Here is a 72,089-nt window from a genome sequence, read left to right on the forward strand (position 1 = left end):
CAGAGGGAAACCTTCAGTGTTGGCCGTTCTTACAGGGGGACCCTTTGTTTTGTGGATATATATATATATATATATATTACCTACTGGCGGTCGCCAGTAGGTAGTTATAGTTAGGACCACGTTTCCATAGGAAATCTGCAACATTCTATTTTGAATAACTTTGGCGCCGGTCGACGAATCCTCGTGAATTTTTCAAAATAGGTGGGGCGCTACGCTCCGCTCCTACCCTGAAAGTCTCGGGGGGATTCGTCAAGCGGGGGCTGAGATAAAAGGGGGGTCCCAAAACGCATTTTTCCCATGCATTTTTCCATAGGACCTTTAGACAGGGCTACAGCCCGAACGGCTGAACAGAATTACTTGACATTTGGCAGAGAGGTAGTCCTCAGGTCAAGGAAGTGCCTTTTGTAGGTTTGGTGTAAATCTGTTCAGTAGATTCTGAGAAAATAGCCTTTAAATCAATATATATATCTGAGCCAGCTTACGGTGCGCTTACGGTACGCTTACCGTACGCGTACGGTGGCGTGCGCGAGCGCGATTCTGATTGGCTCTTAGATCTTAGTAAAAATTCGAATCGGCCGAAACCAGGAAGCGGCGGCTGCCATTTTCTCTCTCGCACTGAGAGTGATGATGAAAATACAAAGCACAAAAACATGTAAAGGGGCTGTTTAGACAGCTCCCACACACATAGCCATGTTGAGGGAGTCCCCAAAGATCCCCCAAGGCCAAAAACGGATTATTTTTTTTTTCGCTAATTTCGCCGATTACGCTTACCATACGCGTACGGTAAAAAATGATATAAAAAAAAAATTATCCACACTCTCCCCACCCCGTGTGCAATTGGTGGCTGAAGGGCACCATTTGTGCATGGCTTATAAAAATTACGAAAAATTAAAATATTACCTTTCAAAACGAAGTGCATCATATGTCCTCCATGTGCGCACGGTGCGCGAAGCGCATCGTGCGTACATGGCCCATCTAGCGTAACGTGGGCACGCGGTGCGCGTAGCGCACCGCGTGCCCACCGTGCGTGCACGGCACTAACTGCGGAAAGTGGGCGCGCGGTGCGCGAAGCGCACCGCGTGCTTACTGTGCGTGCACGGTGCGCGAAGCGCACCGTGTGCGCACGGAACGAACTGCGTTAAGTGGGCGCGCACGCCACGAATGGCGTAAAGTAACTTAGCATTTAAAAAAACGTACAAATTCACTGAAAAAACCATAGGTTTCACACACGTTATAGTTAGGAATTAGCATTTAAAAAACCTTGCAAATTCACTGAAAAAACCATAGGTTTCACACATGTGATAGTTAGCGGAAATTTTACTGATAAAAAACCAATGAAATTCCCCCGTTATAGTTAGTGCAGGCAACTATAACTCACGCGACCGCAATCTTCTGCTGATGACATATGTGTCTTTATGAAAAAAAAATATTTGTAATATATGTATAGCTAAAAATGTATGGAAGAAGACATGGGCAAATAAGTGTCTAAATACAGTATTAGCATCAGCAGAGGATTGCGGTCGCGTGAGTTATAGTTGCCTGCACTAACTATAACGGGGGAATTTCATTGGTTTTTTATCAGTAAAATTTCCGCTAACTATAACATGTGTGAAACCTATGGTTTTTTCAGTGAATATATATATATATATATATATATATATATATATATATTTGAGCCTTCCGTGTATGAGTTGCCTCCTCCTGAACGAGAGAAGCAACTCTCGTTCAGGAGGAGGCAACTCATACACGGAAGGCTCAAAGAAATTAATGCTGCCTCCCCCCCTCATGTTGTAAGAGACTTGAAAGACTCTCATTGAATTAAGAATACCAGCACGAGAACGCGACGCGCAGTCCGGAGGGAAGGAGAAGGTAGCGCGGAAGCTTTGCGGTAAGTCTGGATTCTAATAAAAAACACAGAGGGAGAGAGTGAAGTTTATCGTATGCGTGTATTACCAACACTAGTACGCAAGCGGTTGTGGTTTTAGCGGGAGATCCCTGTGAGTAAAGTGGAAACATTTCTCAACATGTCAGCCACAGAGATCAAAAAACGCGAAGAAGCAGCTTCGCAGATATTTAATGATGCGTGTACAAATGCAACCAATGCTGTGGGGGCAACGTCTACTAACAAAGCAGCGAGCGATTTAAATGCCCGACTGAAATGCCTAGAAAAGCTCCAACGCTCGGAACTTTCAAAATGGTGGGAGTCAAAGTCGTTGCAACGCTACTTAGAAGTACAGCGAGTGCCCAGAGGACTACGCATAATGGTTACCCCAACCTATGAAGAACCCAATCCGGACATGTTACGAGAATGGGCCGCAAATAACAATGACGCCTCAAGAAGAATGTTGGCGATTTTAATTAAATATGCCGACATAGACAGGAAGAGGATTCTGTCTGAAATAGAGGTCCTGTTAGATGATTTAAGCAAAGAAGAAAATCAAGATCAGATTACAGATTTCAAAGGAGCAATGAAGGAAAGAATGAAGAAATTTGAAACCACCATAAGAGAAAGAAAGGCTCAGAAGTTCATGAGAGACAAACAGGACTATGACAGAGGCCAGATCTACACCTTTGCAAAGAAGTTTGACACGATAAGACGCAATAAGCAAGCTCAAGTTAACAAACCTAATCCAGATATACACTCTGAACAAAGTAGTTTACACAGTTCAGAAGTTGATACCGATCTGGATGATGAAGTCACAATGCAAGCCACAGTACCATCGGTAATTGAAGAATTTGATTTTTTATGCGAAGAACGCAGGTTCAACTTGCGACCAAGGCCACCAATACAGATGCAAAGACCACCAAGAGGAAGAGGCAGAGGACAGCGAGGAGGAAGGGGGCAGCCTGCCGGAAGAGGGCAGCAAAGGCAAGAGAAGAAGAGGAACAACCAAAAATAGCGAAAACTAATGAAGCAATAATAAACTTGACAAAAGTAACCCTCACCAACAAAGAAAAATAAATTTTACAGTTGGGCTTAACATTTTGCCCCGAATCAAACCTGGATTATGTTCAAACCAGAATAGACCTCTTCAAATTTATCAGAATTCTGAAATTGAAAAAACATTTCCTTGTAAATCCTGTGCAGAAAATCGTACCCACTATAGAAAGACCCACAGTTAGAGTAAGTGGATTACAAGTTGAAGATTTCGACTTACTGATGGAACGTAGATCAATGGATCCAATATGTACATCTGGAACAAACGAGACAGATGCAGAAACAATGGCACAAGAAGAAGGCCTATCCATTGCGCAAGGAGCACCAACTGGTTTTAGACCCACTTCACGTTTCACTCCTATGTCAGCAAAAGATGGAATCGACATTTTTTGTGATTTGGTTACAAATGAACTGAAGAAATTGAGTTGTCAAATGAATGCAAACAATTCAATCAATAAATATGCAAAGCAAAATTAGTATCAAGCCTTAATGAAAAAATTGTCCGACAATGAGAACAGCATTTTGCGCAACGCGGATAAAGGAGGAAACATAGTCCTGTGGGACAAACAGAAATATCTTACAGAGGCATATAAACAGCTAAACAACAAAAAATGTTATGTGCGAGTGGATGATAAAATCATGCTTACCAGTGATGATAATTACAACATTCAATTGAAGAATTGGTTTGATCAAGGTTTGCTCAATCATGATGAGTATAATTTTTTAAAAATTGACCATCCAGTAACAGCAGTATTTTATCTAATTCCCAAGGTCCATAAAGATATTTTAGAACCACCAGGACGCCCGATTATTTCAGCAATGGGAAGTGCTCTAGAAAATACATCCAAGTATGTAGACTCCTTCATTAATCCCCTTGTTCAAACTTTACCCTCTTATATCCAAGATACAGGGGATTTTTTGAGAGGCATTTATGACCTACCATGGGAAGATGACTATCTTTTAATAACAATTAATGTGTCAACACTCTACACAAGTATACGTCATGTAGATGGGATAAAAGCTGTTAGATACTTTTTGGGAACAAGACCAATTACAATGTGGGCTCATACCCAAATGCTTTTGACAATGATTGAAAAATGTTTGACAAACAATTACTTCATATTCAATAACGAATTGTTTCATCAAGTTTGTGGTACTGCGATGGGCACCTGCTTCGCCCCCAGCTATGTCAACTTGCATATAGGCTGGTGAGAGGAGCAGGTGGTCAGGTCGCAGTACCAACAACAATGGGAGAATAACATTTTACATTGGAGTCGTTTTATCAATGATTTGTTCTTAGTGTGGAAAGGTACGGAAGAGGAGGTTAGGTCATTCATTAAGGATTTACAATGTAATGACCTTAATTTGAAGTTTACCAGTGAAATAAGTAGAACTAAGGTAAACTTTTTGGATTTAACAGTGTACATTGAGAATGGAAAGGTAGAAACAAGATTGTACAGAAAACCCACTTCTAGTAACACTCTCTTGCATGCAAAAAGCTTTCACCCGGTAAATCTTAAGAGGAGTATTCCCTATGGTGAATGCCTACGCACAAAACAAAATTGCAGCAATGAGCAGGAAATAGAAAGAGAATTGAGAGTAGTAAAAGAGAAGTTTAAGGAAAGAGGGTATCCAGATGAATGGATAGATAGTGCAATTTTCAAAGTGGAAAGAAAAAAGAGAGAGGATATTTTATTTGAGAAAAAGAAGTGAATCAAGGAAAGAAGAAGAAAATGGATTTGAATCAACCAGGGAGATTCATTACAACCTATAGTGCACAGCATACTAAATTTAGAGGTATTTTAAACAAACACTGGCATGTGATTAAGAACGATCCGATTCTTGGAAAAGTTGTTTCCCGTAGACCACAAATCACATTTCGTAATGCAAGATCTTTTAAACAAACTCTGGTCAAAAATACTTTGAAAAAATCTCAACCAAAAACAACATGGTTAACGAAACGACAAGGTTTTGTGAAATGCACCAAATGCAAAGCTTGCACACATGGTGTTAACACAGAAACATGTTTAAGTAAAAGGATGAAGAAAATAAGGGGAACATTTCTTGCAAAACAGATTTTGCTGTCTACGTGCTTCAATGCCCATGTGGCTTGAGGTACGTGGGCAGCACAATCTTAGAGGTACATAAAAGAGTCCTTCAACATTTGAGAGCAATAAAAAATGGCGACAGGTCATACCCTGTCGCTCGACATTTTGAGAGATTTCATAAAAAAAGAGTTGAGGGACTAACGTACTATGTGATAGATGCTATTGAAAAGAATCCAAGGGGAGGCAACAGAGAAAAGAAATTGAGAAGACTCGAGTCACGGTACATAATAGAATTGAATTCGAAACAGCCAGATGGTTTAAATATTGAAGAGGATTTGTACACGCATCTATAGTAATCAGTTCTTATAATTGTGTTTTTTACAAAAGAAAAGTTTTTATTATATAGTTTCAAGACTTGTTTTTTCAATAAATTGATGCATTGCAATTGACAATTGCCCTATAGGGCTAGAATGATGAGGTTAACAAGAAGGCCCACTTGGGCATTACTACTTTAAAAAATAATCAATGTTGAACGCGAAATCATGTAGGTCTTTATTTTTAGTAAAATGAAATAACATATGACTATGAACATGAGCGTTTAACCTGTTGTCAATAGCATATGACTTTGTCGATATGTAAAACTACGAGTCTGTTTTCACATACACTCAATTTGTAGTTTAGAAGTCACGTGTGCAGTAAAGATAAATGGCCGCTAAAAATGTATCTCTAAGTCAGTGAACAAGGGTGCAACGCACTCGAAACGCATTTGGCGAGCGGCTGATTGAGAAATAAATTTTGCTCAAACCACACAAGGCTTCATTTTTCTTCCGAAAATATTGGGGAAGACTTGGAAGGCAATATATATATATATATCAATGGATAGACTCAGAGCAAGAGGCTACAATGAAAGAAACCTACAAAAAGCCAAGAGAAGGATTGACACGAAATCCAGAACAGAAATTCTTAAACCAAGATGTAAAAATCAGGAAAAAGACCAAATACCGAGACTCGTTACAACCTACAGTAAGGAGAGTGGCCAAATAATAAACAAAATCAAGAAGTATTGGCATCTGATCTCTGGTGATCCTGATATAGGAAAAACTTTAGGAAATGGACCAATGGTATCGTACAGAAAGACTAAATCTCTGAAAGATGCATTAGTACCGAGCCATTTTAAAGCAAGTGACCAAACAAATTGGCTAGAAGATCAACAAAGAGGCTTCAAGAAGTGCAATACATGCAAGGCATGCAAGATCGGAAAAAACATTAACTCATTTACAGAACCTGATGGAAAAATCTTCAAAATAGACCAAAGAATTACATGCACATCAACACATGTGGTATATGTAATTGAATGTAATTGTGGAATGCGGTACATCGGCAGCACAATCTGTATGTTGAAGAAGCGCATCCTTGAGCATGTGAGAGCAGTAAAAAACAAAGATATAACCTACGCAACTGCCAAACATATGGCATCATGTCAAGGTAGTAATTGGAGAGCGATGAGCTTCTTTGGAATCCACATGATATCACAAGATGAACGAGGAGGAAACCGTACAAAGAAACTACGCCAAATTGAATCTAAATGCATCATTCGACTGAGAACTGAGAACGAAGACCCCCAAAGGGATGAACAATGACGAGGAACTTTATGTACATTTGGACTGAGAATTAATTGGAATCAAATAATATGGCAAAGATAGACATGTTTAAACCGCTGTAGATACTAATATTGGGTACTATACCAAATCACACTAAATGACATAATCTTTTGCAAAAACCGTTATAAATTGGTACTATACCAAGATACAACCATATTTATCAAAATAGTGACTTACGGTACTTAACATGTCTCTATGTGATTGACTGCTTAGCGCGAGCCGTATGGTACTTTACCAATACATAGTTATACTCACTTGAGGAATCTCATGGTACTACATGAGATTCGAAGGTAATTGCTGCTTAGCGCGAACCATATGAACGGCAATGTATAATAATAATAGTTATGAATTGAATAACTTTATTGTCTAATTGTCCCTCAGAAAAGTTATGTTAACTGTGTAACTTTCAATGTTAAACTACATATCCCATAATGCCTCATAATGGATATATGGTATAAATGTAGAAAGAGAAGAGGGCTCACTAACCGTGAACAAAGCCAGGAGGCTGAAACGCGTTGGTTGAGTGTTGCTGAATAAATCAACTTAACTTACTGAATCCCTGTGTGCCGCATCATTGGCAGTAAAATTGATGAATTGGGTCTGGATCCGACCCCTATGCAGAGCACCCGCAATTGAGCGCGCAGGATCAATTGGATCCCATTGTGGCAATATATATATATATATATATATATATATATATATATATATATATATATATATATATATATATATATATATATATATATATATATATATATATATTCACTTAAAAATCCATAGGTTTCACACATGTTATAGTTAGGTGGATATTTCACTCGTAAAAAAACAATGAAATTCCCCCGTTATAGTTAGTTCAGATAACTATAACTCGCGCGCCCGCAATCCACTGCTCATGACGTCACATATTACATCACTCATGACATGGTCAGTGGCATCACTCATGACATCACTGACATCATCATTGTGATAGAGTGGCGGTCGCGCGAGTTATAGTTATCTGAACTAACTATAACGGGGGAATTTCATTGGTTTTTTACGAGTGAAATATCCACCTAACTATAACATGTGTGAAACCTGTGGTTTTTTAAGTGAATTTGCAAGGTTTTTTAAATGCTAATTCCTAACTATAACGTGTGTGAAACCTATGGTTTTTTCAGTGAATTTGTACGGTTTTTTAAATGCTAATTTATTGATGTATTATTATTTTTTTTATATATTTATTTTACAATAAACTACGTTTTTTTTTTTCACCGTGCACGCACGGTGTGCGCACCCCCGCGATTTAAAAAAAAAATAATAACATTTCTGCCTTTGGGGTCCTTCAGGGACCCCCTGACAAAGGCTAGGCGGTCAGGAACTCTCTACCCTGCCCCCTTTTCACGTTCGCCACCTTCCTTTTTCACTCTCGCACTGAAAACAAACAAAATGGCGTCCGACACTTCCTGATTTCGACCGATTCGAACGTTGACTAACATGTAACCACCAATCAGAATTACGTTTGCGCACGTTAGGGTGCTCGCACGGTGCGCGCACGGTGCGCGCACCCTGCGCGTGTATAGATATTGATATGCTTTTAAATGCTATTTTTTCAGGAAATACTGAACAGATTTACACCAGACCTGCAAAAGGCACTTCCTTGACCTTATGGCTACCTCTCTGCCAAATTTCAAGTAATTCTGTTCAGCCGTTCGGGCTGTAGCTGTGTCTAAACGTCCTATGGAAAAATGCATGGGGAAAACGCGTTTTGGGACCCCCCTTTTTTCTCGGCCCCCGCTTGACGAATCACCCCGAGACTTTCAGGGTAGGAGCTGAAAGGAGCGCCCCATTAGTTTTGAAAATTTCGCGAGGATTCGTCAACCGGCGCCAAAGTTATTCAAAATAGAATTTTGAGATTTCCTATGGAAACACGGTCCTAACTACAACTATCTACTGGCGACCGCCAGTATATATATATATATATATATATATATATATATATATATATATATATATATATAGTGCTGGTGCCTGTGGTAGGCTATGCCTTATGATAACATCATATTAAAAAGACCTCATGAATCTTAGGAGAGTTGATTTTCTGTGTAAAGTAATTGTTACATGCAATATGTGAGGCAGTGAAAAGTGGGATTCCCATGTCAAATTTGCTGTACTGTGAAATAAACTCAAATTTGAATTTTTAAGTACAGTAATAAAAGTGTAAATATACGTTTATTAGTATATCTGCTCACAATAAAACGTGTTACTGGGCCACATTTATTTCCTCTGCCATTGCATAAGCAAATAAATATATGTGTGATGTAACATAAAAATACTCTTAGGGCCATATTCTCAAGAACGTGTGATAATCATCGCAAAAGTAACTTAAAGCAACCTACAACATTGCAGTCTATCGCGGTAAATTTACGCTGTGTTAACGAAGCATTTTCAACACGGTGGTACCATGCGATAGTCACCAGATAACGCGTCAACTAACCGCGTTAAAATCAACGCCACGCCACATAAATGTGAAACGCGAACACAATAAATCCTGCAATGAGGCCAATCGCAGTACAAAAAGCACTGAAAACCAGCGACTGGCCTGCAAATCCCACATGTCTGGTGGGAAAATGCACCATAAAAGCAGAGTAAATAAACTGTGAGATGACAACGTGCGAGCACAACCCCACAGCTGTGACGCAGAACAAATGACCATTGTCCAAATCAGATAGGCATTTCCCCACAAACAGCCACAATGCACATTGACATGCATACAGTATGTAACCTGCGCCAATGCGGAAACAAACATGATACACACTGTGAAACTGCATCTCCCCCTCACATTGCAGACGTGCCATGTCCATGACCAAACAAGAATGAATGCACGGACTAATGTAGGAGCAGTGACTCCCCCTTACATACATACATACATACATGTTGCCCATGTCGTGGGACTTGAGTCACAGGGTGCATCGTTGCATCATGGCGGCACATATCAGAGCACAAAGGAATCCCTGTTGTCACCTGTAGGCCACAAATGACAGCCAAAATGACAGCCAAAATGGAATGATTTGGGACATGTGAAGTGCCGAAGAGTGGGATACCGTAACAACTGTGTCACACAGAACTGGCAGTTCGAATACGTGACACCATAAACAGCCTCACTGCACAGAGGCGACACACCCACCATCCATCAACAAATCCCTCAATTGACAGCACAACATGTCGCACCCACACTTGTCTGAGTGAAGTGCCTGTACAGATGAGTGACATGTACACAGGGAATGTGTATCGGAATGCTTTTATTAGAACATGCAGTGCCTGTGGCAGTCAACGTACTGTGCCATTACTGTGATGGACCCACACAATGTGACGTCAACCAGAGAAGAAATTGTCAATGATGTAGTCCCTAAGGGCTATTCCTGCTGTGGCTGCAGTGGGGTGTGGGCCACCTGCCTCATCTTCATCATCATTGTCCGGTGATTCTGGCACTCGTATCCACGGGGCTTTGCTGCGTACACATCTATTGTGCAACACACAACATGCAACAATCATCTTGCACACCTGAAACGTGACTTCAACACGCCGAATGTGCGCTCCACGATGCCCCTGGTGCGTTTGTGGGCCAAATTGTACTGCCTCTGGGCCTGTGTGTTCGGGGCTTGGAGGGGTGTCATCATCCAAGCGCAAAGTGCATATCCTTGGTCACCTGTGACAGTGCAGAGAGACATGAGTCACGACTACATACTGCATGATGTGTTGGCAGGCTCACTGGTTCATTGGTGTGTGATGTGTGTGACTTAGTGAATCCTGTATGACATGTACTGCGTGTTGCAAATGAGCTGCATCACTGTGTACTACGTAGCCTCACTGCTGCACCTCCCCACTGAGCACGTTCACTAGTGTGCGCAGTGCGATTACATCACATGCACCCCTACGGCACACCATTGACATGCCTGTCTGCGCATATTTACAAGCCTGCGTACGACACAGTGATGATGCTGCGCAGAATGTGGCCAGCCACGTGTGTGTAGGCCCATTGCAAGGACAGGGCTGACACAGATGTAGAGCACCTGCCTGGCTGAACTCGACATGCAGTTGAAGGTACATCTTTGGCTCATGTTCCGCTAATAGCGACACACACAACAGTTGGCATCTGTGATCCCTGACCCTGAGTGGGCATGCCCTCCCTCATGTACCCCTTCGGCCAACCACGCACACCAGGGACATGCCACATAGCAACATTGTCGATTGCGTGACGGGTGGCGCGGACACTACAACAGAGACACATGCATCAGCCACATCCTTGGCTAGGCCCACACTGAACCACACCCAAATCCATGTGTGGAGGAGCCACACCCCTACGCAGTACTGTCATATGTCTACCTACCCCGCTTATGCCCACATGAAGATACGACACGGTTACATGTCCCAGGTCTACACCACTGCTTGCGGTGACATGGTTACGCACACTGTACACAGCTCAATGTAATGTGGAATGGCCCCAGTCCCACATGCATATATATTGACCACACGGACACACTGAGTGAGTTTTTGGGATTGGCTAAGGGCACGTGCACCCGGCCCCTTTTATTGCCAGGGTCACATCTCCAATGACGCCTGTGCTGGATGGGTGTTGGGTAGTGTAAGCCACCGCTCAGGGGTTGGTTGGTGGTGGTAAAAACCACAACAGTGAGCAGACAATCAGCAGTACAAGGTACGGACATCATGGGTCCCTGACTTGAGCAGCACAGAGTTTGTGGCCCCAAATGCACAGCGGCCGGCACAGGCACACAGCCACGGGACGGTAACTTGTGATGCACTGAGGTAGGGCCACACAAGCTGAGAGTGTACTCGATGATGTCCAAGGGGAATGTCACGGAGGGTTGCGGGGGACAGTGGAAGGTGTGATGCAGAGAGCAGAAGCAAGCAGGAACAGACAAATTGCGGAGCTGAATGCTACAGACTCCACTTTTCCACCTTGTCATTATCAGCTACAAGTAGAGGAAGACAACCTTCAGCCCATGGGCCCAGACGCCACAGACGTACAGACAGATATCGACCATGAATTTAAGGGCACACACTCAGGGGCCACATATCTGGAAGGGGATGCAGTATGCGATGAGGCCTGTACCATGACATGGACTCTGCCATGTAGAGGACAAGACTCAGTTCCAAATGTGTGACCTACTAGTCCGCTGTGTATGCCACTGGAGTATGTCAATGAGAAAGGAGTACTGCAGGCCTATGTCGCGGAGGCTGTGAGGGTCTGAGGAGGCTGCCAAGATCGCGAGCCTTGAGCTTGGAGCTTGCACTGGCACGTGGTGGGCCCTCTTTGACACACGCCGGTGTAGGCAGGTGGGCATTGAGGCCTGGGTGCGCTGGGGCGGGCAAGACTGGTTCAGCAACCAGCTGCCTGGGGTGCATCAGGCCCACAGGATTGCAGGCAACACCGCCCACGGTGTCGGCCTCATGACGGGACGAGAGGCGACACCCTGGCAGAGACATTGGGCATTCCAGAAGAGAACCACGCCTAGAGCTACGTGCTTTTTATTCACACCCCTAGGCTGGCCTGGCATATGCCGGGCCAGCCCACTCCGCTCACGCTTACAGGGGGGACGTAACAAGCTACATTTCTGCAATCTTCCCCACTGGTTGGGGCGACAAGGTTGCGTCCACTGTTCACTACACTCCATACACCAGCAGTGTATGTCAACATGGATATGTGTGTGGTCTGCATACTGCAACCTGGCCAGCACATCCACGCCACACTTGGCATTGTGTACATGCTTATTAATGGGTCACTTGCCTCCTTCGCACATGCCTGGTTCCCACCTCTCCCCACAATCTGCTGAGGTGCCATGCTGTTAATGGCTTGTGTACATGGCTAGCCCAGGTTACCACAGTAAGTTGTGCTGTCGTGTCTGGTAGGTGCGCATGTTGTTTGGCATGTTGTATGTGAGTTTGTAACATGTGCATTCCCAGAGTTGTGGGTTGCATGATTGTGGAGTTGAGGTGTGTGGTGTGTTCATTTGGTACTTACCAACGAGCAGAGCATTTCCATAGGTGCCATCCTGGAAGCGCTGGTTGATGATGGACTGTCGGAAGATTTATGAGTCAAGCACACTACCTGGGTAGTTGGCGATGACATTGGTGAAGAGTCCCCGGTGGTCCACTATTGCCTGCACATTGATGTAATGCATGTGCTTTCTGTTGCGGTAATTGTGTGCAGTGTCGACAGGGGGCACAAGGAGGACATGTGTGCAGTCTATTGCCCCAACACGTGCGGGAATGCAGCTATGGCGTAGAAGCCTTGCTTGGTCTCCAGCTGTTCCTGCGCAGTGTGGGGGAGGTATAGGTACTGGGGTACCAAGCTGATGATGGCATCCAGGAAAGGTTTTAGGAACTTTGATAGGGCTGGCTGTGAGACCCCTCTGGAGGTTGTTGGTTGGAAGGTACCAGAGGCCAACATGTGCCACACAGCCAGCAGCTTTGTCTGAGGTGGGATGTTGGTTATCCGCTGTATTGGTACCATCAGCCTGTGGGCAATAATGTTCAGGATGCAGAGGATGGTTGTCCTTTTGAGTTTGTAGTGGGCAATGACATTCTCTGGTGTTAAGTCTGTGAGGCTGGTGCGTTTTCTGAAGTCTGCGCTGCCTCTGTGGTGGTCTGGGGGGGTGGTGCGGAGGGTTCCGGGGGGTGGTGGTGGGCCTGTGGGTGGTGGCAGTGGGTGTTGTGGGCCTGTTGGGGCTCCGAGCTGCATGATGAGTAGCTCCATAGCATCTATTGTTCTTCAGGTGTGGCTGTGGGCTGAGCTCCCTTTTCTGGTGCTAGCTGCCGTCCGACTTTACACCAGGTCAGAGCAGGTGGTTATTTCCTGCTGCTAAAGTGCCTTATCGCATGCTTTGTGGTCGTACCACCGATCTGGCTGGTTGTTGAGAATGTTGCGTTGTTGTGTTGTTGCGGCTTTTTGCTCGGGAACGCCTACTCGGCATCTCATTAGCGATAGGTGCGGGGGTCATCTGTGGCGATGTTTTTTGCAGCTGCTATCGCAAGTAAACTGGTGTTATGGGCTGTTAGCACCAACTTGTGAATGGAGCGATAAATTTATCGCAACTTTAGCTGTGATGAAGTGCTGTTAACTCGTCAATAGCTCCTTGAGAATATGGCCCTTATTTTCTTGTTTTCCCTACTTGATGTGAATGTTATCGCTTTCCTGCATTGATTTCTATAAGAGTGCCTTGCAATACAAGTGCTCGGTCATCTGAGCTGTGTGACTTACTCAAAGGCTTCGATGGAGAGGATTTGAGCCACTTTTGTCGGTAGTAGTTTTGGACCAAATGTAGACACAACTTTGGTGAATAGCAATTGTCTAACTCTTTTGTGGGTGTCTTTTAATATGTTTTAGTGTTTCCATTCCTCTAGACAATTCCCCCCTTGTTTTTTCTGTTGACTCCACTCATATCTTAGTGGATATTCACTACTTTCCTTGTCCCGTCAAACATTTATGCCTAAAACAGACATCTATGTATGGCGTTCTCTTCACTCATGGCAGAGAACTCCATAAGGGGTAGGGCAGGAATAGGTGGAGCGTTCTGGCTGGAGATTTGTGCAAATCATGTGTTAGTTTGTAAATTAATTCTGTTGGAGTACTGCTTTACATACTCCAAAAACCTTTTCTGAATAGGACACTATGGGGCTCATTTACAAGGAACTGACACATCTGCATAGTCAGTTTCATTGCGCCAGCGCCAAATGTCCTTGCGCCACCATGGATGCGCTGTATTTACAATACAGTGCTCTATGGTACAAGGATTAACAGATGTGTCAGAAATTCTTAGCAGGTGTAGGGATTTTGACGCAGTGGAGGCGTAGAGTGACGCAGTAAAATGCTGTAACTTTCATTGCGTCAGTTCTACATGGATTTTTGTGTGGGAACGCCCACCCTGCATACATGATACCTGACGCAGGTATAATGTGGTGCAGAGCTTTACAATGTGGCGCATCTCCCTAGATGCGTCACGTTGTAAATGGGCAGCAACATGGCGCATTGTTCAAGCCACCGCTGCATCACAAAAGTGACGCAAAGACGGTGCAAAAGTGTCACAAGGGGCTTGGAAATTTGCCCCCATATATTTTGCCCATGATATTCTGGTACTCTCTACTGGAAAATCATTTAGAAATCTGATGCACACATTTTCTTTCTAACTTTTTGAGACATTGTTTGTGGATAAGGTTCAGTGTCTTCCAGGTCCACTTCATGGGGTCTCAAAACCCATTTCAAATGGGTGCTTTCATTACAATTTAAGTATACCCACGATGTCATGAAAATATTCAGATTTGACTTTTCTAGTCTGATTCTCCTGGGGAGTACATGCATGTGAACTTTTCACCTGGACCAACTTGTCTCCATCTGCAAATCAATTTTACTTGTACCTATCACTTTTGTTTGCACCTTTTTCATCTAGAGACATACAGTATGACACCAATGACCTTGAAGAAATGCATGCCTGGAGAGGACAACTTCTGCCTGTCGCTGAGAGTGAAGGATGGCGGGCAGCAGTGGTACACTGTGCCTCTGGATGCACTAGAACATACCTTCCATATCACACTAAATATTCTCATCACACTGCATCAACTAGCAGGGAGCCATATTTATAATGCCTTGATATCATGCATCACAGGAAATGCATTTGTAAAGGGAAATGTAATAGAACAGGTTCCATTATTTTTCCCTCGTGGGCTTGCTAATAGAAGAGCCTTAAAGACGTGCTCACAATGATTGATAAGAGCGTAGCCTGGGGAGGAGGGTTCACACACAAGAAATCGATGCTTGTCCAAATATATGATTAGAGGAAGATATACATGGAGAGGAACACAAAGTGATGAGAATAATTAGGTTCTGAATTTATGAGAGGATGTCAGGGGGCTTTCAAATATTTATATTTTTGCTAGTGTGCCTTGAATAATACAGAAAATATGTGATTGTGTTATAAATAACAAACACACTGCACACTATATTCCTCTATACTTGGCTGTGTTTGGTGCCATTATTATTAGCTATTTTCCTTTTAGAATAGGGCGGTTAAAATTTGATAATATGCTGTGCGAAATGCATCATCAATAAATACATAACATTATGGGTTATTTTGGTCTTCCAACCCTTTTTCTGTTTATAAGCTATATATACAAAAAATGTAGGCAGTCTTGCAGAGCTAAGGTGGGATTGTATTGCTGGAGCAGTTTCTACATAATGGCATGGAGAAAGCTGCTGAATTCAAGTTTAAGATGTATCACATTTTGCAGTATGCCAATTTGCCTGTGGTGACTACAGGGTGCACTTTTACTGATGAATGCAGATTGCTGTTACCTCCCAGTGATTACCTGCCTTTTTGTCTGAATTACATAGGTAATGAAAAGGGAAAATTACTTTAATAACAGCCATCATCGTGCAAGAAAAGTGCAGAGTTCTTCCAAACAAGGTGTTAGAAAATATACTAAGTGCCAATATTTGTATGAATAACAGTAGCAGGCTGTTTTCAGGGATTCTGGGGCTATCACTGTGAGATGAGTTTTAGAGTATTGTGTGTATGCGGTGCTTCAATTTCTTGAAAGTGCAACATAAAAGCACATATGGTGGCTTTGTTGCACTACCAATGGGTGGGATTGTTATTTTACTGAACTCCTATGCAGCCCCGGTTTTTATAGACAGTGGTGGGAGCTCATTGGTGAATGTGTTTGCCTTCTTTAACCTCTTCTATGCCCATGACGAGATAGTCTCGTCATGGAGCGCGGTTGCGCTGTGCCCATGACGAGACTATCCCGTCATGGACCCCACCCGCTAATACAATGCCCGGCACAGGAGGGGGAAAGGGCGGGACACTGAAGGGGTTAAGCACTGGGAATGACAACACGAGAAGAGACCAGTGGCATTGGCCTTTTCCCACTACTGTGCCACCACACCACCCTTTCTTGTATAGGCTAAACAAGGCTTGCTGACCCCACTTCTGTCTATGACAAGATGGATGGGGGTCTGGTTGGAGAAACAGTGTCACCTATGATAGTTCTCCTCTTCCTCATATAAGGGGAAGGGCCGACTTAGGAAGAAAAGTCCTGGGGGTGGGACAACTCTATTCAAGAGGTTAAATCCATTGTTCTCGTGACTAAATACAGATGATATCATCCTCAGCTCCACTGCCCTGCCCTGAATAACAGATTATAGTTAGGACTAGTGGTTCTGCAATTACATTTTTCTAGAGTGGGGAGATGATTTCATGGTACACATGTGATTAATTAAGCAATTGTTGTGTCAGCATTCTACAACATTAGATACAATTGCTTTAAGCAAGTGGAAGGGTAAGATCGAACTAGTAAATCTGATTTTTGTTATCCCTGCTGCATGTTTTTTAATCTTCTCCTCCATTGTTTTGACGGTAGTCAAAGATGATGGAAGCAGAGCAGGGATGCTGATAGAAAGTGGTGATATTGTAGGGTTCCTCTTTCAGATGAATACACGATTTTTGAGGATGGATTCACATTTTGTTAAATTATTTTATATTTCTCTGCAGTGTTGTGAGATGCACTTAAGCTGTTTTCAGGGTTTCGAAGTTGGTATATTTTAGAAGAGGTAGAACATTTCCTTTGTCTTGTTCATGACCTTGCATATGCCTTTGCCAAGATTTTCTCTCCTGATATATTTGTGTTATCCTTTCAGTAACTCGTATACATTGCCTAGTCATATTGAGGGAGTGATCTGCACTGATGACTTTTATAGTTCTGACTGGCTCTTCTCATCACTGTAGTCTTTTTCTGACCGCTCAGACTTTCCTGTTTTTGCGACACTGGAAGGAGAGCAGCTTGCCAAGTGTGAATCGAATGGTATTGTAGATATTTGTTGGATGGCAGCTGGATCATAGTTCGGTTTTGGGATCACACCCACTGGTTTATGCAATACCTTGAATTATACCATGTTAGGGGCATATTATCAAGGCTTCTATTGGAATTCTCCAGGGCATATTATCAAGCCCGTTATCGCTGATTTAGCGGCAGTTTTCTACCGCTAAACCGGCGATAATTTTTAATGCCGTCCTTGATAATATGCCCCTTAGCACATTCATGTTGACTGGGATTATCACTGAACTGACTTTGAGTGGGGCATGGGGGTGATATAGTATGTGTGTCAATGGAGGGTAAAGCATGAATCATCAACCATATCTGAAGATGCACAAGGAAGATCCGATGATGTTGTACAGGAGCACTAAAATTAGGGCCTAATTTATGGCATTTTGGTGTTTGAGCAATATGGTGCATTCGAGTCATTTCTGCCTCCCCTGGTGCTGTTTCAGCAGCCTAGCCTCAACGTAGACACCTTTGCACCATGGTTCAAGGGTGCCTCCATTGTAAGCAAGATTGTTTTTGTGCAGGAAGGGGTACCATCCCGCACAAAAACAATCCTATGAGGCGTGTTACTCTTTCTATGTGGAAAGAGGAACAAATTAGGAGAAATTAAGTTATTTCTCCTCATTCTGCCTCACCTTGAGAGGATTATGAATTTGGTGCTTCCCCACGTTCACATGTCTTTGTAAATATGGGGCGGCATCAAATTCCATGGGTGTTGTGTGGGAAAACCCACCACAACGCCCATGGAAAACCTCCCGGGCGCAGAGTAAGGCAACGCAGAGTTTAAACATTCCTCCACCGTGTGGCAGGCACCATGTGTTTCCTGCCACATGGTGCAGGGATGTTTAGGGGAGCACCACAGGTGCCCCGCAGGTCCTATAGTGGAGGGTCAGGGGGAGAGAGGGCACTGCATACCGCCATGAAAGGGCAGACGGAAAGCATAATTGTAATTCTGATGGCGAAGCTGAGTCTGACTCCGCTGCCATTTGTGGATTCCATTTCCGACCGCAACCCAGTCGTAAGTGGAGCAGTATTCTCCCGTGCGTAGCCCTCCAACCCACAGTATCATAATACAGTAGTTGGACAGAAACCTCAGATGTTGGGCGGAAGGCCTCTGATGAGCTGTCAGATGGCTTTCCACCTGACATCATAAGGAGGCCATATGTTAAGAGAATGATGAACTTTGTTTCACACTTCATTCTCCACGTATTAATATGCATCCACATTAGTATTGAGGGAAAGAGGTGGAAGCAGGGCATCTGTTCTTCACTGGACCCTGTCCTAGACAATCTCTTCAGAGCCAGAAAGTCTAAGATTTCTGGGGCTTCCAGCAGTGTGAAACCCACAGGATACATCATCAGTCTAATGGCAGGAGATGGTAGCATCAGAACAAAGGAGGAAGCGGTACCTGTAACCGCATGTTTCTGAATGCCAAAAATGAATGCCTTATGAGCTTTTCCACAACTCCCTGCAAACTATTGTGTGCACTCTTTAGGGTAACACATATCCATTAATGCTTGACCATAATGGACCCACAAACCCTGGAATGTTTAATCACTTATGATTCGCCTGTGGGGTCTGGGCCGAATGACACTTCTTACAGGAATCTTCATGCCCGGAGTAGGGCAACCTTCATGTAGGAGCTGGCAAATAAGATTAGTTAGGCAACATAGATGTCTATGACTGTTGGCCAGATAACCTGCATAGCCATATCTGACTTGACCCTTAAACCCCGTCAAGAAGCTATAAGCATCATGCCCACCCACCCCGCCCCATCCTGGGAGCAACCTCAAGGGCCAAACAAACTGTTCTATCAGGCCTACAGTATACAGCTTCAGTTTCTTTTAGACATCTGTATAAGTCCCAGAAGCCCCTGAACCTAGTTGATGATGTCTCCAAGAACGAGGGGAGTCCCCAAATCTTCGTTTTTTGAGATGTTTGAGCAGTGTGTCACTTTGGTGCTGTCAAGCATGATGAGGAAGGATTTCAGTGCCGAAACTTTGAAGGATTTCTTGGCTATGGCTGCACGTATTGCTGCAGAGGGTGTGCACTCCTTGGTATTTGAGATTCTTGATGGTGGGGCCAGGTAAAATGCTTACAGGGCACCTGTGGATGTGTCTGCTGAAAGATGACAAAAGCACCACAGGCCACCCTTATGAGAGGGCCATGTGAGTCTCATCTGAATTCCCTGATGTGATAATACTCTTCGGGCACATTAAAAAGGCCAGTGCGCCGCTGGAATGTCATTTTTAATGATGCTCTGGTGGTGCACACTGCAGAGCTATATCTATGAGGCCACGTTTAGCCACCCTGCGTGACTTTTCATGGCCTCGTGGATATGGTGTGAGGCAACACGGTGCAAGTCACTGCCTTGCTTCACACTTTGATAGGGATTTGTGCCGATGGTGTTGCGGTGGGTGTTTCCACGTAACACCCTTGGGATTTTACACATTCCCAGGTTTACAACATCTTGTAAAGCTGGGAATGTGTAAAAAGCCTACGCCTCCCAAGGGGTGGCTTAACCCCTTCAGTGCCACGCCCTTTCCCCCTCCTGTGCCGGGGGTTGCATTAGTGGTTGGGGTTCATGACGAGATAGTCTCGTCATGGGCACAGCGCAACCGTGCTCCATGACGAGACTATCTCGTCATGGGCACAGAAGAGGTTAATGGTTGTTTTTGTGAAAGAAGGTGTCCCTTCCTACACAAAAGCAAACTAATTTCAATGCAGGCACCCGTGCACCATGTTGCACGGGTGTCTGCATTGGAGCTAGGCAGCCATTTGTGCATCAGCGCAGTAAAAGAGGACAGGTATGTGCTGTATCTCATAGATACGGAGCATTTCTGCCCTTTTCTTGTCACATAGGACAGCGCAGCAGGAAAGCTTTTAACGCTGCTCTATGCCAAAAATATGTAAACAAGGCCCTTGGTGCATTGAGCAGTGACGCACGAATGCCGATTTATTATGAGGTTATGACACTGAGCTCAAACTTGCTGAAAAGAAAAATAGCAGAGTTTGTTGTATTTTAAGCAATTTAGGATGGTCCAATACCTGGGTCAAATCATGCACGTTACTGGTACATCTGATGTCATGTAAAGCAGTAGTTGTATTGATGTGAGGTGTTGGCAGCATGTGCGTGATAGCACTTTTCGTGGGCGTAGTACTGATTATTGACATTATCTACCACTACATTTTTGCATATGTATTTTTTTCACGTGTTTTCCGTCACCTTTTTAGTCCAGTTTAAAGACTCGAAACTAGGTTTTCCCACCTACTGAAACAAATCATGCATGCAGAATTAAACCTTTTTTATGAATATCTGGATACAGGCAAAATGTGTGGTAATTTTGAAATTGCACATTTGAAGTTTTACATTGTTGCTATAAATGAAGACCAAATGGTTTATTTTTGTTCTTGTCGGTAGGCTGTCAAATGAGTAAAATCAACCGAAATGTACAGGCCTTTTCAAAATGGGGCACAGCTGCATGGAATGCTGTTCCAAAAAATAATGTCTTCCACTAACCTTTAGGAGCAAGGTAAAGCGCACTAATATACCAATCAATAAAGCAAACTGCTCTTTGTAAATCCTGCCACATTTGCATTTTCGAAACGATACATCAACCATAAGAACTGCCACCAATAATTGTTTCTTTATATCTGTGCTTCTTCATTGTGCAGCACTCCAGGACCCCACGGGAGTTAGTCTGTAAAATAAAAGGCTTTTAAATAAGCTGCAGTCAATGCAATCAATGCAAATATGTTTCAGTTGAGTCATTTGTAGCCAGTGCTGTGTGCACTTTCAATGCCAGCATACACCCATCCAGTCCGCTCTTCTGTGCCGCACTGATCAAACGAGAAGTTTGGAATTTGTTTGAGGTGAGTATATTGTTTGGGACATTGAAGTAAGCAATGTTAAAAAGATGCATTGGCAAAACCAATAGGTCTGAGTTTAATATGAGAGCGCATCCAAACACAGGCATACTGAAATGATGTGTCCATGCAATAGGACTTTAAAACCAGACCTTCTGGTTTTACCAATGTGTGTTGGTAGTAGTGCTTATGGTGTAATGTTAGTGGTGGTGTTAGTTATGTTATTAGGAGTAGTGGGGGTATTGGAGGCATTAGTTGTGGTACTGTTGATGTGATTGGTAGGAGTGGTATCATTAGTGGTAGTGCTACTGTTGGTGGTATTTGTGGTAGCATTGGTAGCTGTGGTGGTACTGTTGGTGTGGTGCTGGTGGTCTTCTAGTATTGGTGTTGGTGTAATTAGTATTGGGGCGGTAGTATTAGTGGTGAGGTATTGGTAGAGGTCATGATGGTGGTGGTCATACTTGTGATATTGGTGTTATTGGTGGCAGTGGTTCTGATTGTGTCGTTTTTGTGTTGTGTGGTATTGGTGGTTGTAGTGGTGATGGCAGCAGTATTGGGGGTATTAGTTGTGATATTGGTGTTGCTGTATTACTGGATGTGGTATTATGTAGTGTGTATTCCATTGCTATGAGCCATTTCCATTTTAAACAACACCATCTTTAATATATAAAAGCTGCAAGGGAATGCTAACAGAATAAAGAGAGACACGCAGTCTATACTCTGCACAAACCCAAAAACAAAAGGACAATTGTAGTTCCATGTTCTCTTGCCATCTTGCAGGTCCCTGAGCTGCTCACCATGTCACATGCTCATGTGATCCCAGTGCTCTCAAGTCTTTCATGACTGTCTGTTTATGCCCTGGCCCTCAAACGGTGTATACTGTATACAGTGCATACGTAGCGATTTAAAGTATATCTCAGAGGTGTACTACCAAAATATCATGTTTTTCAGATCCCCTGCCAAAGAGGCTGGCGGGCCGGACTGAGGACGAGAGAGGGAGGAGGGAGTGGGGTGGGGGGTCAGGGGACAAAAAAAATAATAAAGACTAAAACTTACCTCCATGCCCCTGCCGTCTCCCTCCACATCATGCTGTTCCTGGTTCTGGGCACAGGCTCCCAGAATGCACTGGGGCCAATCCTGATGCTGCAGGAAAGCAGCATCAGGATTAGCCTGAGTGCCTGCAACTTGCACTCCCAGGTATACTGGGAGCCTGTGCCTGCTCTCTCCAGCCCCAGCAACACAGCTGGGGCTGGCGAGAGCTTCACTGTGCATGAGGTGTCAAACACCTCATGTGCAGTGAAGGGAGTGCCCATTACTCCCCTACCAGCAGTCATCCCCTGGACCCGCACCCAAGAATCATCATAGTCCTGGGGGTGAGTCCAGGGGATTAAAATAAAACAGCAATATTACGGGTTTAAAACTCCTTTTATTATCGTTTTATTTGCTGGGGAGGCGGCGCTCCTCCGCTCCAATGGAGCGGCCGCTGCTGTCTCCAGGATTTGTTGGTTGGGCAGGGTTTTGGAGCACAGGCATGGTACACAGGATCTTCCCCCTCCCTGTTCCTGTAGCGCTCAGTGTCACTGGCTCCTCTGAAGGTGTGAGGGAGTTATGCTCAGCTCATGGCTCTCCCTTGCTCAGCTGAACAAGGAGACACAGTTTAGTCAGTCCAGAGGGAACCAGGGATTTCACCCTTCTTTCCAGCTATTGCTGTGCATGTTTAACAATTAACCACTGTGGTCCTGTGTGCATTCAACATTCACTGAAAGAGCTATGAAACCAAGCCTTTGGAGCGGCGGGGGGAGTTTCAACTCACTCTATCTCCCAGGAAACCTTTATTTTTAATTAAGACATTCTGCCCTTATGCGATGGAATGTTCTAATAGGCGTTTAGTCCACTGCACTGAGATATAGTAGCCATTAAGGTCCTGGTCTCTTATTATAAGCTAAACACTCAAGCAGGTCTATGTTGAATGGTACAGCCCACTATATAGGCTATAAGGCTATATTATTAACTCCTCATCCACAAGCCTCGATGATACATGTCTGCGAGGTAAATAGGTATGATGATAAGGATAATACATCTATGCTTACCTATTCATTCTTGCCATGATGATATAGTGATAGTCAGTATTCCTTTTATCAGTGTCTGCCTGCATCTACCACTAGAGATTGCTATAGGTTAATGAAATTCCTCAAAATTAACAGAAACTATTTCTGGACTCTCAGGTCTACCATGTTTTGAGTGTATAGCTATTAAGCACTTTAATTAGCAGAGATTCGTGAGTACCCTTCATGATTTGATTAAGATCTCTACACATTCTGTACGAAGTGCGCATCCTGTGGTTTCCAATCATCTTCAACTCAATTATAGGAATTTCCCAGATGTTTAGAAGGCCCAATGACTCAATTAACATGCGTTATATTTCTGCACTGAAACTATACCTGTGTTTTTTTTTTACTATCTTACGCACAGTAGTTGAACTTTTTCTCCTTTTTTCTGAATGTAAGGTAAAAATTAAATGTCAGCTACAGAAAAACAACAATGTAATTTAACTGCTTACCTTTTTGTAGGAGCTTGCAAACGTTTATTTTGCTCTCGAAGTTTTGCTAAGTTTCTTCTTTCCACCATTTATGTAGTTTGTGAGGTTTCCTGACTTTCCTTTGCTTTCAATGTGCAATGGTTTTCAATGCACAGCAAGCACAAAATGTATTGTTCGTGCATCAGTCGCAATATTTATAGCAAGCAGTATGTATATCGCATGTCAAAAAAAGAGTCTAATTTTTTTAATATCACATGCTATATTTACGATAGGTTGAATGTAGCACCTGCAATATATATATCCAATATGCTCCACACTGAAACCCTAGAGTGAAGTCCAACCCAGGAGGAGGCACCTGGATCATAGCAGAAACCATAGAAATACATGTAGCTGCCTCAGCAGGTGTGCTGTTGCCATCCAATCAGAAACTTGCAACCAGGCCACCATTATTTTCTCCTGTGAAACCACCAGGCATGACCTATTCCATTGTCATGTATCTTTACAGAACCGCCAGTGGGCACCCAGACAGAAGGCTGCGAACAACTGTCAGCAAGCAGAGAAAGTAAAAATTCACAGACTAAGAGATTAATCTCCTTACATATGTCAGGAAGTGCAGCTGGAGATAGGGCTTATTGCGTAGTGTAGCTGGAGCATGGGACAGTGGTACTCCAAACCCGCTGACACTACCTTCCTTTTGGAGGAGGAGCACACACACACACACACACACACACACAGCCTCAGTCCAAATAGGGAATGCTGTCAATGTTTGGACTGAGGCTGTTTGTGTGCGTGTGTCTGTGGAGAATGCGCTATACAGCACCATGCGGACACTGAACTATAATTCCTAGTAGGCCACAAGCTCTCAAGTCTTCTGGAGAGATGCAGCCATCTTGGATCAGTGGCTATACCTTCTCTTGGTGTCCTTTGTCATTCGTAGTACAATGTTGCTGTATCCAGGACCTATATACATAGATCTCTGTTTTCTTTTGCCAAGGCCTATTGCTTCCAAAGGATTTGTACTGATAGACATTTGAAGTCAATTTTCAGAGAAGTAGTCTGAAAAGCAGTGTTGTTAATGGAAGCGAACTTTGAACTACTATCTTCAACATTTATCTGCATTCTCCTAAAGACTGAGGTCATTAATTCTACTAATGGCTCATGGGATGGAATAGGAAGGATTCTTACTTTGAGATCAGTTATGTATGTGCATATAAATATCATGCACAGGGTATTAAAGTTCTAGTATGCACATATGAAATGGCTGGATTTCAGAATGTTACCATGAAGGGACTGATTACGATGTGAGACGGAATTCTGCTTTGGATCACTTCCTTTCAAATTCATATACTAGCACCTGTAAGCAGTCATTCACTTCCTCTCAGTATTGCCCCAGGAGCACATCTGCTATAGAGTCCATTGCCCACGTGTTCTTTATTTGTCTCAAGTACTCTTGCCCAAGACGCAAATGGCTGAAACCAATTTGTAAGCATCTGGTCACACGCCGCCATGTCGAAGCACTTCGAATCTTAAGATCAGATCCTAGCCCGGCAATTGTTTGTGCCGTTGCCAAGTTCTTGGGTCACGTATGGGCAATAAGAAGGCATCTGTTGAAAGTGTGAAACTCTTACAGAGATTACTACCCCTGTGTCATTGTTTTGGGTCCACTGGGTAACCTCTTATTGGCTTTGAGTGTGTAAAAAGCATTGAAACCAGCCAGCATAGTGGGCCTTGTCACCCGAGTGGTTTAGGCAAAGGCTTTTATTGCCATAGTTCTTACCCCACACCCGTGTCCACCTAAATCACAATGGACTTTTAGATTGCGTCCCTATGAATACCTTTATTCTCTGTCTTAGCCAACTGTGTTTTTCAACTTCCAATTGGTTACCAATGTACTAATGTTCAATGTACTGTATTTCATGTTGTGTACTCCTCCATTTGGTTCCCAATGTAAAGGTCTGGTTTTAAAAATTGTTTGTATGTACTCTGCACTTGCACTTTTATGGTCTAACACCGAAATAAAGTTGAATGATGATAAGGAATAGGAAGTATTCTTACTTATGTATGTGCATATAAATATCATGCACAGTGTATTAAAGCTCTAGTATGCACATATGAAATGGCTGGATTGCAGGATGTTACCATTAAGGGCCTGATTACGATGTGAGACTTAAAGCCTCTGACCTGTGGTCAGAGGCTTTCCGACTCACATCGTAGGTTTCACTTTCGACCGCCGCATTACAATGCCGGCAGACAAAAGTGAAACTTGCCAGTCATTCTGGCTGGATTCCGACGGGCTCCTTGAGCCAGTAGGAGGCCCCACCGAAATCCCTGAGCCTAAACATTTTGATTCCAGTCATTCCCCATTGTTACCTGCACTTTAAAGAAAATAATTGTTCAAGACAAGTGTTCCAAAATGCATATGCAATTTAAAAGAATATGTAATGAGTAATATGTATAATATGGTCCAATATTGCCATCTCGGGGTTCTGGTGACATTTAAAAAACTTAGGGGCATATTATCAAGACAGGCGATAAAATTATCGCCGCTTTAGCGGCAGAAAACTACCGCTAAAATGGCGATAATGGGCTTGATAATATGCTCTATGGAATTCCAATCGAAGCACATGTTAGATGTGAAGGACATCTAACCTGAGCTTCAATTGGAATTCCATAGAGCATATTATCAAGCCCATTATCGCCGTTTTAGCTGCAGTTTTCTGCCGCTAAAGCGGCGATAATGAAAATTTTCCTGGCTATCGTAACGGAAAGTTTCAATTCTATTAAGGACTCGGAGGCGAGGATTACGCTCGAAAAGGAGGCCCGCAACTGTCTCCGAGCGGAGTGTCCTCGTCCTTCTCTGGAGGGCAAAGTTGCCCTGACCCCGGATATTGACCCGAGAATGCTAACGTTCCTGCAGAAATTTATTCGAGACCCCAAAAAGGGCATAGATAGGCCACAAAAATTCTTGATATGGCTGAAGAAGCAAAGGCTTCAGGTTCGATGATATCTCCCGAAACGCTTTCAGGCTGGGCTCAGCGGGTAGTGGTCTTCCTAGGCAACGCCAACTGTGCCCTCTCCACCGAGCGGCAGAGATCTCTTCTAATCAAAATTGACCCAAAACTGGGTGACCTAGCGGATTCCGAAGCAGGGGCGATTGCCCAAGGGGGCCTTTTTGGTGAGCCCTTCATCAAGGAACTGGGCAAGTTTGTAAACACCTTTACGTCATTGGACAGGGCGCAGTCCACCATTAAAAAAGTGTTCCCTCAGGTTTTTCTAGGGGCCGGTCGAGGAAGGGGCCGCTCGACCGGTCGACAAAATCATCAAGTCAACCAGAGAGGCTCCGGTCAATATCAAGACCAATCGAAATTTGGAAATTTCTACCCCACAAGAGGACGCCGTGGCAAAGGCAGAGGTCACAGGGGAGGAGCGTCTAACGCAAACTCTGGTGAGTGTTACCCTTTCTTCCCCACAAAGCATAGGGGGACATCTGGCAAGCTGTTACGGGGCATGGTCATCCCTCATGCGCGATGCATGGGTTCTTCAGACGATAAGGGGGTTTCACATAGAATATTGCGGAAATCCTGTTCAAAAGACTCCCCCGCGCCCTATGCAATTTTCAATTCACGACGCTTTCCTGGTGGACGAGGAGGTCGATTCCTTGCTTCGCAAGGGCGCTATATCTCTCCAAACACCAACGGGACCATCTGCCCCACGCAGATTTGTATCGTTTAATGGTGCTATCCGCCCAGGCTTTAGAAAGGAGCTCCTCAGCTGATCGCGAAAGGCCCGGGGCTTGCCATCTACCCCGGAAATCCTCCACGCCATGAGCCACAGCGAGTTCGCTGACACTAGAGGATGAGGATCGCCGTACGGACCCGTGAGGAGATCCGGAAACCGGGGGAGTAGGATCGGAAAATCCCAGGAAAGTTCCAGAAGAACTGGAAACCACACTTGAGACCTCCACAGAGGCGTGATGAGTACCAAGTCTGCCTTCTGGGGACGGGGACACTCCGCTCGGAGACAGTTGCGGGCCTCCTTTTCGAGCGTAATCCTCGCCTCCAGTCCTGACATAGAATTGTATCGCCTGTCTTGATAATATGCCCCCTAAATATTGTTAGGTACATGCAGTCAATATTAAAGGTGAACATTGAACCCTAAATGTCAAATTACCTAAAGACACTTCTTGTTTTGTAAATTTCCATTACATCATGAATATTTCTTTAGCCAACGGAAGACATGTGTCAAAGTGGTGGAGTTCTATGTCTCTATTTTCTCTCTTGTTCCATTCCCCTGACCTGCTTCCACCACTGGCCCTCATAATCCTTTGTATGTGGTCACTGGTTAGGGTGGTGAGAGAGGGAACACAGCATTGCTTCCGTCAAATCCCTCGCACAAAGTTAGTGCATCCTGACAGCTCAGGAGTGATGAAGGAGCATGAGTTCCTGTCAGGCAGCCCACTGCTCAAAACACTGCCAGAAACCTCCACAGCATTGACTTTAACACTACAATACTTATTTGATCTGTGTCATCAAATGAGTAATGTAGTGATAAAGTCAATGGTGCCTCCTCATCCCCACTGAAAGAAGCAAATTCAGTGAACTGGAGAGGAAGGTGCGGGATCAAGCCGAACATCACTGGCGGTGAAAGCCCCTCCTAAATGTATGTCATATAATGGGAGGATAAGGTGGTGGGAATCCTGGATTAATCAAGATCAAGGGTATGTGTCAAGGAGTAGAATTTGGAAGCAGCATGAAAGACAGGAAAGTGCACAAGAGGTGCTTCAAATTGCACCCTAGTGTAAATGTAATAGTGTGGTGTGCTCATTGTGAATGATGCTGTGCCAGTCAATATGCATGGATGTACACTGCACCTATATAGATGTGTGGGTATTTCAGAATTGGCTTCTGCAGTACATCCTGATGGATGATGTTCTACATCCTATGGATGTGGTGTGCAGGGAACAGTAAGTCAGTGATGCATCTGTGTGCAGGCTTTACATGTGAGAAAAGTTGTCTTTTCGCATACCTTTTCTAACTTTGCATGTGTATAGTAATATACAGCAAACATACAAAGTCAAATACTTTTTAACTATGTCAAAGCATAGTACTCAAGAGACTTTTTAAAGCATGGGCAAAGTGGGTTCTGGCCCAGGGCCACAGTCTTCCCAGGGGGGCCCCTAATAGAGCTAGCTCTGTTCTGCAGGGAGTCATGCCCTGATGACGGTTACTAATCTTTAAACAGATTATTTTAAATACCATTTTTCCTTTAATTTATTTTTATTGTGGGCGATATGAGAGACTCTATTAAAGACATTTTGCAAAGAAATTTTGTGTTTCTGTTTCATGCAACATTCATACAAAAAACTTTCTTTTAGATAAAAACGGGACCTCACATATAATAAATGGGAAGGTGTCACAGAGATTATTTGTAGCAATATTAGTGAGCTAGCGCTGTGTTACAATATTGAAAACGCACATCACTCTCTCTGAATATTAGATGTGAACATATTTAGATTTTGGACGAGTGTGCCCATTAGTGATCTGGCCAAAGACTGCATGAAAGAGCTGAAATTGAATCATGAATTCATAACTGTACCCAACATGGGCCCTCAAAATAAGTTTGGCCCCGGGCTCCCAAAATCCTTAAGATGTCCCTGTAGTACTCTGTACTGGAATGGCACACTTACAACAGAAAACCTATGCTAGACATCACACACACATCTTTGCATTCTGGTGCAAGGGTTCCTGCGTTGCATAAGGCAGCCAGAACTTTGCTGGAAGAGAGAGAATCAATGCCATGTATTTGTACTTATTGTGATGTCCTGCGCTCTCCCTTCGATACAATCCAGTCCATTAACTTTGGTTGTTCTGCTGCAGTGCATCACATCTTAGTAAATGTGGCCCACTCTTTTCATCCTAGTAAAACTGCCACCCTGTTTATGGTATGTGTTTACTGTTCATTTGTACATGTTCTTCACTTGTCCGTTCAAAGTTATCAAGGGTCTGGTATCATGTTTGGAAGGGAGCACGGATATGTTTTTCATGCTTTGCTTGACGCGCTCTTAAAACCAGTAACCATGGATAGGGAAAGATTGATACTGCTTAATCTCTCTATCTGGAGAAAAGTCAGCAGGGTGAAAATGAATGCCTTACATTCTGTTTAATATACAGTCAATGCACTGCCTGCTCAAATCCCCGAATTCTATTGGAAATAGATTACCCATTAATGTATACATTCCTATTCAAGCAGACAGGAAACCAAATGAACAAATTAAGCCTGGCAGGTACAAGTAAGGCTAATCTGCAGCTGCAGATAAATCTAAGACAGAGCAAGCAGTCCTTGTATTAGCTGCAGGCAACTGGAAGTGCAAAGCGGGTAAGGCACTGCGATGTAACGACTAATACTAGAAAGGATCGGCTTGGTAAGTATGCACTGAAAATATATCTTTCTTTAACTATATCTTGGAAACAAGAAAGAAACAATTGCTTTCAACCTTAGCACATTCTAGAAAATATTGGACAAATACCCACAAAACAATGCACTCTACTATATTACTTATCTGGATATGATTATTGCACTTGAAGAAGGGGTTTCGAAATCTCTTTTTCACAGGGATGTTATCAAACCAGTGGAATTTTCCCGTAATACAAGAACGTGACAATTGCTCTGATTTACAGATCATCCAATGGAACGTCTAGTCCAATTTGATTCCCTTCTCATCACCTATTGAGTCTCCAAGAATTTAATATAATAGAAACCTAAACCACATTGCTCCGCTTTTGCAGTGTGGTTTGTCAAATCAACATTCTCTCCCTGAAAGTAAAGCACAACCTGAACAGTGTATGTCATATCAAGGTCAATTGTAAATTAGACGTTCCAAACAGGAGCTTAAAAATCTCGAAATCCATTGACTTTCTTGACACAGCAATAACTACTAAAAGCACAATCTCTGACCAAAATCGTTAAACGTGAATCCGTTTTTTAAATACAGATAAATAAACAGTGCACACGTGTATTTAGCTCACTATTTGAATTAAACATCGTCTTTATTTTTTATTTTTTTAAACACTCTGTTCAAGTGAAATTGCACCAAAATAGACATGCGATATAAAAAACAAATAACATTACCATCAAACTCTTAGAACTTTAATCTGGAAGCAAATCTGCTATTTGAGTTTCCTCTTTAATAAAGATAGTGTGATAGCGGAAATTGCATTGATAAGTTTCCTAAATTCGGCACTTCGTCTACAAATAGTAAGGTTTTCCATTGCAGCCTTTCCGCTAAACAGTCCAAAAGTACTCCTGCGCGAACTAGGGGAGGTTCATGAGCAGGGTTGAGTATGTATTAAAAATGATGAAATACCCTCTGCCAAAGGCAAAAGGATATTTGAAATCACTGCTGAGTTAGGTGACATTTTTAAAGAAAATATGCCAGTGCTGTTGCATACCTCCTGAGTGCCTTCCTTTCAACCACATCCAATGCCCCAATTCTTGCAATAAACGTGTAATAAGAAGTTAGAGTGGGTCAAGGCTGAGAGCCAAATTGATTTCGGGTGGAAATGGGGCAGGGTTGTCAGAGAGTTGGGGAAATAAAATCATGCAGGAGGGGTTTTGAGCCACATTTTGCCATTTTGGAGTCTATTTCTACATCGCCTTTTTTTCTAAATTAGACCCTATGTTTAGTTAACACAAATAGATCTAACAAGATTTGATTTTGTTGCATGTCATTACAGGACCCAAGTTCCTATCATTTGACATATTCCTTTAAGTTAGCCTTGACAGTTGAACAAGAAGACATGGCTGCAAACTACAGTCTCGGCCCTACTCCTCATGTTACTTAATGATGTGCTGTTGGACATTCACTCAATAAACTGATTCCTTCGAGTTTGTTTTGTTTGCAAAGATTAGGAAGTCCTTAGTATAAGGTTGAGCAATGATAAGTGTGCAGTGAGAAATCTGGAATGGAACCCAACAAACTTGGCTATTTCCCCTAAGCAATATGACTGTATGACAAAATACCATGATCAACAATATTGTGTCACAAGAATATGAAAATGATCACTTAAACCCTTGCGTGCGCATGACGGAACCACGCCTTCATGAGCCATGGGCGGCGTGTGCTCATGACGGAGTGGTACCGTCATGCTGCGGCCGCTCCGCCCATGCGTCGCTGATTCCCCGCCTGTGCGGGCGAAATGAAGAGTGGGCGGAGTCGTGACGGAACCACGCCGTCATGAGCACAGCTCGCCCGTGACTCATGACGGCGTGGTTCCGTCACGAGCATGGCGGCGCTGCGCTCACCCCGCACCCCCCCAGCGCTGCGGCGGAATTTGCACCGCGGCGAAGGGGTTAATTTTTTTTAGAATTTACATACTTTATTATCTACCAAAATATTGTGTCAAAAATGTTGTTGAACAGATTATTGATAATTGAATCCAAGAATATTGAAATTTGTATACGTTTAGCATTATAAGTAATGTATTTAAAATATTAAATGACAAAATAATATAATTAAAAGTAAATAGTTCTAACAAGTAATATAAATAAAATAAAGATGTACTTTAAAAATATTAAAACAATAATTAAATAATTGTATAAATGCATCAAATATATTAATAGTACCTTAAAAGTAAAATGTAACTAAAATATGTATAAATAAAACATATATGTAACCTAAATTGAAAAGTAAAATTAACGTAAAATACAGTTTAAATACTGGTTGACTAAACATAAAAAAAGAAAGAACAATAAATATATCTATTATTATAGTTATAAATACTAGTTAACTAAATAAATAAAAAAGATAGAACATAAATATGTATTTAATAGTTAATATACAGAAAATATACATATTATAACATTATTAGCAATTTGTAAACAATGACATTAATCAAATTAAACATTACATTTAAAAATAACAAACATATATGAAAAATAACAATAAATTACTAAATTAAATTAACAATAAAAAAGTAAAACCTAAACAAAAATTACATCTTTTTTTAAAACAATATAAATATTAAAAAGCTGAATATCAAATGAAACACCCTCAAAAATAAACAACACTAATACAAGTGTTGGACTTCAGAGGAGTCACATTAAGTACTAACTCCAATGTAAGCAAATGTAGGAAAACAGTTGGAGTTTACTATTCCCACTCCAAAATAAGGAAATATAGATAAATGTGTTGGACTTTGGAGAGGTTAGATTTACTGTTCCCACTGCAATCTAAAAAACAGTAGGGAAAATGTTGGATGTTGGTGGCGTTAGATTTACCATTTCCACTACAATCAAAAAATGGTAGGGAAAGTTTTAGATATTGGATGGGTTAGATCTACTATTCCCTCTCCAATATAAGCACCGTATGGAAATGGTTGGTCTATGGAACAATTACATTTACTATTCCCAACCCAATCTAAGCAACAGTAGAGAAAGTCTGGGACTTTAGAGGGGTTAGATTTATTGTTCCTACTTCATTCTGAGCAGCAGTAGGGAAAGTGCTGATTTTAAATGCACTAGTCCCACTCTAACAGCAGCAAAAACAGGAAATGTGGTGGGCTTTGGAAGCACTAGATTTATTATTTCCACTTCCATCTAAACAATGGTAGGGAAAGTATTGGACATTGGAGGGGTTAACATTACAATTCCCACTCCAATGTAAGAAAAATCTGGGAAATTGTTATACATAGGAAAGCTTACGTGTAACATTCTAAATTCTAACCAGCTTTAAACAAAAATGTAGGGCCTGATTACGATGTTGGACGGAAAGCCTCTGACCGCTGAACGGAGCCTTTCTGACCAACACGGAGGGTTTTAAGTCCGACCACCATATTATGATGTCAGTGGTTGGAGTTTAAACTGGCCAGGGAAACCGGTGAGGTTCTAATGGGATCAAGGAGTTCATCAGCCAATCGGAAAGCCTTCATAATCCTTTAAGGATGGTATTTCCGCTGTCGGGATTATGATGTCGGTTTCGGACAGCCAATCCATGTTGGCCTTTCTGACATGGATTGGCTGTCATAAACTGACTTTGGGGGCTCCTAGCAGGGCCCCCTGCCCCCCGGCCCACCGCATTTGGCCCAGGGAGGCACCTATGTTACCCTCTATACATCCCTGCACCGTGTGGCAGGCACTGTTAGGTGCCTGCCACATGGTGCAGGGATGTTTAACATTTTTCATTTTTCAATGGGAGCATGAGCTGCAGATGGTTTCAGCCCACCGCACCAGCTCCCATTGAATAATGGTATTCGCATCTTAATTGCGCGGTCGGAACCAACATCCTGATTAGGCTTTTAATTACTAACAACATAAATTGTTAATATACACTAAACAAAATACACACTATATACATAAAAAATGTAATATAGGAAATATTAGTTAAAAGATATTGTAATCATTTTACAAACATCACTTTCCTGCCTACTAACTAAAAAATACAAACCAAAAATATAATACATTATAAATAATACAATAACACCTTAAAATAATCATTGCATAAAACAAATACAATTTTTATAAATGTTATTACTGATTGAAATAATTAATGAATAATTAAAATCAACCGAAAATGCAAATAAATAGACAAACAAAAAATTACATAATTATTTAAAATTAAATATTCAATTAACATAAACAATAATAGAAACAATTAAAATGTAACTAATTTTCCATCCAATGCCCTTATAAACCTAGCAACTTGGAACTAAAAAATAAAAATACTAATTTAGCTATAAAAAAAGTAGTATATATTAAATATCACAAAATACACATAAATAATAATTTACAATCATTAATTAAATATTTAATTAACATACAGAAATTAATTAGAAAAAAGCAATAATGTATGATTTTAATAATTTCCCACCGTATCCCCATACAAACCCAACAACCTACGAAATCTTAAATCACCAATTGTACAAAAATACACATTAAAAGTTACAAATTATTCTTAAAAATTAAAATGATTACATTAATAATGTTAACATCTAAAAATGATGTAATGACTAATAGTATTTTCGTTTAATTAAAATGTTATTTAAAAATACTATATTAATTTAAAGAGAACAATATTATATACAATAGTATTTTAAAAATAATAATAGATACTTAATAAAACAATATTCTTACATTTATATGTTGTCATAAAATGCCCCTGTTTTATAGTCAAACTTGTATATCTATACACCCAGGTAAATACACATTTGTCAAAGTAGTTCATTGTATGTCCAGTGCAGCCTCATTTGCCCTAGTTTACCATCTTATGCCTAACTGCTGATGTATATGTCCCTGTATAGTCTCATTTGATAAGACATAGCCTTGTATGTGCAGACACAGCTTCCAACGAACAGATACAGAGTCATTTGCTCAACTACAGCCTCTTAAACCCATTAAATACTTCTAAATGGTTTTCTAGGCAATGGTTATATGCCAATTAAACATTTAATTGCCAAAGTTTGTCATAATATGCCCAGTACAGTTTTACACGGTCATGTACTATCTTTTTCCCATTTATCAGGCAATAACTGCCTAGGCCAAGCTTTGTTTCCATAGGTATTTCCCAACATGGCAGTTTATCCTTGTGTGCTCAGTACATCTTTGTATTGTTATGTGTAGCCTCATATGTAATAGTAGTATTAGTAATAGCGGGTATATCCAGGTAAATAATGCCCAAGTGTAGCTGTATACACACAATATATAGATTCAGATTGCTGTTAAGCCTAGGCGTAGTTCGCAGAAAAACCTCCGCCACGCTACACTGAGCTCCGTGAGCGGCGGAGTGCGTTAGATAAATGCATTACATAAATGCAGTTCAGGGTGATTTTCAGTGCCAGGTGCTTGTCCGCACAGTGCAATCATCACGAATGGCACCTAAGCAGACCGAAAGTGGGTGCTGCTTCCTTTCTGCTGCTCAAGTAGATTATTACTCGAACGGCAGCTTTCTCAGTGCAAACGGATGGTTTCTCAATGCGACCACTCGCAATGAGAAATATGACCGCCTGCGATGAGAAATCTCGCCGGGAGGTTGATTTTCCACGCTCGTGCTCGACAAGTTGATGTTGACGATCACGAACGAGGAAAAATCTCATCAGGAGGTGGATTTTCCTCGCTCATGCTCGCTAATAGGATGTTGACAAAGGCGAGCGAGAAAGTAAACTCCACAAAGCAAAGCAGAGTTTTCCGGAAAACTCTGCAAACTCCACGAGCGGAGCAGAGTTCACCGCCCAGACCTATTTGCTGTGCCTTATACACGGATATTACCTTATTTTTCTAGGTAGAGAGTCCTCTGCCTTACTATAGTTGCGGAGGTTCAAATTCACCTGCCCAGGTTAATCCTTAGATTGAGCCTTATATCATCGGATCACTGACATAATATCAATGCATACAATATTGAAATAAAATATCGAAAATTAAAGATTGACAAAAGAAATATTGACTTTCTATACTTAACTAGTAAAACCACAAATATCGAGAACACAAATATCATTGTTAAAAATATTGATGATTTTAATCTATTTCGAAAACAGAAATATCCAAAACAAAAACATTGTTACCTTTAAATAAACATATAGGGCCTAATTATGAAGTCAGGCGTACTGTTACGGTCTCGGGACTGACCAACCTCCTGTAAATGGTCCCAATACCACAATTACAATGCGACCGCACATGCTCCCATTAGTGTATGGGAGCTTGTGCTGCGGATGTAAACCGGCTGTAACACAAGCTCCCATAGACAAATGGGAGAATATGTTCAACCCCGCACCACGTGGCAGGCACCTCAGGGTGCCTGCAACATGGTGTAGAGATTAACAGGGGCCCCCAACCGAAGCCCACAGGGTGAAGGGGGCCCTTCTATGGACCCCAATGTCATTTCTGGGCAGGCTTTCCATGTCAGAAAGCCCGACGTGGAAAGTCTGTTGGAAGCTGATATCATAATCCCTTCAGCGGAAACACCATCCATAGGAATTACGGGCCAGCCTCCTTGAGCCCGTTGGAATCCAGCCGGAATGACTGCACGGTTTCACTTTCGACCGCCTGCATTGTAATGCAGTGGTCGAAACTGAAACTGTGATGATATAACTCTCATCGTAGTAGGGCCCATAGTATGTCAAAAATATCGATTCACACAATATCTACTGTAATATTATTGCCAAAATTATAAAATAATCATTAAGAAATATACAGAGAAAAACACTTTAGACATAAAACAATTATTGGAAATAAACCTAGTGGATTGATACACATTGTTAAATTAAATATAAATATATTCCATCAACAAACTGTTTACCATTCACCCTAATAAACTATATACCTAAAATCATAAAAATACAATCTAAAAAAGAATTACCATTAACTACAAACATTTAAAAAAAAACCTAAATTAAAACAAATTATATAAACACATTTACATTCAAAACTATCAAACTATATATCATAGATTAAAAAGGAAAACTAAATTAGCATTTACCATAGAAGGACATAACTGATAAAAATATTCAAAGCTAAACCAACAATTCAAATATAAGTATAAACAACTTTAACCAATAAAATCAGGAAAAAATTAAATCAACAACATAAAAGGCACACCAATTAAAAAAACTAAATACTTCAAAAACGCTGAAAGATGAGGAAACTTCACTGGACCCTCTCACCAAACCAGTAGAAAAAAATATATATCTCAACAATTACCTAGCCAAGTGAGAAAAACATATTTTTAAACTAGACCAAAGACATAATTTAGTTTATAGTTAATAAAAACCATAAACAGACAAGAAAGATAGACAAAAAACATGTAACAATGTAACTGATCAAACAGTTAACAATTTTAAAATATGATGCAGCACTTTCCTGTAAGATACACTGTGCATATTTAGGTAATCCTCTGAGGGTGCCTACCCAGTCTCTTTCAAGAGGTAACAGGAAATTTTAGAAGCCCAGTGGTAGCACAAACATTTAAAAATGCTAGGCATAGCCACATGTCTGTTATTCTACAAAGTGCATGATTATTGGTAAAGTGCAATAAACAACTATATCTCCTCCTAAACCCCAGTTATTAAGTACAGCTGAGATTGACCATAAGGCGGCAAATTTCCCAAAATTTGGTAGTTACCCATAGAAGTTTTTCGACGGATAGATACAAGTTAAAGAATGTAAGCAAGTTATAAAATGTAACTTAAACAGGTCCCAGTGATTCCCCATCACAATAGGCAACATCACCTCAAAACAATAGCAATAAAGTGCATAGTGTATGACCATCGACCCTCTACAGACGGGACAAGGGGCACAATGTTTTCCTCACTTTCACGCTTAATGTGCCCCCTGGCAACCCATCTTCCAGGGGCCTTCTGTACACGACCCATGGCGCCTGCCTGATGCAGGAGATCTACTTAGAAGTGCCCTTGGCCTTAACCAGACTTTTAAAAATGTCAAGAAACTGCCCCATCCACATGTTCAACCTGATGTTTCAAGGATTTAAAGACTCCATAGCGGTAGACCTGCAGGTTTGTATTCCTAGGGCTAAAAATTCATTACGTAGCAGGACCTTCCGGTGTTACATAGCAGGACCTTCTAATGTTTGAGTAGGCATGGACAAAAACAGAGGACGTGCAACAGTATTTCCTTTGTCTGTTCGCATAAACAACACCTCTTGCCCGTGGTTGTCCCTCCTCTGGCCATTTGGGCTTGAAATGTAGGGTAGGAAACAGCCCCAATCTCATCACCATAAATTTCCTCTTCATGCTCACAGAGTAAGTGGCTCCAAAATAGAGCGGTTCATGTTGGACATCAAGCGAATTTTACATCGGCCACCCATGTGTTCGCTTGGCTAGTGTAATTTTGTCCTCCTACTAACTTTTCACCAAAACTTGCTCCCTCGAGTCTAGGTGCCATAGTTCACTGAGACCAAGGGCGCCAATTATGTCCTGTAAATACTTTTTAACACAACCTTTACATTTATTGTAGATTGTTTTCTGACGAAACATAACACACCAGGGATTCCTTAGGGACCATTTTCTCAGCTTTGAAATGTGCCAATTGAAAGAGATTACTTTTGTTTCCTTGAGATTGATCTCTAACTGATTGTCATTGAAATATCCCACAAGGCTGTTAATTAGTCTTTGTAACCCTACCAGGTGTTGATTAAGAGAAGCAAATCATCTAGATAAAGGATGTTACACAAAGGCCAACTGCCAAGTGTCAGAGCATGGGGTGAAAGTTCATCCAGGGCAGGCAAAAGATCAGAGACATACAAGTTGAAAAGGAGCGGTGCAAGCACACACCCTTGTTTCAGGCCAATTTCTGTAACCACTTCCTTGGATAAGTGAATCCCCCAGCTCTGTAACTTTTCCCATAGTTTATTGTGTGGGATGCAGTCAAACACCGCTTTGAAATCTACAAAGCACATGAACTGTGGCATGCAAGTGTCACTCACTCTTTCCATAATCAAGCCCACATCCGTCAGGTTACATAAGGTCCCTTGATTCTTCATGAGGCACGTCTGATTCAAGGGCAATCTACCAGCTTCCAATGCCCACAGTGACACATCTTGTAACAACAGGGTTGCAAAATATTTGAGATCCACGTCTTGCAGAGCTATTAAGCAATAATTGCTTGGGAACAAGGCTATCCCGTCTTTAAATATGGGGTGGATGATTGAGCTATGCCAACTGTTTGGAATAATCCCATAGGCCAGAATGGCATTGAATATTTTGGCCAAGAAGTTCAGGGGCACCATTAGAATGCAAATTCTCAATGATATTAGTTACTGATGATGCAGAATATTCAAGTGGGACGGGAACATCACTAGTCATTTGGAAGTCCTTTGGTTCTCTGGTGAAGGCACAGGAGGGCTTAGAGCATCCAAGCTCCCTGTAAAATGTGCATTCAAATATTCCATCCAGTCATCCTTACTGATGTTTGCATTGTTAGTCACCCTTGGGCCTTTTTAGACCTTCCTGATTCATTTCCAGAACTTCTTCAAGGGCCTCATGTAGGTAGCATACCAGTTACCACTTCTAAAATACCGAACGATACCGAATCGGTATTTTAGAAGTGGTAACTCGTATGTAGGTAATGAGTCGGTATTTTTTACCGATTCGTTACAATTCGGTAATTACCGATTCGGTATTTACCGATTCGGTAATGAGGCATACCTTTCCATTGAGGGGAAGGTATGCCTCATTACCGAATCGGTAAATACCGATTCGGTAATGGTGGAGAAAATGCAAGGGTGGCAGGGTGTCACATTGACACCCTGTTGCACCCCTGATTCGGCCATGTGTGCACATGTGGCACACATACATGCCCTAAGGGCATGTATGTATGCCACATTGCACACTGCTACGCGCTTCAAAATGCATACACACATACATTAATCATTTACCACCAACTATAAGTTGGTGGTAAATACCGACTCCTAAACACACACACACACTCCCCCTACATATCATTTCTGAAATCGGAATTTACCGATTCGGTAAAATTACCGAATCGGTAAAATTACCACATCGGTAACGTTACCGATTCGGTAATTTTACCGATTCGGTAGTTTTACCGAATCGGTAAATTCCGATTTCAGAAATTGACCCCCTACATACCAATAGCCAAAATACCGGTCGGTAACGGTATAATTACCGAAAATCGGCCGTTACCGACCGGTAATTGGCTACCTACATGAGGCCCCAAGTCTTTTATTTTAATGAATAAGAAAGCGTAAGCCATAGGGTTTCATACCTGCTTTTCTTAAGAAACCAAACCTTTCTTTTGAGCCTTTTTTCGATTAACGCACAGGGATTTTAACGTGGCAGGGTTCGGTGGGAACTGTCACAGTTGCCAAAGGGATCTGTTAATTTTTTTTCATAGAAGTTAAATCACTCTCTGCACACAAATGTTCTTTTTGTAGTTGATGCTTGCACCATTGTGTGATTCTTTGGCTCAATATTTTGCCATTAAAAACTCAGAAAAACTTTTCCACACCACAATTAGTTTTGGCTCTTTATTTGTGGAAGTTCTAAAGATCTCTTCTGCAGCAACAGCCAGGTCATAAATGGAGTCTGCATTCCAATTTAGACACTTTAGATTTTCAGTATAAGCATCCTCTTGCAGAATTTTAGCTGGTCCGAATCTGTTTATGTTTGTTCTAACCCGAATGGTTTACGGGTGATGATCACTCTCGAGAAGGTGGTCAATTTTGAACTCTAATGGCCTGATATGAGTATGATGGTCTTACTGCCATATATCTGTGGCAGCGGTCCCAAGGACACCATGGCGTTGGTGGTCCTCTTCCCACCCTATTACGATGCATGCAGACAAAACTGCCAACCTCGTAGATGGAGTGTGTCTTGCCTGTCACGTGGCAGACTGCAATGTTGGTGATTCCCACTGAGCTGATTACAAAAACATAGCTGTAGTGGAGGCCACTTTGCGACGGTTCACTGATGGCAGTAGTCCGTTGCGGTACGCTCTCAGCAAAGCACCATAACAGTTGCCATTGGATGGATACAAATACGACACACCTGATGTTGATTTGGCAAGTGTATATACCTGCAAATCACACTCTAAAACACACAACATCTCAGACCATGATTCTTTGCCACTCCACTGCAGCACAGCAATTTTGAGCCAACATTTTGGTGAGCTAAGGCAAGCCTTTTTCCCAGCCATTTTGCTGCTCTCCACGCACTTTTTCTTAACATCCCTTTGTGTATTTTTGTTTGTATTTTCGCTGACTTTAATTTGGGGGAAATGATAAGTCACAAATCAACGTTTTTCAGAGGCAAAGTTGTCAGTCATGGTGGATGAAATAGAGTAGTCACAATTATTTGGAGCCCAAGTCTAACATACTGCTCTCAGTCAGAAAAGGGAAATGTGGTCCAGAATGGTAGGCAGATTGAATGCTGTAGGTACCACCCTGCACAAATAGGAGAAAATTAGGAAAATATGGAATGACCTGAGGGGAAAGTTGCCTTCCCTGGCCTCCAACCAACACGTCGAGGCCTAGAGGATTGGTGGTGGTCCTCCCAGCTCCCCAATACAAATATTCCCCTGGGAGGAGAAGGTCTTGCAAATCCTACATTCTGAAGACTTTTGCCAATTTTGTTGTATTTCTACTTTCCTAACATGCAATACTCATTGTTAGAGGTGTTGGATTGTCTGTGTTAATGTGTATTGTTGAATATAAGATCACATGTATCAATGCCCATTACGTGCTACATGTTGTAAAGCGGTCTGTGTATTTCTAAAAATAGAATCCCAGGATCCATGATATGTTTCAATATGTAAATGTATGGTCCATCCCAACTTCATTTTGACAACAGGTGAGTTACACTAATAATTTTGCAAGTGTTGGCAAGTAGAAATTGAAATGGCTACAATTACCACAAGGCCCTGTTTCTGTAACTCACAACAAGATGACATTGTAAATTTCCCCATTCTGACCTGTCTGACTTATTATAACTAATGTTCAGTTCTCACGGACTGAGCAATCTACATACAATGACCTACTCAGAGAAACTTCTGTCTACTTAGATTTATGTTGTCCTGGTCTTCTCAACTGAAAACATTGATGGCATGAGAGATATCATACCAAGTGTGTAGGTCAAATATTTGTAAGGTATAAAGTTAACTCAGCTGATTAGAAGTGGCAGGTAACCCATTGACTCTGCACTTCTCACCTGCTGAATTATGCTAAATGCTAAATATACAACCAAATTATGTGATCACCTGTTTTGTAGACAGCTAGCCTTGAAATGGTCAAATACACATGTTACATCTCCACTGTGTTGGTTTAAATGTTTCGGAGATGCCATGTTTACTCCCTAATCCAAAATGCAACATCTTAGGACATCTAATGAGCTGCCTAATTCAAGTATATGTATTTAGTGTCTTGTTAACAAGTTCAATACCACTGAAATATATCACAATTTGAATCTTAACGTATTTTGTTTTTCTTAGGTTCCTACTTACTGTGTCACAAAACATTTGGATGTAGATACCACAATTCCACCAATAACAATGTTCTCTATTTCATGAGATGTTAATCTGGCAGAGTACCTGCCCAGAGCTTGGCCACAGAAGAGACACCCAGTACACCCCAGGATCATGCCCTCAGTGATTACAACACTCCTGGTCATCTGTACATCGATGGCGGTGCTGGTCCATCTGGTCAGGCTGCGCAGACAGCAAATGAGAGCCTCACTCGGCCCACAACAACACTTCCCACCCCAGCTGCAACACCTCACCCAACTTTAGTCCCTACAACCTGTGTACCTTGCACAGTTTCAACCATCATGTACCTCCCCAGTCCTGGATCCTGATGTGACAATCACCACTCCGCTAGAGAGGAGACAGGACCCAGTGGAAGAGGGCACCCTGAGTTAAGGGCACAAGCTCTTGGGGGTAAGGGTCATGGGAGGGTAACTGTGGACTGGCAGAGTGAGGCCACTGAGGCCACTCATACCCAGGCCACCATCGACCAAGTCTTGGGAGCCTATCAGGAGTCCAAAGGTGTGATGGGCCAGGTAATCACCAAAATCCAGTAGATGAAGCAACTGCAGAGGTATATAAACCATGAGATGTGGGCCCGTTACACCAACATGGTCTCCCTAATTGGGTTGCTACAGGACATTCACACACACACCAGGGCAGGGCTTTTCCAGCACCAGCTACCGCTTCCTGTGATCCAACAACATCCGGCCCATCAACATCTGCGACAACCACAGGAAAGGGAGGCCCTGCCAGAGGAAGGCATACTTGCAGACACCCCTGTCTCTGCAGCTGTGGATTCCCCCACACTAGCAAGCAGGGACGCCCATGCAAATTACCAGGAGTTGCAGATGGCATGACCCCTAACATCAATACCAAGAAACCTCATACCTAAGTTTCTCCAGTGTGTGTAACACAGTCAATCTGTCTGCAATTTCTGGACATATTTTTATTTACCTTTATGATGACTGTTGGCAATGGCCCTTTTTGCAGGGTTATACCAATTTCTTTGCTTCTTCCTTCTATTTTTTCCTGACCTGCTGTTGTTGGTTTTAGGACTCTGGGCATTTTACCACTGCTAATCAGTAGTAAAGTGCATATGCTCTCTGTGTAAATTGTGTAATGGGTGTGTGTTGCCATGATTGCCATATTTGATTTACTAGTCAGCTCCTCGTAAAGTGCACTGAGTGTGCCAGGGCCTGTAAATCAAATGCTACTAGTGGGCCTGCAGCCCTGATTGTGTCACCCACATGAGTAGCCCTGAAAAGGTAACTCTGGCCTGCCATTGCAGAGCCTGTTTGCAGTCTGGTACTGCCATGTCGACTTGGCAAGTGTACCCACTTGCCAGGCCCTAACCTTCCCTTTTCTTACATATCAGTCACCTCTAAGGTAGGGCCAAGGTCCCCCTTTTTGGCAGCGTGCAATGTATGTGAAAGGTAGGACATGCCCTGGTGTGTGTGGCATGTTCTGATAGAGAATTACTGCCAATTTCATTTTTTACTATTGCAAGGATACCTGTTCCCATAGGACAGAATGGGGAGTTTGTTTATAACATCATATAAATATAACTACCCCTGGGAAGAGGGTAGAAAAATAAAGTTTAGTATGCCTGAACTCAGAATCTAAAGATGCATCTTTTAGTAAAGGTAATTTTTACATTCTGTGTTTGAAAATACCACTTTTAGAAAGTAGGTATGTTCTTGTTTAGCCAGCCAGTATGCCTCTGCTTGGTTTGTGGATTGACTGTCTGGCTCTGGGATGACAGGGGCTGGGGAGGAGCAATGGCTCCAGAGAGTCTAGATGGGTCAGGGATGGGCTGAATGAACCTGGGCTGCATTTAGAGTAGGGGGAGGAGATTTCCTTTCACCTGAATGGGCCTAGTATGCCTCTGACAATGCTGTCTCCATCTCCTACCAGAAAGCTGCACCAGAGAGGACAGAACTGGTTCCGCTAGGCACCAGAGAGGACAAAGGATTTTGGGCTATAAAAAGTGGGACCCAAACCCCTAAACTTTAGAAGTCTTTTGGATCCAAGAAGAAGAGATGGAGAAGTTGTGAGGAGGGACTACCACTTTGCTTTGTGCTTTGCTGTGTTGGCCTGCAGTGGCTGCTCCTGTCTTGGGCAGAGAAAGGACTGGACTGAACTTTCTGCAATTTCTTTTTGTGAGTTTCTCCAAGGGCTTGAGTTAGCCCCCTGTTCACGAAGTCTCAGGAACAGCAAAGACTTCAAGTTATTCTGCCCTCAGCACTGGGGACTGTGTGTTTTCTGCTGCAACAGAAGAAAAAGCAACCCGACACCATCTACGATGCCGCTGCTGACTCTGTGTCCTGAAGGCATCACAGAGGGCACTGCTGCAATGCCACACCGCAACCCTGATCTCACTGATGACGCCCCCTGATGCCGCCACCGAGCCGCTGCTTGCACTGTGAACTGTGGGCACCACACTCCACACTGCCTCGCTTCACGCCATCACCCTGGTATCCCCGACGACGACGTTCCACGCCGACATCGACACTGCTGCTTGCACCGTGGTTCGAGGGCACCACTCGTAAGTTACACGATGCACCGTCCTCATCCCGCACCACAGCTTTGGCCTACTGGTGCCGGCGCCATTGATTCTAGTTCGCCAGCCAACGACAGCTCTTCAGTAATGACGACCCCGCTGCTTGCACCGTGACTTGCCAGCACCGCGACGAGCACCGCATCACTTTGCACCACAGCCATGGTCTCACCGATGCAGCTGGATGACCGTCACCAAGCCGCTGCCTGCACCGCGACCTGAGGGCACCACAAGCCGCACCTCTTCACTTTGCACTGCAACACCCGATGCCTGCCAACGCCAGAGCTCCTGACTGCAACAGTGAGGAGTTCGAGCTGCAGTGCAAGTGACTTCAAGGGTCCGACGACTCCTGCACCGACCTCTGTATCCAACGCCTGTGGAAGCCGTGCTTAAGGAGCTCAACAAGAGGTCACCGACGCCCTGCCTTTCCAAAGGTACTGTTTTGAGGATCTTCCCAACACCATAGCCGGCCCGCGACACCCAGTGGCTTAACAAAAGTTGAGGGAGCCCCCCTGCTAGGTGCACAGAGGGGCCCCCGCTCCGGATTTAATCTGTAGCTCACAGGCCTGAGTTCTGTGATGAGGAGGCCCCCTGCAGCTCGGGCCCCCCGAACCGTGGGGGGTGCAGGGGCCTGTTTTACGACCCTGGCGACACCGCGGTCATCAAGAACTGTTTTGATTTGTTGTTCACAATGCCGTGATTGCCCCAGATGGAGCTATCGACTTCAAGGAACTATATTTCAAGTCTATTTCGGTAACTGAAGATTTGTAAGTACTGTGTTGGGGATTTTCATCATTTTGGTCTTGTTTTAAGTATATAAAATATTGGATATTTTTCTAAAACTGGTATGTTGGCCTTTTGTAGTGTTTTCACTGTATCACTGTTGGTTATGTGCAAATGCTTTACACACTGCCTCTAAGATAAGCCTGGCTGCTCTTGCCAAGCTACCAAGGGGTGAGCAGGGGTTATTTTAGGAGTGTTACTCCCTTATCCTGACTAGAAGGAAGGGTCCCTACTTGGACAAAGGTGCAAACCCTTGCCAACTAGAGACCCCCATTTCTAATATTGCTTGTCAGCAGTGAGGATAGGACTTGCTTTTTCACTTCACTCACAATGATTGGTGTGCACCACTACCATATTGCAGACCATTACGCACCACATACTTTTTTTTGCTGTTTCACTTCAAAATCTGGTTGTGGAACTCTGTATAGTTGTTGCACCTGTGGAGCCTTGGCAAAATGGAAATCAACTTTTGGCACCTGCCCATCTACAAGATGAGGGAACTAAAAGTATTTTGCAAAGAGAGGGGACTACCTGTGAAGAGGAGATCCACAAGGCAGGATCTTGAGGCAGCCCTGCTTAGCTATGAGGTGCTACGATGGGAGGCAACACTATCAGATGACTCTGAGGAGGAATCTGAAAGGGAGGATCCCCAGCCAGAATACCAAGAAGGCAGTGGCCCTGAGGGGGAAACATTATAGGAAAGATTGTCTTGCGAGGAGAAGAATCAGATGTGTGCTCGTGACCGGAGGATGAGGCAGCTAGACAGAGAGTGCAAGGAGATGGATCGAGCCTTAGCTGAAAAGAAAAAGTGTGTAGCTCAGGAAGTTATCTTGGCTTGGCTGGAGGCGGAGTCCAGCACAAATGGTGGCAGCAAAAGTGTTATGTCTAGTACTGAGGGTGAGGTACACATACACACATACAGATTTGGTGCCCTGCTTCAAGTAGGGGGTTGACATACACCAGGGGGTTCAGGATTTTGAGGTTACTCCAGTGGTCGCAGTATCCCTGAGGGTGTTTGGGGAACTGGCACAGGGGATCATATTCCTGGTGGTGGGAGGGACACTCTACTGACTCTAGATGAGAAGTTCAGGGAGAGGGGTCCCCCCATGGAAGAAGCCCTAGTAAGTGAGTATGGAGACCAGCCAGAAAAATATGGTTTGAGGGACAGCAACAGTCAGACACTGTCTCACCAGTCTTGTGAGAATGATGTAGGGTTCTTTTCTGAGGCACTGGATGGTTGGATGAAGGGTAGTTTGGTTTACACCTGTGTGGGGCAGTGTGATTCAATTGTTGGAGAGCATATTTTTTGTGTTTAAAAAAGCTTTATTTAGATAATAACAGGAAATACATAAAGCCAGCAAATACCAAAAGGTCATACTAAATTATATATACAAACAAACACTAGCTAGCTATAACAGCAAAAAGAAAGCTGTTTAAGTTTTAAAAAGAAGTATGGGTGAGGAAAGAAGGGGGGAAAGAGACAAGGGGAAAAGGAGCAACTCTTACAGCTGAAGAATATGTAATATTGCACATCTACAAATGAATGTAAACAGTAATCTTATTAAATTAAAAAATACAATATGCTGACAAGATGTTAGAGAGAAGCTAAACAATTACTGAGGTTTAAAAGTTTCTGAATTTAAACAAGAATTATTTGTTAATACCATTTTGTCTCGATAAGCTGTAAGAGGCAACCAAAAAAGATCTCTATTAACAATCCGGTTACAAGAGGAGGCAAAAGCAATATCAAGTTGACGAAGATGGCAGAGGTTATTCCACCATTGTTGGACAGAGAGTTTTGTTAGTTTTTTCCAATTAAGGCATTGATTAGGATGGCGGAAGGATCACCACCGCCGGGCTGGCGGTGGCGGTCCTTCTGCAATCACACAGGATTTACTCACCGCCCAATTAGGTTGGCAGTGGGTACCGCGGCGGAGGGAAAGTTCGGCCGCTGCTTTTCCACCGGTACAATCGTCATGATTGCCCGATGGAGCGGTCAGCATGCTCACAATAGCGGCAGAGCCAAGCAGGCTCCGCCGGTACAAATATGATCCTAATTAGCCCCTAAGTGTTATTTGTTGAAAAGCTAAAGCTAACATAAGTTCAAAATGGCCATGCTTATGAGTAAGGAGATCCAAAGACTCAAACAAACTCCCAGGGAAAAGAATGGAATTAGAAAATGGAATGAGAACGTTAAACAAACAAGAAATATAGGACCACATTTTTTTCCCAAAATAGTTAACAGGATGGCAAAGAAAAAGAAGGTGCATAAGATCAGCAGCGGGGGAACCACAAGTCCAGCATTTCCTGTCAGTAGAGTGGGAGAAAGTGGTTATAGAAGTATGGGTGAAATAAAGTCTATGATAAAGGAAAAACATAGATTGAGTGACAGAAGCAGATCTAGAAATATTTAGAGAACGGGACCAGAGTTTGTCCCAGAAATTGATGGTCCATTCACATCCCAGTTACAATTCCCAAGCAAGTTCCACTTTACTTTTAGGATGATCTGGATCAAGAGATATGGTGTGTTTGTAAATTAGGGAGGCCTTAGGAAGAGTAATAAGAATCTTAAGAAGAGAATTTTCTGCAGAGGAAAGAGAAATTGAGAGAAGAGAATAGAAAGTATCAAGAATAACTGACATTTGACTACGTCAGCAACTGCTATTGATACAATGCTCCGGGAATTGGGGGTGACCGAGGGAAGTTTTGATACATTTCGACATGGCACCAGAGGAGGATCGAGGGGTTAAACTGTTGAGTTGGAACGTCAATGGGCTGGGGGATAAAATCAAGAGTAGTGTCGTTCTTCAATGAATTAAGCCTTACGCCCCTGACATCGTTCTGTTACAGGAAACCCACTTGGTTGGGAACACGTGCAGGGTGCTGCACAGAGGGGGATATGTCTTATTGGCGCATGCAGGCTTTACCACGGGTTCCCAGGGGGTTGGTATAATGATGAAGAGGGCCTTTCCCCTTGTAGTGCAGAATACATGGTCGGATACTAGAGGCCGGTATGTAGGGGTCTCGGGCGTGTGGGAGGGCCACCTGATTACCTTTCTGTCCGTCTATTTACCCCCGGGCCTCCAGGCAACCACATTCGGGGACTTGGGTACGCTGCTGTTGGAGATCCCAGAGGGTCTCTTGGTGTTGGGAGGGGACTTGAACTCGGTGGCTTCGGGGGACCTGGACCGGCATCCCCCCCGGGCCATACCCCGCTCACACTGCTGGCTGCCTGACTTCCTGGAATCCCTGGGGTTGGTAGAAGTATGGAGGGTCTTTCACCCCGATGCTTTGCATTATACCTTCCACTCTGGGGCACATGGGAGTCTCTCTCGAATCGACTATTTCCTGGTACCTGCCTCCCAAATTGCCCATGTTCGAGAGGTGAGACATCTGGCTAGGGGCATTTCGGATCATTCACCGGTCTGGCTCCAGGTGGTGCTAGGCCACCAGTAACAGGGGCGAGTCGCCCCATCAATCCATGGTATCTTCGCGATCCACATGTCCGCCGGGAACTGTGTGGGGCCATGGATGACTATTTCAACGAGAATGAAGGCTCAGTGGAATCCCCGCAGATGCTCTGGGAGGCATTTAAGGCAGTGATACGGGGTCAGACCCTTTCCTTAATATCCGGGAAGAAGAAGGAACAACGCAAGGAGTTGTTAGCGCTGGAGTTAGAGGTGGACACACTGGAAGCAGACTTGAACGTAGGGGCTACGCCAGACAAGCTCCACATCCTCAAACTTAAGCAGCGGGAATACAGGGCGATTGCGACTGACCAGGCGAAGGCCATGGGGAGAGCGGTTCAGGGGCGTCTGTATGAGTTGGGTGATAAGGCAGGGAAACTTTTGGCCTGGTTGGACAAGAAAGAGTGGGCAAGCCGGCCGGTACCTGAATTTCGAGGACGGGAGGGAGCCTCCCTGTCTGACCCGCAGGCCATCGCAGACTGCTTTGCGGCCCACTATCAAACTGTCTACACTTTGGCTGCCCCCTACCCTATTGAGGACTCCTGCCAGGTGCTCACTGACATCACTTTGCCAAGGCTGTCCGCGGTCGACCATGATTTCATGGAAAGGGAATTGTCCAACGACGAAATCGGGGCAGCTATACGTTCGCTCAAACCTGGTAAAGCCACCGGCCCTAACGGACTACCGATTGAGCTGTACAAGCTCAAGCCGGACAAGTTAGCCCCCTATCTGAGAGCCATGTTTGAGGACGCGAGGCAAGCGGGAATTTTGCCCTTAGACCAACGTACGGCCACAATTATCACTATCCACAAAGAGGGGAAACCTAAGAACGAGTGTGGCTCATACAGACCAATATCACTGTTGAACGCAGAGCCCAAGATCTTCGCTAAGCTTCTTGCTACCCGGCTCTTGATGACGATTGGGTTTCTGGTCCACCCTGACCAGTCAGGGTTCATACCGCACCACAACACGGCGCTGAACCTGCGCAGGGTCCATGGGGTTCTGGGCAGGGCAGCCACCATATCAGAGCCGGCGGTGATAGTATCGCTGGACGCGGGCATGGCCTTTGATACCATCGAATGGCCCTATCTTTGGGCGGTGTTAGAGTAATTTGGATTCGGCCCTAAATTTATACAGTGGGTGCAGTTATTGTATTCACAACCCATGGCCCAAGTGATGGTTAACAACAAGAAATCGACTGCCTTCGAGCTCGGCAAAGGGACCCGCCAGGGTTGCCCCCTGTCCCCGCTGCTGTTTGCCCTAGCTTTGGAGCCATTGGCAGCGTGGATACTCCAGAATCTGAGTGTACGGGGTATGTGTTGGTCCCCAGACTGGGAGTACCGGATTTCTCTCTATGCGGACGACATCCTCTTGTACCTGTCCTCCCCGAGGAAATCACTGATAGAGGTCTTGGATATTTTCACGACCTTTGGACGGTATTCATTCTATTCCATAAATTGGAGCAAGTCCCTACTATATGTGGTGGCGGGTGAGCCCCTGCTTCTACCGCCTGGGTGCCCACTGCAAATCTGCACCGAGGGGTTTACCTACTTAGGCATCTTTCTCAGTTTAGATTCCTCTCTTCGTTACTCTCGAAACCTTCACCCCCCCTGTTTCAACTGCGCAAAGACATCGCCAGGTGGAAGGCGCTCCCCCTCTCGATGCTAGGTAAAGCAGCCCTCTTTAAGATGATGTCTCTTCCCCGATTCCTGTATGCCCTTCAGAATTCCATGGATCTGATACCCCCGTCATATTTCAGAGAGGCTGAGAACCTCCAACTGGACCTGTTGTGGAATGGTAAACCGCGCATTGCTCTCGGTAAACTCTCCCTAAATTGGTATGATTGTGGCATCAGCCTCCCAGACATACGATTGTATTATTGGGCGTCCCACCTGTCCACCATCAACCACTGCACATATGTTCAGCCATTGGATCCGGGAAATAACATGGATAGGTAGCTCCTCCCGGGGGGGACCATTAGTAGAGCCCTTTATTCTAGGCCACGGCGTTATCCTCTTACAGGCCCCACGAGCCATTCAGTACACGTGTGGCATGCGGCCACCAATCGCTTAGGCTGGAAGCGAAAGTTGACGCTAGCAACTCCGCTATGGGACTCCGAGCAACTGGGTGACTTATGGCAGAGTAAGGGATTTGACAAGTGGGATCTCATTGGTATTGCATGCATTGGGGATCTGTGGGATAAATCTGATATTAAGTCTTTTGAAGCGCTACAGCAGCAATATAGCCTGACCGAATCCGAGTGCTTCCGCTACATACAGGTTCGACACGGGCTTCGCACACACTTATTGCCCGGCACCATGCTGCCGGAATCCTCCCCACTGGAAGATAGGATACTAGATGGCCATCTCCCTGACAGCACTATCTCCCTGATATATAAAAAGCTGGTAAATAACGTCTCAAATCCCCTCCTGGTGCTTCTAGAAAAGTGGACCAGGGATGGCATAGAAATGGATGATGAGGAATGGCAGGAGGCAGTCTCCTCTCCCAGGGTGGTAGCAATTTCAGCTCGCCTCCATCTCGTCCAATTAAAACTCCTGCACCGTATCTATGCAACAGGGCTCCAACTGGTGTGAATGGGAAGGGAGGAAGAGGGTGCCTGCAGGCGGGGTTGCGGTCAGCTGGGGACCTTTTTCCATATACTTTGGGAGTGTACACAGATCCAACCCTACTGGCGTGCCATTCATGACATTATTAATACTGTTCTATCAACACAGCTTCGAGTGGAGGCCCGTAGGTGTCTCCTGAACATTTGGGAACCGACAGATTTAAATGTCTGCCTGACGCAGTGGGCAACCCTGGGGCTAATGTTTGCCAAGAGGAATATTGCCCAACGGTGGGGAGCATCGGACCCACCCAAGGCAAGGGATTGGGAAAAAGACATGGCTTGGGCAATGTTCAGAGAGAAGACTGTATATGTATCACGAGCATGTCCCCAGAGATGGTCTTGTGTGTGGGGCCTGTGGAACTCCCCCTGTGGAGATATTTGTCAGCCCCCCTTAACCCCTGCATGTGAGAATCCCCCTTCGCCCAGGCCTTCCATCATGCACGATGGTGAGTGGAGTATTGCCTTCTGTATAGCTGATGCCCATTGGTCTGTCCCTCCTGAATGATCAAGCAACTGCTGATGTATGCTTTTTGTTTGTTAAATAATAAAAATATATATTTTTTTAAAAACCTGACATTAAAGTAGAGAATTTCTGCAAAAAAGAAAGGGGACAATTAAAGGTGGATTGAAATTGGGGAAAAAGAAAAAGGAGTCAAACCATCAAATAGGTCCTTGACCCAAGCTATTCCCGCTAATCTCCAGGATTTCCAAAAGATAGTTCTATTATTAATGGTAATAAGCGAATTATGCCAAATTGGAGAGCATAAAAAGTATTCCCTGAAAATAGTCTTGTTTGGGTCAAAGGTTTCAACAGAGAACATGTATATTTAAACAAGGGAAGAGAAGTTTGAGAAGTTTTCGCAGAAAAGGCCAGAATTTCCTTTAGAGAAAAGGGTAGAAGCAAAGAACATTCAATAGAAAACAATAGAGGAGTAAAAGGGGAGGAATCAGAAAGGAGCCATTTTGAAGCTTGACGGAGGCAGAAGGATTTATGATAAGTACGAAAATCAGGAAAATTAACAACCCCATTAGATTTTGTCTTAGGAATAAGAGATAAAGATATTCTGGCTTTTTTATTTTTCCAAAGAAATTTGGAGAGGCGAGAATCGATCTTTTTTATAGAATATAGATAGGGAGCATGGAAAGAGTATAAATTAAAATGGGAGTGATCATCATTTTAATTGAATCTAGCCGACCCCACCACAAAAGAAAAAGAGGATTCCAGGATGAAAATAATTTGTCAATACGAGATGAAGCTACAACCATATTTAATTTAACTGAAGAAGCAATGGAGTTGGAATACCACATACCTAAGTTTTTGATTTTAGAACTATTCCATGAAAAACCAGTGGAAGAAAGGGATTGTTGAAAACATAATTTTGAAAGAGGGAGAATCTCTGTTTTATCTGAATTGATTTTGTAACCAGAGATAAGGGAGAATGAAGAAAATGTGTGTAGTAAAGGAGGAATAGATACTTCAGGATTGGAAATATAGAGTAAAATGTCATATGCATATGCAGAAAGTTTTATATGTTGGTCAAAAAAAAAAAAAAAAAGAGATAGAGTCATTATTACGAATCAATGATAAAAATGGTTTGAGGGCTTGGATAAAGAGAAGGGGGAGAGAGGGCAACCTTGACGGACTCCATGTTGTAAGGGAAAGTAGGAAGATGTACAACCATTAACTAACACCGAGGCTCTGGGGCAGAATATAATAAGGAAATAAGCAAAATTAACTTGGGACCAAAACCATGCCACTTCAAAGATTCAAATAAAAAGGACCAATCAACTCTATCAAATCCTTTTTCAGCATCAACAGAAATTGCTGCTAAGGATGTGGAAAGAGAAGGGATTTTGTTCAAGACATTAAGAAATAGACGAGAGTTATCCGAAGTTAATCTACCCTTGACAAAACCACAATGGTCCTTACCAACCAAATAAGGCATAAGAGGTTCTAGATGCAAAGCAAGTAGTTTAGTGAATATTTAATAGTTTAAGTTGACCAAGGATATCGGACAATAATTTTTACAAAACATGGGATCTCTACCTTCTTTAGGGATCAAACAAATCGTGGCTTCTTGAAAAGGGCCGTCTGTCTTACCAGAAAGAAAAAATGAATGAAAAAGCTCTAAGAGTTTGGGAAGTAATATATTAGAAAAGTGTAACTAAAATTCAACTGTAAAACCATCCGGACCAGGGGTTTTGCCGTTCTTTAAAACTGTTAAAGCTTTGGATATTTCATTAAGAGATAAGTCTGTTTCAAGTTTAGAAAAATTAAGATGATCGTTAGAAGGGGCCGGAATATTATTAAGATAAGATTGAATAAGGGGATTAGAAGAAGGAGATTCTGGGGTGTATAGATTTTTATAAAATAGAATAAATTCATCGAGAATGTCCTGATCTGTATGAATGAGAGTACCATCGGAGGAATAAATAGAGTCAATTATAGTACGGTCTTTTTGAGATTTAAGATAATTTGCCAGAAGTTTACCAATGTTATTACATCCTCCATAATATCGAGCACTACTACAGAGAAGGATAGAAGACGCATTATCAGTAGTAGCTTTATTAAAGTTTAATTTGGCACGAACAAGATCTTGTAAAATAGAGTCTGACGGTGAGGTGTAATATTTTTGCTCTAGGGCCTTAATATTTTCTAGAGTAGCTTTGTGCTGTTGAAGGAAACGTTTCTTTTTTTGTGAGACGAAGTCTATGATAGAGCCCCTAGCCGTTGCCTTAAAAGAGTTCCATAACAAGTGGGGGGAAGTATTATAATCACTGTTCAGTTAAAAAAATTATTTAGCAAAAGAGGTAAATGAAGAAGAGAAAAGAGGGTCCAGAAGAAGGAAATTATTAAAACGCCAACGGGACGATCTCGGGTGTGGAGGGAGCAGATTAAAATCAGCCACAATCGGAGCATGGTCAGAAATGACAATAGGTTTGATAGAGGAAGATAAAAGATTTTGAGATAAAGATTGAGAAAGAAAGATATAGTCTAGCTGGGAAAGGGAATTGTGAGGTGGAGAGAAAAAAGAAAAGTCAATAGTATTGGGGTGAGAGAGCCTCCGTCCAAATATCCACGAGGTGTGATTGGGAAATAGAGTCAAGAAATTGTTCATGGGATTTATGAGGAATGAAGCGTACCTGAGATTGGCCGTCAAGAAACACGTCAACAACTTGATTGCAATTACCTCCTAGAATAAAGAGATCATCTCTAAATTGTGTGACCAGGGGCCAAAAAGAGCAGTCTGGATGAATAGGGCCATAAACATTAATACGGTCAAAGAAATGTTATTAATAAGCAATTTAGCTAACAACCATCTCCCTTCTGTATCAATCTCCTGCGATAAAACTTTGCATTTCAATTTTTTGTGACATAAAATGATAAAACCATTTTTCTTAGAAGAAGTAGGAGTGACTAAAACTGAACCAACCCAATTTTAATGCCTCTGATTCTGTAATGTGAGTCTCTTGTAGAAAAACCAAATCAGGGTTTTATGAGGCAAGATGTGATAATATTCTCTGTCTTTTAATTGGGCTAATAAAACCTTTCGCATTCCAAGAAATAACTCTGAATGTGAAAACATCAATAAAAAATAAAGAACAATGCGTGCAACAGTGAAAGAGTAAGAGAACAGAAGAGGAAGAAAGAAGAAGAGATAACAACTGTTGAGATGTCAATGGGAAAGAAAAAAATGCATAGAAGAGGAAAGTCAAGAAATCATATGACGATAAAAGCATATAAGAGAAAGGATGCAATACTACCAGGAAAAAGAAGGGGAAAGATACAATAAAGAGAGAAGAATAGAAGGGAAGAAAGAATACGATTAAGAGAAGACAGTGCATGTCAAAAAAGACGACTGTGGTATGTACCTTACGGTGAACAAAGGGAAGAATAAGAGGCGGTAACGGACAAACGAAAACAGCACACCCAACAAAGGGCAACGCACCACACCAGGACTTCAATTAAACATAAACAGGAGTGGGAACATGAAGAGGAACACAGCAAAATTCAACTAACCTGTAAAAGGAAACAGAGAGTTATGCAAGTAAGAACAAGAAGAACATTGGAACTAAATAACATAAATCTATACCAGCATAATCAATGAAATAGCAAAACAAAAGAAAACATTAAAGTCAAGTTCCAGGAGGAGGGGCAGCAATCTCCATCGAAGTAGTAGAATGAGACTGAATAAATCTTCTGAGATCAGCCGGATCATCAAAAATAGAAGTTTTGTTTAAGAAGGGGTCCTTAAACAGGCATGGGTGGAATAATCCATATCGATCACCCAAGGAACGAAGAGCCGTATGAAGTTCAAGGAATTCTTTTTGCCGCTTGGTGGTGGCCTTTGAAACATCCTGAGAGATAAATACTTTTGTGCCATGCCAAGTCAGCTGTTTTTTGGATTTAGCTGCACTTAGCACTTGTAGGAGGTCCGTGAATTGTAGAAATAAGAGAATTATTTCACGAGGTTTAGATGGAGCAACTGAGGAGGATAACCGTGCACCCAGTCTATGTGCTCGTTGAATATTCAATTTGGTCGAAGAAGGGAGACCTAGGAACTGTGGCAGAAAGGAAGTAAAGTACGCAACAGGGTCATCCCCTTCAAGGCCTTCAGGAAGCCTGTAAATGCGTAAGTTATTGTGATGATTTCTATTTTCAAGGTCCTCTGCCGATCTTCTCTGTTGTAGAACCTTTTTCACCAAAGAGGAAATTCTGGAAGCTGAATCCTGTACCTCGTTAAGATGCAGTTCTACTACAGTGAGGCATGACTCCATAGATGACCATTTGTTATCCAAGGTCTGTAGGTGAGAATTAGTTTCCTCAATAAAAGGTTGAAGGCCACGGATTTCCTCCAAAACAATATCCAGAGAAACCTTAGAGACAGATTTAGGAGGGGAGGGACGATCATGCTTGAGTTTCTTAACAGTAGCTGAAGGTAATTGTGCTTTAGATGCCATGGTCGATAGAGCTGCGTTATTAGAACAAACCTCTTACACCAAGACCTCAGATGGGTGTGAGGAATAATTTGGAGCAGTAGAGTTGGTACAACAAGCTGCCGGATCGTTGGACTTCTGTCTTTTAGTGTGGTGTAGTAAGTTTGAGGAATACTCAGTCAAAGAAAATGTGGACAAGGTAAAGAAACATCGGAAAATAGCCTTCCAGAGCGCCTTGTGAAGAAATTTTAGGAGAAAAGCTGAACAGGAAAAAACTAAATGGCGGCTGCAAAGCAGCTAAAGAGTCACCTGCCTACTTTTGTTAGGTATCCATGAAGATGAGGGGTGTAGAAGATAGGTTCCTGTAGGGCAAGCATTCCGATTCACAAATATGCCCACATAATGACGGAAGAAGCGCTTGAACCACTTAAAAAGCAAACGCGATGTCCGGGCGGTGCAGAGCTCCGAAGTTAGGTGGCCATCTTAAGTTGCAATGCTCACGACTCCTGGAGAGCATATTTTAAGTCCCTGTTTTCCAGAGCTATGCCAACACCCAGTGGAGTGTGAGTTCTCTGACCCCAGAGAGCTCACACTGGAGGCAGACCTTTTGGTGAATTCCAGAGGGTCTAGAGAATCATCTGGGTGTGATCCTGAAGGAAGTGGCTTAGGTATTTCCCAACCGAGGGTGATGGGAAAGGTTTGTGGTAGCCCAGATAGGTCCCGGTGTCGTGGAAAGGGTGTTGGGACTCACATCCTCTCTCTGCGGAGAAGGAGTGGTTATGGGCTGCGGCCACGGTGCCCGAAACCCGGTCCCAGAGCCTGGGTGGTTCCATGAGGAAACACCAGGTGTGGAGCCTAGGCTGTACTGGAAGGCCGCCCATTAAGGGGGATCCCCAACTAGTGTCTGGGGAACTGGGGGGACTGCTGTAATGAGCATCCCACTGGTTCTGGTGTCTGGCAGCAATGCTCCAGTTGGGAGGGAGCATGAGTCCAGAGAAAAGGGTGAGGGGGACGCCGTTCCCAGTGGAAGGACCAGTGGGTCAGGGGTTGCCGGCTCTGAGGTCAGAGCACCCATGGACTGGACCTGGTGAGGCCACTTCTGGCCTGGGGGGGGTCTTCATGCTCTGTCAGGTGGACAGGAGGCTGGAGACCTGCATCAGGCAGACTCTCGCACCACTCATGAGGAGTGTGTTTCCCTCGGCGGGGGTTAGTGTACTCCCCCGGAAGTCCTAGGGTGCCAAGCGGAGGTCCAGCCTATGAGTACAGACCCTGGGTTGGAGGGCCAGGTTCAGGGTGTCCCCCCTGACCTGGAGGAAGGGGTGACTGCTAACAGTGCCCCTACCAGTTTGTCTTCTGGGGGTGTCCCTCCAGGGGAGAGGGTACAGAGCCACAGGGAGGAGGACCAGCTCAAACCTGACTTGGCAGGAGGGAGAGTAGAAAAAGGTGGCAGGCACCTGGGGCTACCACTCCCCACTCTCTGACGCCACAGAGGTTAAAGAGGCCTGAAAGGCATAAGGCCTGGCTCTCATCACTGACAGCTGTCAGTGACGACTGTGGTTTGCTGTCCTGGTGGACAGAGTTGCCCCTGGGAATGGGACAGGAGTCACACCCCGGGAGTGGACTGGGCCACACCACTGTGTTGGCCATGTGGGTACTGTCTGCCTGTTAGAACACATCTGTGAGCAAAGTAAGTTTAGGCACTGCACAGATGGGGCCCACAGGTAAGGAGAAGAGTTCCCCATGGGTCAGCTTAGTGGGCCCTGAGAGTATGGATTGAGGGATCCAACAAGGTTCAGGAAGGTGTAGAACGAGACTACACCCCAGCTTTTGCAGGCCAGGTTCCATGTTCTATCGCCCCAACCATGGAAGCCCATTGAGGTATGGATTGGCCTACTCTGGCTTTAGGCTGGAAGGGGGTTGTGTTGGAAATGGCCCTTTTTGCAGGATTATCCCCAAACTTTTTGCTTCTTTCTCTTATTTTTTCCTGACCTGCTGTTGTTGGTTTGAGGATTCTGGGCACTTTACCACTGCTAATCAGTAGCGGCCCGTACAGGGAGTTCCGTGGGGCGGTGAGGCTGGCTGGGGGAAGGGCAGGGTGGGGGGTAGTAAACACCGGAATATGGATGAACGGAGGTAAGTAAACAATTAAATAAATAAAATGAATTTCGTTGCGCGCGCTGCATCGCAAAACGCGATGCAGCGCGCACAACTAAATTTGTTTTATTTATTTAATGTTTATTTACCTCCGTTCATCCATATTCCGGTGTTTACTACCCCCCACCCTGTCCCTCCCCCGCCCCGCCTCACTGCCCCACGGAACTCCCTCCACGTGCCGCTACTGCTTCTAATCAGTGGTAAAGTGCTTTTGTTCTCTGTGTAAATTGTGTTATGGATTGGTGTTTCCATGATTGGCATATTTGATTTACTAGCCAGCCCCTAGTAAAGTGCACTGAGTGTGCCAGGGCCTGTAAATCAAATGCTACTCTAGTGGGCCTGCAGCACTGATTGTGCCACCCACATGAGTAGCCCTGAAAAGGTAACTCTGGCTTGCCATTGCAGAGCCTGTGTGCAGTCTTGTACCCACTTGCTAGGCCCTAACCTTCCCTTTTCTTACATATCAGTCACCCCTAAGGTAGGCCAAAGGTACCTGTGGGCAGGGTGCAATATATGTGAAAGGTAGGACATGCCCTGATGTGTGTGGCATGCCATGATATAGAATTACTGCCAATTTCATTTTTCACTATTGCAAGGCTACCTGTTCCCATAGGACAGAATGGGGAGTTTGTTCATAACATCTTATAAGTATAACTACCCCTGGGAACAAGGTAGAAACATTACGTTTAGTATGCCTGAACTCAGAATATAAAGATGCATCTTTTAGTAAAGGTGATTTTTACATTCTGTGTTTGAAAATACCACTTTTAGAAAGTAGGTATTTTCTTGCTTAGCCATCCAGTTTCCTCTGCTGGGTTTGTGGATTGACTGTCTGGCTTTGGGATGACAGGGGCTGGGGAGGAGCAGTGGCTCTAGAGAGTCTAGATGGGTCAGGGATGGGCTGAATAGACCTGGGCTGCATTTAGAATAGAGGGAGGAGATTTCCTTTCACCTAAATGGGCCTGGTCTGCCTCTGACAATGCTGTCTACACCTCCTGCCAGGAAGCTGCACTAGAGAGGACAGAACTGGTTCTGGCTGGGCACAGAAACTCTCTGCCTGAGAGGACAAAGGATTTTGTTCTATAAAAAGTGGAGCCCAAACCCCTAAACTTTACAACTCTTTTGGAACCAAGAAGAATGCCAAGAAGACGAGCTGGAAAAGCTGTGAGGAGGGACTACCACTTTGCTGTGTGCTTTGCTGTGTTGGCCTGCAGTGTCTGCTTCCCGTGAGTTTCTCAACAGGCTTGAGGTAGAGTTTGCCCCCTGTTCAAGACAGCTCAGGAACAGCAAAGACTTCAAGTTCTTCTGCCCTCAGCACTGGTGACTAATTGTTTTGTGCTGCAGCAGAAGAAAAAGAAACCTGACGCCGTCTACGATGCCGCTGCCGACTCCGTGTCCTGAAGGCACCACAGAGGGCACAGCCGCAACGTCGCAATGCAACCCTGGTCTCACCGACACCACCACCTGATGCCACCACTGAGCCACTGCTTGCACTGCCACCTGTGGGCACCGCACTCCGCACCACCTCGCTTCACGCCGTCGCACTGGTATCTGCGATGCCGCTGATCCAAGCTGACATCGATGCCGCTGCTTGCAATGTGGTTCAAGGGCACCGCTCATAAGTTACACGACGCACCATCCTCATTTGGCACCGCAGCCTTGGCCTACTGACGCTGGTACCATTGACTCCAGTTCGTCAGCTGATGATAGTGCTTCAGCAGGGACGAGGCCGCTGCTTCCACGTGACTTGCCAGCACTGTGACTGTGACGGCACCGCATCACTTTGCACTGCAGCCCTGGTCTCACGGATGTTGCTGGATAACTGCCACTGAGCCGCTGCCTGCATCGTGACCTGAGGGCACCGCACGTCGCACCGCTGCACTTTGCACTGCAGCAGCCAACCTCTGCCGGCACTCCTGACTTTAACCACGAGGAGTTCGATCTGCAACACGTATGACTTCAAGGGCCCGACAACTCCTGCACCAACCTCTGGAACCAACTCCTGCTGATGCCGTGTTTACAGAGCTCAATGCAAGGTCGCCGACACCCTGCATTTCTAAAGGTACTGTTCTGCGGGTCTTCTCGACCCCGTAGCTGGCCAGCGACGCCGCGGTCAGCCTGGATTTGTTGTTAACGACACTGTGATAGCCCCAGAGTGAGCTATCAACTTCAAGTAACTATATTTCAAGTTTTTTTTGATAATGGGAGATTTCTGTATTGTGGATTTTTATCATTTTTGGCTTGTTTTAAGTAAATAAAATAATGGATATTTATTTAAAACTGGTGTGGTGTCCTTTTGTATTGTTTTCAGTGTATTACTGTTGGTTATGTGCAAATGCTTTAAACACGTTCCAAGCTACCAAGGGGGTGAGCTGGGGTTATTTTAGGAGTGTAACTCCCTTATCCTGACTAGATGGAAGGGTCCCTACTTGGACAAAGGTGCAATCCCTTGTCAACTAGAGACCCACATTTCTAACAATGGCAGTACTCTTTTGGACATTGGACTCCAAACAATTTGGCATCTACAACTATGGTTTAATTCAGCATGACTGATTTCTTCACTTTTCCTGTTTGGTTTTAACGTTTCTTTTCTCCTTGTCCACTTAAATAAATCCACGAGTCTTAAACTCATTGCCTGCTGTAGTACATCTCACAACTAGCAATGTATATATGTACTCCCATCTGAACTTGTGTAAGCATGGATATGCAGCATTTACACAATGTTTAGCTCAGGATCACAACCATGTCTCACCAATACCGTTATACGAGTATGTTCTCACACACCATCTTTGTTCCATTGTACCAACAATATGCTGGCATTATGTCACAAACATAGCTAGTCATACATGATACCAATAATTTGTACCAGTGGAAACATTTTCAGTTGTAGACCTTAACATGGAAGGCGGGGATGCATCAGACAATTTCCTATTGAAGAGACAAAACAAAATTGGCCAGTGTCATCAGCTGAAGCCATATCGCCTAGCTCACAAATGGAATCAGATATAAATACCACTTACAGACAAACGAATGGCAGTACTACATTTTCTGATTACAGAGTCATTCCAATTCATTTTTACAGTATCTGGTGAAATTTAACAAACACACTTAGCCCTACAATGAGGAGACACATCATTAGGTACATACACTTTACATACATTTAGCCAAAGTGAAGGGAGAATAACATGATTTGGCTCCACAATAAACATTTTGTTAGAGCACATGATGGCACACATATTGTGTTAGGACCACCACATGACAAGGAGCAATTCCAATGGATTCCTCATAACTTCCATCCTATCACCGTGCAAGCTGTCTTGGTACAGGATTTGCACACCCAAAAATTGTGTCTATCATTCCCAGGAACAACCTATATCTCCTTTATACTTCCAAACAGCATAATATACCCACAAATGTCACAACTATGAAATGTCCAAATGAAGATGCGATGGTTGGTGAAGGTGCCTAAAACAGAGAAATTGGCTAAAAAACCATATATATAAGACAATTCACATAGTCAAATTCTGGAGAACACAGTCCATGACAAATATCTGGGCAAAACAAAGAAACACAAATAAAATGATCATGTGTCAAAATCTTGTTCAACAAACACCTTTCACCTGGATTTCAGAGAGCTTGTCCTTCCTAATATTTGTCCTTAACATACTCCTCTCATCATCACAACAAGAGTTGTTGTAATAGTCAAAGTTATGACATTTGACAAAATACTTACACTCATGAGAAGAAGTTGTTGATGAGATCTTGACGCAAGTCAGCTCCTTCCTCTTCACTACTATCATCATCATTTGGCATTTCAGGATCCCCACCCGGTGGCATTTCATGGTCTCCATTCTCTGCAATGTAAGGGATGTTCCATCGCAGGGTGATGATGTGGAGCATGCAGCAGGCCACAGTGAATTGACACTCCTTCCCTAGTGAGTAGAGGAGGGCTCTCCCAGTTTTGCCCAGACATCTAAATCTGGTCTTCAGGAGCCAAAAAGCCTGCTCCACTGGCTGCCATGTCCTTCCATGGGCTTGATTGAAGCGGACTTCCCTGGCGTTGTTGATTTCCTGAGCAGTGGCAACAACCATGGCCAGTTAGGGTAGGCTGAGTCTCCTAGATGGAAGACAGACATATCTCAACAATAACGTACACACTTTCTGATTATACTACCTGACATTACCCACACAAAGGTAGGACAGATCATGCTTACCAACAAGCCAGGCCCTCTCCGGTAGTAGTTGTGACATCAGCTGGTGTATGGTGCTGTTCCACAGTGCAACGGCATCATGGGCTGATCCAGGGAACCAGGCACAGACGTTAGAGATAAACAAGTCTGGTAAGCAGACAACTTGCACTTTGATAGAATGGAAGTACTTCCTGTTAGGGTAAACTTATTTCCTTGCTCGCAGTGGAACTAAGGCAATATGGGTACCGCCAATGGCTCCAACCACATGTGGTAGGCAAGCAAATCCATAGAAGTCAACCTTCACATTGGCTAAATCCTCATGTCTGGGGAACTGGGTGTAGCTCTCAATGTGTCTTATCATTGCCGAAAGCACATCTTGTAGTACACAACTGAACATTCGTTGTGACATACCACCAGATATTGCCACAGTGTATTGAAAGGAACCTGTGGCCAGAAAATGCAATACTGCAATACCTTTAACAATTGGTGTGATACATGTGGGATTAGTGTGAGGAAAGAGTTCAGGCTCCAACTAATGACATAAATCCACTATGGTTTGCCTATTCTTGTCTGAAGGTCTGGAAATGGGCGTTACACTGGAGACTATTGTCTCTTCCCTCTCCCAAGGTACCTATGTGTGGAGTGAAAACAATTTTGAACATTGGTCAACTGTCCACAGTGACATATGTGAAGAGTAAGCTAAAAGTCATGTGAGAAAACATACTGGTTTAGGAAGCATTACACATTATTCACATATTAATTGTCTACTGTCCAACATCCACAAATTTTCTCCATTTTGGCCATCACGTGCCTGTAACATAAATGTGCAATTTTATATCCAAAAATGTATTATTAGCACCTCAATATTGTTGCTTTGGATATTTTCGTTGAAAATACCGTCAACGGCGGTGTATAGTACACTGCACAAATATAGCGTTTATGCAGAGTAAAGCACTACACAGATGATTTGTGTCGTGGAAATTACATGGCAATGGGGTAGTCCATATTTAAACATGTAACCCCTTATTTGGAGTGGTGATGATGCACACAACAGTCACCAATACTGTACTTTCAACTGCTAAAATGGCAGCTGCCTGACCTCACATATTGGACAATATGAATATGCCGGGCTGGCGGAAGTCGAACGTGCAGGGGGCGTTTTATTCCATGACAGGCACAGCCGCAGAACAATGTTGGTGATTAGATGGTAGAGGGCCAATGGCTTTGTCCGACTCCACTGATTACCGCGTGGGTCGTGTACACCGTGGATTGGATAATACCTAATTTGCCTCCTGACACTGCTGGTATCAACACCTCCCCCACTTTAACTGCTGTTTGCCAACTCCTTGAACAATCATGCCAGTCCAAGCAGGTGAGAGGGCCACTGCCTTCTCTGCAGAAGAACTGGATATGCTGACTGATAAGGTCCTTTCCCTGTAGGGCCAGCTCTATGGCTCACTAGAGGACCAGGTAACTATCTTGCATTCATATATTACTCTGTGTAACTCCCTCTTTGCAATTTCCACAGGCTACAGTGTGCCCCTGATTTCCTGAGTGTGGTCTATTGACTATTGTATCATTTGTTGGCCCCTGCATAGGACACTCATGTTAGGGATTGTTGAGCACTATACATTGTGAATGTAACATCACCATTGGGATATGTAGTGAGTGTAAAGACCTAGATTCTACTTGGTGTGTATGTAACCATCTATGCATTCATGAATTTCATGGTACCTATGATATTGATACAACTCTGATAATGTTAAATGTGAAGACAATTGTATAACCTTTACAGCACTAGCTGTGTATGTACTCTGTCTGGAGCAGATGAGGATGCTGTCAGCTATGTGTACAGTCCCATATATCACTCAGCCAAAATCAGGTCTCTCCATACAGTTGTCTGGGAACTAGCAACAGCTCACAACCCCTTCAGAGTTGCATCCTAGTTGACCTGTAGGTCCTTGGATGCTCACAAATTACCTCCAAGCTCCTCACACACATCCACAAAACCCCCACAACACCGAACCCAAACTCCTCAACCCCGGCCTATACTTCTACTCACTGAACAGACATCTCTTCTCCGCCCATATGGCACCGGCTACTATCCCACAGATCTGCAAGACCTCAACTGGAGGAAGAGCATTCTCCTAGCTCACTGTAAAGACCTGGAAATCACTACCTCTGCATCTCAGGCAATCAGCATCACTGCCTCAATTCAGCAAGAACCTCAAGACCTGGCTCTTTGACTGAACTACAGAACCTCCTCCACCACCAAGACCCTAGAGACCCTTGCGGGTGAATAGTCTTGTTTTATAAGAACCCTGATTGATTGCTTGACAAATTGAATTGTCACAAAAAATACTACCCCAGATTGTACTCAAATTACTACATTTGGAATGGGGATTATGTTTACCATTGAACTGATACTTCAGTCCATTGACCTACATTTCCAAGGTGTATGATTTCTTAATGACAGGCCCCATACTTCCACTGATCCGTTTTCACTGTTCCATGTGTATTGCTTGCACTGTACAGCCCTATCTAACATGTGACACATTAACAGTGCAGATAGTTGGTTACTTCATAACGGGTGTTGTATAGGTGAATCACCAGCTTTTTTTATATTCAACCAGCCCAACAGGACATACAATGATATGTTGATGTCATCCCTGTAATAGTGCCACATATGTCAAAAGGTGTGTCCTGTGATGCTATTACATGACGCACATACTCCATCACCCACAGTATGATATCCTATCTATGAGTACACATGTCCACACATTCCCAAAGAGCAAGCTCTCACTGACACACAGGGCAGCCCTTTCATAGTCACCTCAGGCTCTATGGACCATAGCCATCAAGTCAATGGGCCTAGTTCTAAAGGTGTCAGAACAATGCTGCAGAAGTTGATTAGCCTGCAATAGGCCAATGTGAGGAGGCACCCAGAGCAACCCCAGTACTCATGACATCAGCCCTAAAACCCCCTTATGGACTCCTTACCTTCCAGGCTAGGAAGAAACCCACAGGCGAGGGGAAGACATCCAAACACTAAAGACAGACTCTCGTCCTTCCCCACATCCCGGAAAAACAACCAAGGAGGGGAGGCGGAGGAGAAGGGACCTGCCAATTAGCCCCCTTTACCTTCCAGAGCCATGATTCCAGGGGAAAAACACCAACTCCCACAGTGTCTCTGTTTCCGTGGGGTGTGTCCCTCACTTTCTATCACCCAGTAACTGCTTCCCTTCACATATTTTGTTTCCTTCCCACACAACCCACTTATTCAAGCCTTCACAGGGTGTGGTGGAAGACAAGGTTATCCAGTTGTGCATAACCATTGACCGCGCCTTTTTGTTTTTTATTTTGAGCAAAACTTCGGGGATCCGACCAGACCACAAGAGATTGAAGAAAACTCCTACAGTGGTGGACCTATTTTGAAGACTTCCAAGAACCAGCCAAGACTGTGCTTAGTTCTTTTTTTTTGTGTGTTTTGATACCTGCCTTTTTCCTGACTTTGGGACAACCTATACTGAATAAATCCCATCTCATTATTACACATCTATGGCCTCCTCACTTCTTTTTCCGCCCGTCCCTCCAACAGCCACATAGTTTTCTCCGATATCATAGTACCTCACATCACAGAACATGCAAGATATGCCTGGCCTTCATGAGGTCAGTGGGCTGCCTAGGTCAGTTTGGGACATGACCAGGTAGGAGAATAGTCAGAGTGGTTCATCTATGTATTAGAAGTGCTCAGCATGTGAAAACTACACAAGTTGTGTGTTAACTTTCGAGTAATGAGTGTGCTAGTTGTATTTGCAATGTATCACAGCACAATTGATATGTGAACAGTTTAATTTACAATCTGGTTTTTCATCTCTTTTATCCATGCAGGTCAACGCCCACCAGAGGTGGGACATATGGAAGGGCATCGCCGCGAAGGTGAGGAGCCAGAGGGTCAAAAAGCGGCGCAGCATCCATTGCCAAAAGAGGTGGGAGATCCTGAGGCGCTGGACGTGGAAGATCACAGAGGTCCAGATGGGATAGTTTTCCCAACACACCCTGGCCCCCTAATGGCCTGCATACTGGTTGTGGCCTATCCTGAGCTGGATGGACAGGTCAGGGCCCAACAGCAGCTGCAAGGGGGTAATTCCTGACCAAAATTCTACATGTTACATTGACATGTTTTTTGTTAACAGGCAGCCATTTCCCCATCAACATTGAGGGTGACTCATACCCAATGCACTAGAAGAGTTGTTGAATGTGTAGGTGTAGTAGTAGGTGCATGATGATGTACTTTGCCTATTGTTTTTTTGACCAAGAACAAAGCAGATTCCAGTCAGGTATCAATTTTCGAACTTGAGCAGACATATGGCTGACTAAAGTCATTAATCACCTAGAGGGTTTTGATGTTTTGGGTGACAGTTGTCACGAACAGCCCACTTGTCTTCATTGTGTCAGGAGTGATGCTTCCTCACTACTGTCTCATGTGATGGTGGCCCTCTTACATGTAACATAGCATATAGTGCACTGTGGTTGCAGTGACTGGGCAATACTTCCCATTGGTAAGTTGGGAATCTACAGTAGCATGAGAGCGCAAACATCACCAGTGATATCAGTATATGTGCCTACATGTGTACCTTTCCCTGTTGTAGTATCATCTACACTACTGTTTCATACTTGATCTAAGTGTCTTCATAGGTTGATGAATGATTCTATCATCACAAAGGTGTGTGTAGGCCAATCTATATTTGGAAATAGTTATTTTTGATAGATATACAGTTCATGTGTTACCACTGACAGGACTGTGTACACATTGATGAGTGGGCGACACATAACCTAAGCCATTACTCAATGTCATTGGTCAGGTCCAAATGAAGAAGCAATGAAGGACATGACAAGTAGACTTGAAGAAATGTGTCACTATTGGATTTCCCATGGCATAGATGTGAGAGTATTCAGTTATGTGAACTGCACATGCTGATTTGGCAAGGTTCATTCACTGACTAATGACATGCATCAGGGAGTGACATGCAGAAATGTAGCGATCATATGTGAGTGTCTACACTTAGTATTACAAGGCAAATTGTGTTTGTGATTCAAAAAGATACCGTGATGTGCCTTCCCGTTGAGACAAAAAGTGATACAAACCTTCCATGTCATGGAGATTCCCTGAGCCTCAACATCCTTTAATGGTCTATCGGCTTTTAGGTAAGAAATGTAAGAATGGTGTAGACACCAGTAACTAGCTGATTTGGTGATGTCCCTAGGCCTAGGTGAACTCTTATGCTGTGGATATGTCTATACAAATCTCCCAAATCTTTGGACCAGATGGTCTCCAGTCTACTTTTCTGTGTTACATAAGATACATAGCAAAGCTGCCTAAGTCCAGCTTTAATTGGACTATTCAGACAGTGAACATAGGAGTAAGTTTCAATTAGAAAGTGTCAACAGTGTGAAATGAGCATTTTCATGTCACCTGGTTTCTGGTGCACATACTGCTGCAACATAGCTGTATTTATTAATTGATCATCATTTCATCATGATGTGGTTTTAGGTATATGACCCTTTGCTGATTTCAGGGCCTTGTGCGGAGACTGTTGAAATGATTTTGTTCTAGCCATTCTATTTGATGACATCAGGTCACTATTGTAAACTGCAAGCACCAAAGTAAACAAAGTGATCAAGTATCTTAGTAGATACATGAGGAGAGAGTTAGGACATGTTCACTCATGCTATTGGAGCTGTCTGTGGTCATGACATCACTGCGAGCAAATATTTACAGGTCATGTAGCATGCTTGCATGTGCTCATGCTAATGTTTAAGCCACTATAGTGGACCTTGTAGCTGGACTCTAGTCATCTGTGCACTTTTGAAATGTTCTGTGGTAAAAGCTGTTGGTCCAGTGTGTTCAAACAGATGCAATCAACCTATTTTAGATGTCATTTCAGCATTATTGCAGCCACGTAGAGGAGACAGGGCCAACATTGTTGGGGAAGCAGCTGGCCACAGGTGTTCCTGTCGTGACACTACAGACAGCGAGGGAATTATACCTCCCAACCCCAACTCCCTCCGAGCATTCAACCAATTTTCCCCATGTGAGTATGTTATTTGTCCATACCCCTGTTAAAGCCGGACCTACCCTCCCAAAGCCAAAAGTACCCCTACCAATCCCCAACCCATCGCTGCAACATCCCAATTCACCTCTCACAAACTGTTCCCCCAGCCATGAAATCAGGCCTACCCCTGAGGTAAAAAGAAGAACCTCCCAAAAGCAAATCCACCCCTCCCAAAACCAAACCTACCCCTCCCAAGTGCCATCATTGAGGTGCCTGCACTGCCCACTAGATGCCCCTTCCCGGGGAGTTCCTCTGGCGGTGTTCTTGTAGGCAAGCGTGCCGCAGCACAACAGGACTTGGACATTTGAAATGGGCTGCCATTTTGCTTTGTTTTTGTTCCCTTTCTTTGAGAGACATATTTTTGATATTGATTAAGTCACTATTTTGATTTTGACCAAGTTAGTCCTGGCATTAATTTTCCTTTGCAATGGTTTGATTTCTAGCAATGTTCAATTTGAAAGATGTACAGTACATATTTTCCTTTAGCATGAGGGCAGAAACTACTGCTTACTTTTTTAATGCCCACTATGTTCAGGGCATACACTGGTTACCATGGTACGTGACTGTCATTTGAATTTAGGTGCAGCCATTAAACATATATATATTTTTTTTATATAGCGCGAACTTGACCCGAATCCAATCAGGTATCAGAGCGCTTCACATAGCACCAGTTACGTTACATGAGGACACACATTCATTTATTATTTTTTTTTTTTAGGCACGGGGAGTTTAAGTGATTTGCCCAGAATCACAGGATGTTTTAGCGTCATTGCCGAGACTCAAACCCAGTTCCCCCAGGTCCGAGGTTGAGCGCCCTAACCGTTAGGCCAACTCCTCTCACTGTTGACACTTGCTCCAAAAATTAGTTGTTGACAATTGCCTTCAGGATAGTTTACTACTGGCATGTTTGATTGAACTTGATTACTGATAAGTATATATGCATTGCACTTTGTTATATGATGTGACTTTTGAAGTAGTATACAATCCAGAACTTGCTCTAGACAAGAGGAATAGTTACATGGATGATGTAATAGAGCATGGATCATAATTGGGATGCCATTTTTTTTCCAGGTAATGTATTGCTAACGGTTATTCCTTGTGTGGAAAAATTTCTACAAGATTTCACATTGTACTTATCCCAATGATGTGTGATGCATATATTTCCCTTGTGGAAATTTCAGTCATTAATTTAAAAACACCTTTATAGTGAGTTTTTGCTTTTAGATTTGCTATCCCTTTTTTGTGCAAGATTGCATTTTTTGATAGAAGATTGCACCAAAGTTATGTGTGGTTGCACAGGTGTGTTACATGAAATTTCATTAAGGTTAGCATTAGAGACATATGCATTTCACTTTGTTATGCTATTTCTTGTGTGTGTGATTTAAAAACATGAGTCAGTAGGTAATGTTAACAGCCAAGTGGACAGGTGACAGGTATCACAGCAACTTGCCTTTGGTTCCGGTGACAACTGCGTTGATTGGCATTAAGTTCTACCTGCAGCAGCAGAGGCAGGGGGATGTGCAAGATCAACTCCATGGTGGAACAGGAAGTGTGAAGGTGAGTTTGTGCCTTATATCCCTAACGTTCCGTCAGCTCAGGTGTAGAGGTTTGACCGCCACAGTCACATCGGGGGGAAGGCACATCATGATTGGGCCAGTAGAAAATCTGGCAGGCCGCACTCTGACAGATGCATTGGCCTATCCTGCTGCCACTGCACTCAAGATTTCTTGGTGGTGGCGACGGGACCTCAGTGGTCTTTTGTCTATGGAACCACATGCAACACAATTGGGTGGGCAGACCTCGAACTAGTCGGTGGGGAATCCAATGCCGTATCGACTCGCAAACTGGCCCTAAATATAATTGCAAAATTAATGAAGACTGAGATAATACAATTTTACAAACATATTTAAATAACAAATGGAAACATTCCAACCAAGAAATTAAAACCAAACTCAATGATCAAATAAATCAATTACTACACATAAAATACACAATTCCAAATAACAATCCCATTTTATTTACACAAACAATGCAATATCATATTTCTCACCCAAAAGAAAAGAAATGAATAAAACTTACTGTTCTGTAGCTGCAGATCGTACTCTGTATCTAAGTAGCCAAAAATAGTAATCACCACAAATGAGAAAAATATTGGGGTTAATATTTGCCTGTAAAATACATTTTCGTGCCAAATTAATTTGCGGTAAAGGCATATGCGTGGTAAAAACATTCATGGTAAAGGCATGCTGTAGTATTGAGCCCCCCTAGGCTATGACTGTCATACTTAAAGTGTGCCCTGTAGTGAATATAGAAAGAGCACCATATTAACAAGCACTTGTGGCGTGTGAG

Source organism: Triturus cristatus, chromosome 10 (genome assembly GCF_964204655.1).
Source record: "Triturus cristatus chromosome 10, aTriCri1.1, whole genome shotgun sequence".
NCBI classification, from domain to species: domain Eukaryota; kingdom Metazoa; phylum Chordata; class Amphibia; order Caudata; family Salamandridae; genus Triturus; species Triturus cristatus.